Source organism: Silene latifolia, chromosome 1, assembly GCF_048544455.1.
Source record: "Silene latifolia isolate original U9 population chromosome 1, ASM4854445v1, whole genome shotgun sequence".
Lineage (NCBI taxonomy): Eukaryota > Viridiplantae > Streptophyta > Magnoliopsida > Caryophyllales > Caryophyllaceae > Silene > Silene latifolia.
Window position 1 is genome coordinate 152309710 of NC_133526.1, and position 72089 is coordinate 152381798.

The window sequence follows — 72089 nt, forward strand, 5'->3', positions numbered from 1 at the left end:
TTATGTTTGTGCAATCATTATTACTCGTGTTTGTGATCCAAGTGTGACGACTTACATTGTGTGACGACTTGACATTCCTTATTTACCCTTTCGGACCATTGGTTACGGTTAGGTGCCATGTTTCCGGATTGGGCTATTTTTCCTTCCGCCTTTTCGGACCGGGGGTCACGGTTAGGTGACAAGGTTCTGATTTGGGGTTACTCGACTTTCGGTCACGGTTAGGTGTACCATGTTTCGAGTCTTGGATACGATTTGGTATCGTTTGTCGAATCGGGTGTCGTCCATCCCGAGAGTCTGGCCAGGTTTAGACTAGGACCGTATTATGATCGTCGTCCTACCAGGAGGTTGGAGTCTACGTTGGGAGTCTTGTTTGGCCATACTTTGTAATTTGTTATACATTTGAGTCGAGTCAATTTGTGACCGTTTGACCTAATTATTCTTCTCTCATTTATGCGTAACTACTCTTATTGCATTTCGTATACTAATCATGATTCTCTTGTTACCGTAAGTATTTATTCTTATGCTTGTTTGTTTAATTAAGTTCCTAATTACTTGTATTTTGACATATTGTGGCTGGGAGAACCCTGAGTTACTCCCCACTGACTGTGGCTTTCATATTTATTATGAATGACAGGTTGGTGATGAAGCTTAAGTGGGGAAGACCGTGTGAGCTAGCGAGTTCTTACCTTGGACCTTAATTAGCTATCACTTTAATAGACTCACCTACTTTTAGACTCATGTTCATTCGTGGGATATCTTTTCCCCAATAAATAGACTTGTGTTGTAAACTTAAACTTAATTATCTAAACTTATTTATCGTGTTGGTGATGCCTCGCGTTGGACTTAATTATTAAAAGTTTTAAAAATCTCGTGTTTCCGCCACGATTTACTAGTTATATTTAGTTACCTCAACGAGGGGTGTCACATCCACGGTACTATGTATAGCGTATAACCACTACCTATATGTCTAAGACCTGGCCAGACTCTCGGTAAACCGAACGACACTCGGGGAACAGAGCGTATAACCACTGCCTCTTCTACCTCCTCGAACGTAGACCAAACAAATCCCGCATCAACGGGTGACGTTAGTTCATTCCGATAGTATATAACTGATACTACCGTCATCTATTCAGACTAGCAAACCACAAATGCACAGTATACCTGACTGTACTAATCATGCGTGAACAACATCACGACTCAACTCATAGGATAGTATAACTGACCATCCTTCTTATCATATGAACAAGAGTAACCAAAGATATATGCAAACACAAGGACATAACACGTTGGACACAATACAACATATGAAACAAGTATAAGCAACCAATGTTATAGTAACTTCAGCTATAACTTTAACATTAACCATTCAATGTTATTGTAACCCTAACCATAACATGAACTCTGGATGCGAGGTTATAGTAACCTCGACTATAACTTCAACATATACGACTTGAAGTTATACTTACCTCAACTATAACCTTGACACGAAACTCAAAGTTATACTAGTTCCAACCATAACCTTAAGCCATAAATCTCAGGGTACGTTAGTTCCAGCTATAACCTTATCTCGTACTTTAATGTTATTGTAGCTTCAACCACAACTAGAGTAACTACCCAAAGTTGTATTAACTTTAGCTATAACACATAAATCATCATCAAGGTTATACTAGCTTTAGCTATAACTTTGGAGAGAACTCTTGGCCGCCTATCATGCCGCCACTAGGGTTTATTCGTAAACCCTAATTGCGCTCATGACACTCATAATTTAATGCATAAGCAACATATGATATATAATTAATACATAAAAACATATACGAACATGTAAAACATATTTAATCATGATAACAAATAATCAAACATGCACCAATCATGAAAAACAATCATTAAATCATATTAATTATATCAATTGGCATAAACACAATTAAAAGAAACACCTAGTTACCTTATTAAGCAAATAAACCTAAAGATCGTCTTCAACGATATAAACGTCCTCTCCAGAAGCAACTTCCACGCCTTCATTAAATCATCCACGTACCAAAGATAACGAATCTAATAAATATACTAACTATATATATATATATATAAACTATAAAAACTATAAAACTATGCGAAAACATAAAACTTACAAAGGAGATAGATAGATCCAAGAAGTAGGATCGATCTAAGCACGAAGAACGAAGAAGAAAGGAAGAACGGCACGAAACCCTAGGCGAGGGACGCGCGGCACAAGGGAGGAAGAGAGGAGAGAAATTAGGTTTAGGGTATTGAGAAAAGAGAAGCAAGGGCTTGGTTTCCCCTCTTATTTATAGAGAAGCTCATGGGTTTATTTCAAGCTTAGGCCCAAAACTTACCCATCTACACCAAGATTCACGTGAGACCCAAGGAAGGTGCGGGTCTTCACCGTTTTCGAGCCCAACGAGCCTAAAAGACAATAGGCGGATATTTTCCCGTAAAATAAAATATGAAATATGGGAAAATAAAATTATAAAATTATATTACGGAAATTAGGGGTGTTACAGTATAGGTAAGACAAAAAGAATAAGGCAAAGGCCATGCATTGGCCCCTTCTCTTCACCCTACCCGGCCACCCTTCAAAAATGAGGATAAGTTCTCATTTTATTGTTCTCTCTAATTCATTCTTAGATTTTTACATCTCACTTCTCTCCATCTCTCTAAAATTAGTTTTAGAAAACAAAATAAATTATTCTCATCTAATATTATTTAGTTACTAAAGGTAGTAATAAGAAATATTATTAGATTATTTTTAAGGTCTCTAATTTAATATATCTAGTTATATATAAATTAGAATTAAGGGTTTGTCTTGGTGCAATTGAAAGGAGGTTCTCACAATATTAAGACAAGGAGGATCATCCATTTACTTTGAGCTCAAGAACAAGTAAGAAAGGTGTTCTTACTTGTGCCCTTAAACCGATTTCACTAATGTAAGGAACATTTTCTTTACTTATCTATTTACATATTGTTATGCATGCATAAGATCAACATCTAAATCAATGAATATTTTAGATATATAATTAAAGAGTTTAATTTGAGGGTTAATGAATCCTTTCTAGTGGTATCATGAGCTTAGGTTGTTGCATGCATAATCGGCTTAGATTTTCCGACTAAATTAAAACTTGAAATTTGTGATTTTTATGATTAAGCCAAGAAATTATTTTGCATGTTAAGTATGGTCCTAAAATGTATTTAGGTCATTTTGATGATTTATGGTAATTTTTGGCTCATTTTAATGACTTTTAGTAATTTTATTACATTTAAATGTATAAAATGGTAATTAAAATGCTAGAAATAGTTAAACTTTGTTTATGACCTTGAATTTTTTATATGACCTCACATGCATATTTTATTTATTTTATGTAAAATTTCGTATAAATTTGTTTTACTTTGCATGATTTATGATTTTTATGAGATAAAAATGACATAAATGGAGGTAAAATAGTTAAAATTAGTTAAACATCGAAATAGGCCATGAAATTTTAATATGTTGTCACATGCATAATGTACTCACTGTGTGTAAAATGTGAGATGGAATTGATTCATTTTGCATTAGTTATGAATTTTTAGTTTAAAAATGACATAAATAGTGACTATTTTAGCATAAATAGCTAAAATAAATTAAATGGCATGAGAAAATTATTTTAGGTTGCATTTTTATCCCATATATCAGATCTAAAGTTGGAACATTGATTAGATTAATCTTCATATGCTTTAGATATTTTATTGGATAAAACCGATAAAGTGCAACTATATTTTTCTCGAAATAAATTCAAAACTTTTAACCTTGATTTTGACATTATGAGTATCATGGAATTATTTCAGAATGTTCAAAAATTTAAAATTTGAAATTTGAAATTATTGTAATTTAATTTGGATTTATCCATAAAAAGTTATGATATTAAGGTCAAAAATGAGCATAATTGATGAATCAAGTTGAATTATTGTCAAAAATGAAGTAATGACTAATTTTTGAGTCCTAAAAGGTTAGGATAATTAACTTGGACTAAAATTTGATTTTAGTATTATTTTGTGTAATTTTAATAAGTTAAAATTGCGGATATCCATAAAATCGGATTATATTTTCGATATAAGTTTAAAAAGGCGATTTGGCACATAATTTGCCATGTTAGTTACATATTATAATACTGCATATTTCATTGATGAATGTCATATTTTATTTATATAATTTGGAATTATGTAATTTTAACTTAGTACGGCCTTAGTTTAATCGATATTACCCGTAATGTAAGGGAATATTGATTTGGTTGTAATTTATTGTGCTCTCGTATCACTTTTATTTTATTTTATTAGATTTTAATTTTACAAATGTCTAAGAGGAAGTACAATGTACATTTTATTATTTAATTATTTGTAATCCCGGAGTTTCCTAAAGACGGTGCCATTCGGAAAAGAGTTCCGATCGAGACGGTGTCTATCCTTGGGAGGCGTGCCAAATGAAGATTTAAAGGACCAAAGGAGTTGGTTTCCGAATATGTAATAGAATATAAGATATTCTATTTTAGGAAAGGTCATACTAGGAAATTTACTTTACTTTATTTGCTTGCTTTATATGTTTGCATGAATTGCCAAATCGCCATAACTTCACATGCATATTTTATCGTTTTATTGACTATTGTCAATTATAATTATCGAGTATTCATCGACTTAGTTCACTTAAAGATGATAGATAATAAATCGACAAAACCTCTCACATATTTAAAATTGAGATTAGCCTTACCAAATAGTAGGACTCATGAATCCCTTTGACATTTGGGGTAGATTCGGTTCCCCGTGGTACTTTCATTTATCATTGGGCAAGTGGGGTAATAAAACGTTATTACACGTGAAATTTGGTTGGACTCAATGGGATATAAAGACTAGTCTTATGTTCCGGGGCTAGAGATGGATTTTATGAAATACATCGACCGAGAATTCTATAGTAGAATCAATTAAAGAGTTAATTCACCAAATTTATCCAAGTATGGGTTGTATCGGTTTCCCGTGCCCATGGTTGTATAAAAATGGATCTCGAAATCATTTATATAATTTAGGTGCGAGGTCATTATATAAATGCATATTTTCTTTAAAAACCTTGTTAAAATGTTTACAAGTAAAAATGATAAATGTTAATTGTTTCCTTCATTTCCTTTTTGTAGTCAATTTCGATTAATTTGCAATGACAACTCCGATTTCATCCGCTTCCACAAGTGGAACCGCTCCACCTCTCACCAATGCTTCTTGGCTCCGATCCTTTATGGATCGATGTAAATTTGAAAAGAATGGCACTAACTTTGCCGATTGGGATGCGCAACTCCGCTTGGCCGTGGAAGGTGACGATAAGCTTCGTTACCTTACCGAAGCCGCTCCCGCTATACGTACTACTAGGTCCACCGCCCCGGTTAGGGAGGCCTATAAGGCTTACCTAAAGGGATCGGCCCCGATCAAGAATGTCTTGATCTTCTCTATGGATGCCGATCTCCAAAGGAGTGCTATTAAGATAGGCACCGCCTATGAGATCTACACCAAGCTTGTGACCATGTTTTCATATGTTCCTAGGATTATCCAATATGAGGCGGCCTCCGCATTCTTTGAGCTCAACATCAAATAGGGTCAAAAAGTGAGCCCTCATGTGCTTAAATTGATTGAGCATGTTAAGACGCTCAAATTGCAAAAGGTTGAAATTCCCGAACAACTCGTTATTGACCGAGTTCTCCATTCCTTGAATCGCATCAAAGCATTTGTACAGTTTAGGGTAAACTACAATATGCAAAACATGAAAACCTCTCTCCATGAATTGCACAACTTGCTTGTTCAAGCCGAGAGAGACATGGGTCTCAATGTGAGTATAACCAAGGATGTGCTCAATATTAATGATAAGAGCAAGGGGAAATTCAAGAAAAGCGCTAGAAAGGGTAAGAAACCCACTCCCAACAAGGGCAAAGGGAAAGCTATTGGGAATAGCTCTTCCAAGCCCAAAAAGGGTGCATCTTCCGAAGATAAGTGCCACTATTGTTGTGGCACGGGGCATTGGAAACGTAATTGTCCAAAGTATCTAGGAGATGTCAAAGCTGGACGTGTGACTCCAGTAGGTAATAAGTTCTCTAATTTATTGTGTTATTGATATAAATCCCAACTTTGGTATTTTGATACAAGTTGTGATTCTCACCCCCTTTAATGTAATTTACGGCATGTGAGCAAAGACAAAGGCAAGGAGAAGCAAGCTTGAAGAAGATCTTCAACAAAGGGATGCTAGGGTAGCCGCCCATAGTAGAAGACCTATGGAAGCTTGGCTTTTATTTTATATTGTCTTCTTAGTATTATTGTATTTTGGCTTATTGTTTTTAGAACTTATTTTGATTTACATGTTGGACATGGAAGTTTGTTTTATTTCCATTTTGCAAACAATGGTTGTATGAATTTTAATGGCTTGGCTTTCAACCCAAGTCATTCGGTTTATGGAATTTTTTTTGTTCTAAAAACTTGTCATTATGCACCATTCACATCAACAACATAAATTGATTTGACTTAAATTGATCATAAAAGAATTACAATGATTGGATCATTGTAATAAGTTCATAAGCCATAAATTTGATTCCCTCTTATACTTTTATGACCGAATATCACATCTTATTTGAGATAAGATAGAACGATTAAAAAGTCAAATAGAGTTATTTGAACTCTAGGTAGAGAATTTTAGAAACCAATTGAGAACACCACTTATAATTAAGACTTGTAACCACTTATAAGACTCCATACGAGTTATGGGAGGTCTTAAGACCCTAAAACTGTATAAGACATGGATATGAGTCCAATCCTTTATCTTATAAAGGTTTGTCTATCTTAATACTTGATTACAATGTCATTACAAGAGGGTCATCAATTAAGGTCATAATGTGCGACATTTACTCCTGAGAATTGTTTGTTGCTTACATAGCTATCTTTCGATAAAATAGGCGTATTTTTCAAAAGATAGAGTGGGAGAAAATTAGCAACAAACTCGAGACTAGTGAGGAGACCAAAAGAAAGTGTTCTTCAATAAAGATAATGAAGTGGTTGTATCAAAAAAATTCAATTCAATTTACATAAGAGCCTAATGAACCAAAGTGAAATCTGTGCATAAGAGTTGCATAGATAAACATTAGGTTATCTACAAAGCTGAGTTAAAGGGTAACTACACTAAGATCCATATCATCATTGCTACACCTTAAAGTCTGAATAATCAAGTTAGATGTTAAGACCAATTTCTAAATAGGTATTTAGAAAGGGTGTGAGTGTGTGACATTAACACAAGGTTTTAATCAACACTTAGAAATTGCAATGATCATCTCAAGTTATGTGATAAGAAAATGGTTTTACTCGAGTTGTCGAGAAGCCATAAGTATACATGGATTTAAGTGGGAGTCAATATTGTCATGTTTAGACATGGAGATCAGTGGGAGAAATTGTCTTTCATATTAATATCATTGAGGATGACATGCTAACACTACCGTCGATGAAGGAGTGTTTTTGTTTTCAATTCTCGATGAAAGAAGACATGTTGCTTTTTTAAAAGTCCAAATCTATCATTATATAGGGAATTTTAAGTTGGTACGTAGATAATTATCTTATGTTGATAAGATTATTTATCGGTTTATTATCAACATAGGTTGAGGAGGTTATTCATTTAGATGAAAGTGGAATTACTATGATAGAGTCATAGTTATTCACTGAACCCCATGAGTTGTTGATCACATAAAATCAATTGCTAAAGTTTCCGCCATTAGAACGATCATGTATGCCAATGTATGCACATGCCATGATGAATACTATGCTTGGAGCATAATGAGTCAATGACAAGTTATTTCGTATAAAAGTCTTTTGAAAGCCTTCAAGAACATCCACTATAATTCCTGAGAAGAAATTAGGATCCGTTCTTGTGTTTGGAAGACATACTAAGTTGTGTGTTGAAGGGTTACACAAACTTAAGTTTCCAAACCTATAAGGATTTAACAAAATCTTAGGCTAATTTTATTGACTCGGGAGTAAGTGATTAGAAAAATATTTTAGAATCAATCATAGCAAATTCTACAAATGGAGTGTGAGTACATTGTGATAAGGTGGTTTATAAAGGGACTATAGGTAGTTCCTTCCACCAAGTATTTTATCACAAGTTATATGATGACAGTGGGAGCATCTTTCAAGTTAAAGAGCCCAAGTCCAAGAAGAAGTCTAGACATGTACTTAGAAAAGTTCATGACATTATAAATAACATTGAATAGAAGGAAATAGCAATTCATAAAGTTGTAATGAATGGATACATGACATATCCACTAACCAAGCTTCTATTGCACCTTGACAAGTGTAAAAGGTACACTTTAGATTATAAAATGTGAATTAGTAATATGGTATTGACTATTCATATGTGATAATCGCATTTATCGTTTGAGTTTCTTAAACTCATCTATTACCTTGTTATATCCAAATAGGTTGTTGAGACAACTTTGAACCCTGTTAAAGTGAACTGGATTAACATAGTAATTGCCCATAGTCACTCATATGAGGTGACGTCTCTAAGTGACTAGATTGTGAGTCGATTGATGGAAAGTTCAAGTGCCATATGGTCATAAGAGATGACCAGTCGATCACATAGACAGACTGTAAGAGACACTTTGTCAGACTCTGACCGCTTATAGAGTTCTGGTAATTCATATAGCCTGGTCGTGGCGAGAGCTACTATAGTATTCTTTTGAGCCAATTCTTTGACTAAAGACTATTCGCCCAAGTTGGCACAGTTTCTGAGTGACTTTAAATTATGCTCTACGATTTTCGTAAATGAGGTCTAGTGGGCATCTTTTGAGTCATGATGAGCTATGGCTAAACAAAGGGAATACTGCGATAGGAATTGTCCATCCCCTTGTCAGGGTTATTTAAAAATCTCAGGGCAACTCGAGGATTAGTGAACTGGAAATGCGTGGCCACGCTCGGAAGGTATCTACGGTAGATAATTCCGGCCAGACAGTTACTCTCCAGATCGAGGAAACCACTCTTGATATGATCACTTGCAAGAACGACCTGCAAGACACCTTGCATTGAGTGGGAGATTTTAATAGGACAAGAGAATTGGTGATGCACACTTGTCTCGGACAAGTGGGAGATTGTTAGAGTATATGTCCTCGACAATAGTGCGATCACATTATTAAAACTCATAATAAGAATACAAATAGGTATGATTAATTTTTATACGCCAACTGATCAACATTAATCGGTAATGATTGGCTGACTAGAGTTTGACATTACTGTCGTTTGACGGTGGTGATCAGTTGATCTCTTAAAGTCACACCTAAAGGACAATTCCCTTAATAGATAAATTAATTAATTGTATAATGATACAGATTAATTAATTACCTAAAATTGAGCAATTTACATATGTGAGTGAGAATACGAATCTTATTGTAATTCGATCAAATGAGATTCGTTTTAGTAAATAAAATGTTATATATTACTAAAACTTTGTTTATAAAACAATCAAATTAAGAATGAACGGTTATTTATAATTGCAATATGTTGTAGATTAAATTAACATGGACCATTTTATATACTTGTAATTGTGAATTACTAGTCAATTGTTATATATAATTAAATTAATATATGTAATGATATTTAATTGTTAAATATGCATTAATATTATTAATAACATGTTATATGTCACATGTCACACATTATATGACAACGAGACAATTGACAAAAATAAAATGGACTCCATATTAGCTATATGCACCGGTTTTTAGAAGGTTAAATGGGTGAAATGGGTAATTGTTTTAAATTATTTAAAAAACATAATCATTGCCTATTCTTACAAGTCTAAACCCTACATATTATGGGTAAGACAAAAAGAATAAGGCAAAGGCCATGCATTGGCCCCTTCTCTTCACCCTACCCGGCCACCCTTCAAAAATGAGGATAGGTTCTCATTTTATTTTTCTCTCTAATTCATTCTTAGATTTTTACATCTTACTTCTCTCCATCTCTCTAAAATTAGTTTTTGAAAAGAAAATAAATTGTTCTCATCTAATACTATTTAGTTACTAAAGGTAGTAATAAGAAATATTATTAGATTATTTTTAAGGTCTCTAATTTAATATATCTAGTTAATATATAAATTAGAATTAAGGGTTTGTCTTGGTGCAATTGAAAGGAGGTTCTCACAATATTGAGACAAGGAGGATCATCCATTTACTTTGAGCTCAAGAACAAGTAAGAAAGGTGTTCTTACTTGTGCCCTTAAACCGATTTCACTAATGTAAGGAACATTTTCTTTATTTACCTATTTACATATTGTTATGCATGCATAAGATCAACATCTAAATCAATGAATATTTTAGATATATAATTAAAGAGTTTAATTTGAGGGTTAATGAATCCTTTCATTAGGATCACTTATATAGGCAACCTTGTTGGGCAATGTAGTTCCCGGAATGAAATCAATTTGATGCCCAATTCCTCTAAGAGGAGGCAGGCCACTTGGAAGCTCATTTGGGAACACATCTCCATAGGAATTGAGAAGCTCTTGGACCTCATTAGGGAGTGACATATTCCGCCCCCAAGACACATCCTTTGAAACAAGAACATATACATATTCTTCACCCTTCATTTCTTGGAGCATTTCGGCCTCATTGATTAACAAGACCTCTTTTTAAGGCTCAAGCATGGAGGGTGGTGTGGTGTGTTTAAGGACGGGTGGTAGGGGTGTTAAAATGACCTTCCTTGTGCCAAATTTTAAAGTGTAGGTGTTGTATGTCATATGGTGTACCGAATCCCTATCAAACTCCCAAGGCCTACCAAGTAGAAGATGGCAAGTATCCATAAGTAGAACATCACAAAGAACCTCATCCGAATAGTTTTTGCCAATGGAGAAGGACACTCGGCATTACTTATCCACTCTGACTTCAGCCCCTTTGTTGAGCCACCTCAATTTATAAGGACTAGAGTGGTCTTGTGTAGGCAAAGAAAGCTTCTCAATGAGAGTACTAGAAGCCACAATTGTACAACTCCCTCCATCAATGATAATATTGCAAACTCTTTCCTTTATGGTGCAGCTAGATCTACATATTTGTTGTCTTTGATCCATTTCCAAGGGTTGTGGTTGGGTATGCATCACTCTCCAAGTAACCAAGCTAAGACCCGCATTCGGCATCACCAAATTAGACTCCCCATGACCCGTTTCTTCCTCATCCTCATCACACACAAGGATCACATCATCACCCCAATGAACAACCTCAAAGCTACTAAGGGCTCTCTTGGTTGGGCATTCTTTAGAAAAGTGACCATAACCTTGGCATTGGTAACATTTTTTTTAGAGGCATGGTCTTGTTTGTGAGGTTTCAGGTGCTTTGCCTTTATCAAGCATATGGATTTTGGTTTGAGGGGTGGGCTGATTAATTTTGACATCGGCTGGAGGTTTGTAAGGGGCTGTTTTGGCGGGTGGTTTCGTGGTGGTAAGGGCTTTCCCCTTGCCCAATTTCTCAACCCTTAAAGCTAAGTTCACAGCTTCGTCAAAGGACCAAACTTGTTGCATTCAGATCCTATGAGCAATTGAGGAGTCTATTGATCGAATACGAAAGAGGGGGGGTGAATTGAGTATTAAAAACGATGACCACTTTTTCGAAATATATGATGTAAAATTAATTATTTGATTTTATTGATTAAAATCAACTAATTAATTTACTAATAAGCGCAAAATCGAAATAACAAAAATAAAGAAAGAGAGAAAGAGAGACACACAGGATTTTGAAGTGGTTCAGTTTCACAAGTCGAAACCTACGTCCACTATTCTCGATTATTAATTTTTAGTACTTTTCTACGGATTACAAAAATTATCAATCCACTCGTATAATCAACTATATGATTATAACTCAGATTGAGTATCGCTAAATACTCTAGATTGCTCTTACGTTAATAAGAAAAGTACAACGATAAATACTAATCTCACGTTATGCGAGTGAGTATAATATCTTGTGTACTTAGTATCCTATAACGATTTCTCTCTGAGTGATTGACAAATATGATGCGCAACTTTTATATAAGCAATTTGTAAAATAAGAATTAAAGCTCAAACAATTTTGCTTAAATATTTTTCTCTTTGAAAGTGTAGATGTGTGTCACTTTTAATTGTTGAATGAAGAGAGGTATTTATAGTTGTAGGGAATTAGAGTTTTAGAATATTCTAGAAGGTGTGAAACCCTAAATAACTTGACGAACAAGTAGGAGGCTAGGGTTAAGGAATGGATCGGCCTCTAGGGTTTTCGGCCGGCCCTTAGGGTTTCATTCGGTCCATTCGGCCTCCATAGCCCACAACAAATCAAGATAGAATTTTAGTTGAAACCCTAGGTTGCATGACGACATAAATATCGTGTTACAACCCAATAGTTTATTCAACTTAAATTCTTATTAAATAATTCCAATTATATAAATACTCTCTTATTCTTATAAAACATTAAAAATATATTTTCCAAAAATTAACGCATCATTTTTGTCTAGCAGTGAAGTTATGGCTATGAGGTCATAACTTCACTAACCTTTAAATCAAACAAAGTAAAACCATTACCGGATGACGACCTATACTATCTAATCTTCAGTAGATCTTGATGAACGAATCGTCTCTTCACAAGTCTCTCATCTTGAGTCTCGTGGTTGATTTCTGATCTTGATCTTGCTTGAATACAACGATCAAGTGTCTTCGAAGTTGTACCTCCTTGGTCCAAACTTCAAGCTTGCGTCATTGTAATTGTTCCTTTCTATATTAAGACTTAAGCACACAATTACACGCATATGTTTTTAATATTAAGTCCACATACAAATCATTACTGTCATTATCAAAACAACTAATTAGGACTAAAGGTCCAACAAATTCCTCCTTTTTGATGATGACAAGTCTCCTATGATTTGTGTCTAAGTCTAGTTCTCCCTCAAGATAATACTTCCCAAATTATAGAACAGTTGAGCGTAGAAACTAATAATCTTTTCAAAGTTATAACTATAGAACGCAGAGAGAGAATTAACTTAAGACGGTCGCAAATCATAAAAACAATTCCCCCTCTTGGCATCATTGAAAAGATGAGAACAAACATAAAACAACTAGAATAATATATTATGAGACAAGAATTAATCATGAAAAACATCTTATATTAAACGCAGTCTAGTTCTTAATTAGCATAATAATATTATAAACCTGCAATCACACAACGAATAAAATGCGGAATTGAAAAAGCTAATATCCATAAGAATGGACTTTTATTGTGAGCAAGGAATTAAAAAGAGAAGGCTAGGTTGGATGGTTGGATGGGTAAGGCGAGATGATCACGAGTAGTGGGGGCTCGGTGATCGTGACCTAGGACGGGTCCGAAATTCCAAGTACTCGTGTCGCGCGTGACAATGGTCTAGGAGTGTAGATTGAGCAGTCAATCGAGTGTCGAAATTACCAATCCTCAAAGTCATAGCTTTAACTGCTTCATATATCGTATGCATCTGAGACCTCATCTCCTTTCCAGATTGTAATAGCTCATCACCAAACTTAACCAAACTATCCAAACCTTCCCTCATAAGAGTAGACTCGGAGTGTGTTCGCACGGCGGCCTTAAGAGCATTGTCGACTTTCGTGTCAAATCGTGACAACACGGTGTTTAGAAGCGTCGGGCTAATACTACTTGGTCCACTAGTATCAACTCTCTTTTCCTTTGTAATGAGATCAAACAACTCACATAATTTCTTGTCTTGCTCATTAATCCTTCCAAGAATAGAAGTAAAATTTGATTCCATCTTAGAATCCAACATCCCAAAACTCACATTGCTTTTTCCACCTTTTTCTCCTTTTTCTCCTTTTGTGTCAAAACACAATTCCGGGCCATTAATGACAAGCTTCATATAAGATAAATAAAGATCGCTCATCTCGTCATTTGTTATAACTCCATAACTATGCATCCCAATAACTCCTTTCTTCTCTAAAATTCGAGAGATCCAATTTCCATAAGGCAAACTTAAAGTAGAAGCTAAATCATCCATCTTAGCCGTTACACTAGCTTGTATAATTTTATGAAACACAAGCATAGGTAGACTAACCTTTTATCTTTCAAGCCATGCCTTCATAATAATCATCTCATGAACCCCGAATTCATCTCTACCTTCTTTTCGAGGAACAATGGTAGTCCAAAGAAAGTTCAAAAAGAACCTCAAAGATGGCGACAATTTAGTTGTTAAAATTAGTCTCAGACGAAGTCGCATCTTGTTTGAAATACCGTTTCACTACTAACCTGTCATTAGGTGACATACTTCCCCATTCTACGCTTGGATTAATTTCGATTTCTCCTCTAGGAACTCGAGCCAAGTCGCAGAAATCACCAGTGGAGACACGTATAGATGTCTCATTAACCACAGCAAATAAATTTCCTTCCTTAAATTGAACAGTAGCATAAAATTGATATACCTCAATAGGAAAGACTGGACCACTTACAGCAACAATATTTTCCCATCCTTGATCTTTGAGAAAATTCCTGAAAAACCCAAGTGCTTTATATTGCTTTAACCAACCAATCGAATATACTCGTCCTGCGTGAATGCGGTATTGAGCAACTTAATTGATATTCCTTCGTTCTACTTGAGTTAATCAAAGATTATTCAGTCCATTGTTAGTGTAATCATCCATATGCTGTGCATAAAGAACACATGAAGAACCATCTTGAAGTATTTAGTTCTCAGTTTTCGAACTTACCTCAATTTCCGAAACCAATTTTCCCTTACCCTTAACCAATTTTCGTCTCTTCTTGTGGTTGTCGGGTAGGTCGGCGGACCGGGGGGACTGAGAGGTCTCGGGCGGCGTGACGGAGCGGGTGGTTCTCGGGGGTGATTGGGTGACCTTCTTTCTAACAACAACAGGTTTCTTGGATTGAAAACGGGTTGTAGGTTGATTTGCCATTATTAATTTTGAAGGTTTAGAAAAGTGGTTTTAGGGAAAAAGATGATTAAATTGATGAGAATTATGGAGAGATTAAAGGGGTTTAAATAGCATAAGGAGTTTGTGTTTTGGTAACCATAGAATTCTTAAGGAAGGAAAATAATACCAATTTCCTTATTTTTTTTTTGGTGCCTTCCTTTTTTTTTCGGTGCCCCTTTTTTTTTCGGCACTTTCCTTTTTTTTCGTGCTTTCTTTTTTTTTCTCGGCACTTCCTTTTTTTTTGTGCTTTCCCTTTTTTTTCGGCACTTTCTTTTTTTTTTCGGCACTTTTTTTTTTTTTTTTTGGTATTATCTCCTATTTCTTATATGATAAGAATAAGAAAAGCATCCTCTAGTTTGTGTTTAGGTAGGATTGTGAAGGAATATAATAAGATAGAAATATCTTTATTATATTTAGGCATTTTATTGTAGATTTTGTCAAATTTTTGTAAGAATATGTGATTATACAGAATATTAAATATTACCATACACATAAGCAAGATATAACACGTAAAATAAACATTATTTAACATAATTAAACTTGCAACAAAAATATACGGACACAATCGTACAATCTCATCTTCCTAGCCAGTCATTCAGGTTCCCAAACATAATTATGACGGATTTAATTATCGCTAATTAAACCAATCTCTAGTCTCAATAACTCAAAGCGTTTTCTAGCTAACGGCTTAGTCAAGATATCAGCCCATTGCCTTTTGGTGCTACAAAATTCAACTAAAATGTTGCCTTTCTCTACATGATCTCGTAGAAAATGGTGTCGAATATCTATATGTTTGGTCCTCGAGTGCTGAGCAGGGTTCTTAGAAATTACTATAGCACTCGTATTGTCACACATAATAGGAATACGACCTACATTTATACCATAATCACATAGTTCTTGCTTTAACCAAAGTAATTGAGAACATACCAGTCCAGCAGATACATACTCGGCTTCAGCAGTAGACATTGCAACTGAATTTTGTTTCTTTGATCCCAATGTGATGATACAAGGTCCAACAAACGTTGCATACCCAGAAGTGCTTTTCCTATCTAAATAGCATCCTGCATAATCTGCATCTGAATACCCTACTAGATCGAAACTACACTCAAGTGGATACCATAAGTACAAATTTGATGTACCAATTAAATATCTCAAGATATGTTTAACTACAATCAAATGTGACTCTTTAGGACACGATTGATATCGCGCAATGACACATACACTATACATTATATCAGGACGACTTGCAGTTAAATATAAAAGTGAACCAATCATACCTCGATATGTAGTCTCATCGACACACTTACCTTGTTAATCTATAGTTATCTTCTTGATATGTAGTCTCATCGACACACTTACCTTGTTCATCTATAGTTCATCTATTGATATCGCGCACTGACACATACACTATACATTATATCGTAAGATTTTGCATTATCCATACCGAATTTTCGAATCAGTTCCTTGATATATTTCTGTTGGTGAATCTTTATACCATCCTTTGTTTAAAGTACTTCAATTCTCCCATCATGCTCATTTCAAACTCAGAAGTCATTAGATCTGAAAAATACTTGCACAATTTTTCATTAGTAGAACCGAATATTATATCGTCTACATAAATTTGCACAACAAGTAAATTAGAACCCTCGGATTTTAGGAACAAGGTTTTATCGACAGATCCTCTTATAAAATTATTAGATAATCTGTCATACCATGCCCTTGGAGCTTGTTTCAAACCATATAAAGCTTTGTCTAATTTATAAACGTGGTTTTGAAACTTGCTATCTAAAAATCCGGGAGGTTGTTCTACATAAACTTCTTCTTCCAAATAGCCATTAAGAAATACAGTCTTAACATCCATTTGGAATAGTTTCATTCCTTTATGAGCAGCAAAGGCAATAATGAGACGTATGGCCTCAAGTCTTGCTACAGGTGCAAAGGTCTCGTCATAATCGATCCCTTCTTGTTGATTGTAGCCTTGGACAACTAGTCGTGCCTTATTTCTTGTAATAAGTCCTTATTGCGTTCGAATTGTTGAAGCTCATCTTTCATAGCAGTTATCCAATCAGGTTCAACAAGAGCTTCTTTAATATTGGTAGGTTCAATGGTTGACAGAAAAGAGAAGAACGAGCAAAAATTATTCAAGGACCTTCTAGTTTTAATGCCTTGTTCTAGATCCCCTAGGATTTTGTCCAAAGGGTGGGAGCTTTGATGTTTCCACTTTTTGAGAACTCTAGGCTCATTATCATTTGATGGACTAGCATCATCTTCAGACGAAGAATCATGACTTGTTCCCCCTGAGTTGGACTCGGGATTTTCTTCAGAAGTATTACTAACTTCATTAGAAATATCATGATTTGGATCGGAAGTTACAACATCATTAGGTATAACTTCAAGATCTTTTTCCTTATCTAAGGAAGGGTCAATAGTATCATTAACTACGGACTCATCACTTCTCTTAGGATCGTTTGCAGAATTATCTAGTTCATCATTGATACCTTGAATATCTTCATCTTCATTTAAGGGCTCATTTCTTGCTAAGAAGAAATCGGGCTCATCTGGATCCTCTTCTTCCTGTTCAACTTTATCAAACACATTATCTTCGTCAAAGCGAACATGAACACTTTCTTCTATGCGCAACGTTCTTTTATTGAAAACTTTGTAAGCTTTACTATGATCCGAATATCCCAGAAAAACAGCTTCCTCACTTCGGGGGTCAAATTTTCCTAAATTGTCTTTTCCATTATTGTGAACAAAGAATTTGCTCCCGAAGCAACGGAGATGTGATATATTGGGTTTTTTCCCTCTTAAGAGTTCATAGAGAGTCTTTTTCAAAATAGGTCGGATCATAGCTCTATTATGCACATAGCATGCGGTACTAACAGCTTCTGCCCAAAAACTTCTAGGGAGGCCACTACACAACAACATAGTACGAGCTATATCCTCTAGGGTTCGATTCATACGTTCCATGACACCATTTTGTTGTGGGGTACGTGGTGTGGAGAAGTTATGTCCCACACCATTTTCCCTACAAAATTCTATAAACAATTGATTATCAAATTCAGTGACGTGATCCATCCGAATCGAAATAAGCTTTTTATCATATTTATTTTGGGCAAGCTTCATTAATGCCACAAACTCATCGAAAGTTTCATCTTTAGAGGAAAGAAAGATTGGCCAGACATACCTTGAGTAATCGTCGACTAGAACAAATATATACTTTGATCCACCACGGCTTCTAACTTTCATAGGTCCACATAAATCCATGTGTACCATCTCAAGTGGTCGTTTAGTGCTAACTACTCTTTTAGGCTTAAATGAGGATCTAACATGTTTCCAGCGGGCACATGAGTCACACATTTTCTCTTGCTCGAATTTAATTGAGGGCAAGCCTTCGACTAAATTCATAGACTTAAGTTTCTTTAAAATAGTTGGACTAATGTGTACAAACCTCTTGTGCCACAAGCTAGAATCATCTGATGTTGCTTTCATACACGAGAAAGAATTTGTATTGACAACATTTAAGTCAATCATATACACATTCCTCATACGGTGACCCTCAAGTAAAACATTACTTGTACCTTCAATTATGATAAGACAAGCATTGGCATGAAAAACAACTTTGTTACCTTTGTCACATAATTGAGAGATACTAAGTAAGTTATGTTTAAGACCACTTACTAGATATACGTTATCGATTAAATGAGAGGTTGAAATTCCAATTTTTCTTACTCCAATAATCCTACCCTTCTTGTTATCTCCAAAAGTAACTTTGCCACCGAAGAAGGGCTCTAGTGAAAGAAAAAGATTTCTGTCTCCTGTCATGTGTCTCGAGCATCCACTGTCGAGATACCATAGATTATTTTCTTTCACTACTACCTGCAAATGAATCAAATACAACTTTTAGGTACCCAAGCTAAGTTGGGTCCTTTATGGTTAGTGACTCTATATATTTGATCCTTTATAACCCATACTTGTCTTATTATTCTTTTGGCTTTAACATTGGGTTGTCTTGGTCTTTGTCTAACAATCGGAACATAAGGTATTCTAGGTTTTATTCTAACAAAAGTAGCTCTAGGTCTAGTACCTTCATGAGACGCTCTAGGTTTAGAGTTATGAACTTTAGGCTTGAATGTATGCTTTTGATTCTCATTTATTTTGTTTGATTTTGAAGGAACAGATGAGTATTCAAAAGTCAAATCATAAGTCCATCTAAACTTATTATTATGTTCTTCATTATCGTTAGATTCATCTATAGTTGAGACATCATCTTCCACTATGAAATCACAAGTCTTAACAGTTTCGACATTCTTTTGCTTATCCAAAGCAAGTTTGACACAATTGACTTGAATATGTCCAGTAGAGCCACAGTAATTGCAAATCAAGTATTCTGGAAGATTAACATATTTTCTTTTTCTAAAATCGTGATCAGAAGGATTAGATTTGCATTTATCATGGTCTCTACGGCTATAGCATTCATGACTAAGTCCCATCTTCATGTTATTATCATATTGTTCAGTAAGGAAGTTTAAAACTTTTGTGCTTCCTTCCCATTTGTCATGAACTTTTCGTGCATGTAAGAGTAATTCTTTCAAAGACTCAATTTCTTTTTCACATTTCGAATGATCTACACTTGAATCCTTGGAAGAGTTACCTTTCTCAAAATCTTCACGAAATTTATCAAAACGTTCATTCAAGACACGTTTCTCATTTTCATGTTGTTTCTTAAGTTCAGATATACTATCACTAGCTTCTTTCAATTGCTTAGAGAGAAATGTAATTTCTCTCTTATGTTTGGAAACCACACTATCTTTGCCATTAAGTTCATCTTGTAAAATCTCATTGACTTTCTTCAACTCAGAAGTTATAGCATCACTAGCTGTAACTTTGGCTTGAAGATGCTTAATGTTGAGTTTGAGCTCTGAAGTTATGGCATCACTAGCCTTAACTTTTGATTCAAGAGCATTTTTCTTAGCATTTGTCATGTCTGAAGTTATAGCTGGGGTAGCCATAACTTTAGATTTGAGCTTTTTGGCTTTGGCTTTAGAAGTTGGTTTTCCTCAACAATGTCTAGAATTTGTTCCTTAAGGTCTTTTAACTCTAGACTTTGTACATGACAATGATCAAGGGATTGTTCAAAATACTTAATTAAATTATTCTTAGAAAGTTTCTTAACTTGCTTTTTGAGTTCAAGAAAACTTACCTCTTCATCCTCTGAATCTGAATCTGAATTTCCAACAAGATACATCTCAGCATTTGAAGCATTACTTTCATTGTCGCTGTCGGAGAATAGGTTTAAGACTGACGCTGCTTAGGCAAAGATTGGCAGTTTCTTCTTCATCTTCGGATTCGCCATCTTCAGAGTCCAAGTCTCCCTAACAATATGCCATCATAACTTGCTTGAATTCCCTCTTTGTTTTGTCACGTTGATTTTTGTCTTTAATTTTCTTCCATGTAGGGCAATCTTTGATCGTGTGATCATTATCACCACACTTGAAGCATCCACGGTTAGAGAAAGACCACTTTGACTCACAAGTTTTCTTGGGAGTTTTCTTTGATTTGTTATTTGTTTTATTTTGATTTTGATTGAAGGCCTTTTTCTTAAAACGTTTAACAAACAATACGGTTTCATCTTCAATATCTGAAGAATCATTAATCTTGCTAGACTCAGCTTGTAAGGCCATCTTTTTGCTTGTGCCAGCTTCCTCCTCATCCTGATTTAGAGTAATCTCGTGAGCCATTAAGGTTCCAAGTAGCTCCTAATAGGATAACGAAGTTAGGTCCTTACATTCTTCTATGATAAGACACTTTATGTCTCCATCTGCGAGACATACTTCTGAGAATTTTTCTAGCAATTTCCTCAGAGTCAAAAGTTCTTCCTAAATTCTTTAGCTCATTGATGATACTAGAAAAGCGAGAGGACATGCTGTCAACTGACTCGTTTTGCTCCATGGCAAACAGCTCATATTTTTGCATTAGTAATGCCATACGTTGCTTTTTGACAACAGTGGTTCCCTCATAGGCTAATTCTAGACCATCCCATATTTCCTTGGCAGATGAACTGGTTGAGAAACGATCGAATTCAGTTGCAATCATACCGTTTTGCAATAAGCTTATTGCTTTTGAATTCTTCTCACCCTTTTTATAATCCGCCTCAATATAATCCTCTTCATTCTTTTCGACGGTAGTGCCATTAATGGTTGCAAGTAAGATCTTATTCGGACCATTCTTGATAATCAACCAGCACTCCCAATCGTTACCTTTAATGAAATGGGTCATCATATTCTTCCATAAACCATAGTTCTTCCCATTGAATATAGGACACTTAAGGTGTTTGGAATCCATTTGATAAAAAATAAGTGCATCGGAAAAACGATAAATAAACTCAAAAAAAAAAATCAGACTCTAGCTGTTAGGCTATCAAGAGCACGAGGCTCTGATACCAATTGAGGAGTCTATTGATCGAATACGAAAGAGGGGGGGTGAATTGAGTATTAAAAACGATGACCACTTTTTCGAAATATATGATGTAAAATTAATTATTTGATTTTATTGATTAAAATCAACTAATTAATTTACTAATAAGCGCAAAATCGAAATAACAAAAATAAAGAAAGAGAGAAAGATAGACACACAGGATTTTGAAGTGGTTCAGTTTCACAAGTCGAAACCTACGTCCACTATTCTCGATTAATAATTTTTAGTACCTTTCTACGGATTACAAAAATTATCAATCCACTCGTATAATCAACTATATGATTATAACTCAGATTGAGTGTCGCTAAATACTCTAGATTGCTCTTACGTTAATAATAAAAGTACAACGATAAATACTAATCTCACGTTATGCGAGTGAGTATAATATCTTGTGTACTTAGTATCCTATAACAATTTCTCTTTGAGTGATTGACAAATATGATGCGCAACTTTTGTATAAGCAATTTGTAAAATAAGAATTAAAGCTCAAACAATTTTTGCTTAAATATTTTTCTCTTTGAAAGTGTAGATGTGTGTCACTGTTAATTGTTGAATGAAGAGAGGTATTTATAGTTGTAGGGAATTAGGGTTTTAGAATATTCTGGAAGGTGTGAAACCCTAAATAACTTGACGAACAAGTAGGAGGCTAGGGTTAGGGAATGGATCGGCCTCTAGGGTTTTCGGCCGGCCCCTAGGGTTTCCTTCGGTCCATTCGGCCTCCATAGCCCACAACAAATCGAGATAGAATTTTATTTGAAACCCTAGGTTGCATGACGACATAAATATCGTGTTACAAACCAATAATTTATTCAACTTAAATTCTTATTAAATAATTCCAATTATATAAATACTCTCTTATTCTTATAAAACATTAAAAATATATTTTCCAAAAATTAACGCATCATTTTTGTCTAGCAGTGAAGTTATGGCTATGAGGTCATAACTTCACTAACCTTTAAATCAAACAAAGTAAAACCATTACCGGATAACGACCTATACTATCTAATCTTCAGTAAATCTTCAGTAAACGAATCGTCTCTTCACAATACTCTCATCTTGAGTCTCGTGGTTGATTTCTGATCTTGATCTTGCTTGAATACAACGATCAAGTGTCTTCGAAGTTGTACCTCCTTGGTCCAAACTTCAAGCTTGCGTCATTGTAATTGTTCCTTTCTATATTAAGACTTAAGCACACAATTACACGCATATGTTTATAATATTAAGTCCACATACAAATCATTACTGTCATTATCAAAACAACTAATTAGGACTAAAGGTCCAACAGCAATCTTAGTATCCAACCCTTCAACAAACCTAGCAATCTTTTGTTCGAGCTTCTCATTGAGTTCACATTGCAATGTAAAATGTTCAAAGTCTCTAAGATATGACTCAAGTGGTTGTTGGTCTTGTTTAAGTTGTGTAAGCTTAATGAAAATGTCTTGGGTGTATTCTTTAGATATAAACTTCTCATGAAGCTTGTTTTTCAGTTTTAACCAAGACTTAATAGGTTCCTTACCATCCCTTCTCCTCTGATTTTTTGAAGTTCTCATACCAAAGGGAAGCATAGCCTTTGAGTTTCAAGATTGCAACTTTAAAAGCTTTTCTATTCGAATAAACTTTAAACTCAAAGACACCTTCAATGGTTCTAAAACAATCAAACAAATCCTCGGGGTTTAAGCTACCGTGAAAATCAGGAACTTCTACCTTTAAGTCCTTGTTGTGTTGTCCTTGAAATGCCTCGCCATAGAGTCCTCCGATTCAGAAAACGACTCCTCTTCTTGGACACCATGACCTCTTCCCATGAAAGCACGACCTCTCCCCCTTCCGCATGGTGGTCTCCCTATTCTTGGTGGTATTGGAATGTTAGCCATGATGGCATTGTAGGAATCCAACATCAAGTCGCATTTTTTAGAAAGTTGGGCCACTTGTTGTTCAATTCCGGCAAGCCTCCCTTCACTCATTGTTGTTTTTTGTATTTTTATTATAGTTAGGGTATAATGAACTCGCAAGAAAGACTTTTCCCAAGACTAAAACAAGATGGAATTGTGTTATAACCCGGCCATTGGTACCAAATTGGACTAAAACTTAAAGGACTCGAAAATTGGAAGATTTAAGACTCGAAAACATGCTACTCGAAGTTGAGTGAAATGGATATGATCTTGAACCAAGTACAAAGCCAAGATTCAAGCCTAAGACTTAATCCAAGCATAAAGTAAAGGATTCACTCAACTCCAAGCACTTAAAAATTTTTGGACCATATAGATATATGTTTAAGTTTTGATAATGACAAGTGTGTGCTTCGTTCTATATATACTCTTGCTCGTAATCGTTTGTTTAGTCTTTACTAGATTGACTTAGGCTTACAAGTTAAGCAAGTAATGTTATAACATCCTTTGGTTATAACATTGACGATTGGTGAAGCATCGTTCAAGTAATGTTATAGCAGCTTGAGCTATAACATTAAAGATTCCTAAAGCGTCAGATTGACTGTAACAAGTTTCAAGTATGATGATCACTCAATCAAAAGGATCGATCAAGTCTTTAACAAGCTCAAGATGAAGAGCTTATGATCAAGATAAAGAGAAGATCCTACTCTGAAGATCTCCAGGAAGATTAGCTAGTTTAGGTCTTCATCTAGTAACGGTATCTTAAGAAGAAATATTGGAAAAATAAAGTTATAGCCATTCCACCTATAACTTTACTTACCAAACTTAAAGTTATAGTTGTTTCTACTATAACTTTGAGTTGCAATTTTATGGCACGATTTTAATAGTATTAAAATCATTTTCAAAAGATAAAATTCTTCAAATATATTTCAAAATCATGTGTGTATATGATAGAGATGAAATATGGGTTATTATAATGAATTATTTGCATTTCTCTATTGGTTAGTAAAACGACATTGGGTCGTCATACTACCTAGGGTTTGCTAGTTTTTTTTAACCTAACCCTAATCCAAGAAGAAGGATTTTCGTCTAGATGGACACGGGACTAGGGTTTCGGCCGTTGGCTTTGAACCGTTAGGTTTCACAAGTCCTCTAGTACAAGTAATCTATCTAATTAAATCTAGCTTATATTTTTATAAGATATTCTCGTATCTCAAATATATGCTTGATTTAATTTATGTACTTATCTGAAAATCTTAAAGATATAGTTATGGAAAAATAAGATTTACTTTTATCTTATTTACTTAAACTAAATTATCTTGGATTAAATTAGGAAAGAGAGAGATTTATTTCTTGCAAAATAAACCGCCTACCTCACGGCACTTGTAGGGTTTCGTGAAAAACCATATTCCTCTCTTCTACTATAAATACACATGATCATTCTTCATGTAAAACAAGCTTTTCGAAATATTAAAATCTCTTGCAAATAATTTTAAGTTTAATTTTAATCAGTTATTTTTATTGTTTTGCATTTGAAAATCCTTGCGAAAAGTCGTGCTCTTAAAGTTGCATATTATTCTTAAGGTTACGTTACAAGATAATAGTACTTCATATTGTTTCTTACTCGTTCAATTGTGTGAACACTTAGAAGAACAATCAAGTGCTTTCTTAGTAACTTAAGATAGTCAAATCGAATATCTAGTGATATTCAAATTGAGTTATAGCTAGAGTTAGCTCTACGAGTTGGGTTGATAATTTTGTAATCCGGAGAAAGGTACTAAAATTATTAATCGAGAATAGTGGACGTAGGCTTCGACGTGTGAAGTTGAACCACTTCAAATATCGTGTGTCCTTACAGTTTTTCTTTTCGTTCATTTCATCACGTTCATAATCACTTAGTTAATTAGTTAAAGTTTAAATCAATAAACTTTAAGTAATTAATCATTGATATAAAATAAAAAGTGGGCATAAGTTTTTAAATACTCAATTCACCCCCCCCCCCCCGAGTATTTCGGGTGTGATAGACTCTTCAATTGGTATCAGAGCCTCCTGCTCTTGATTGCCTAACCGCAAAGAGGCTAGATCCGTCTATCTTTTTATGTTTTTATTTCATTTTCATTCCGCTGCCTTACACATGTGAAATGGATTCCAAGTATCTTAAGTGTCCTATATTTGATGGGAAGAATTATGGGCTTTGGAAAAACATGATGACACACTACATAAAAGGACATGATTGGGAGTGCTGGACGATTATCAAGAATAGACCAAACAAAGTTTTGCTTGCATCTTCGGAAGGCACTACCTATGAGAAAAATGAAAAAGACTATATTGAGGCTGATTACAAGAAGGCTGAGAAAACCTCGAAAGCGATAAGCATGTTACAAAACGGCATGACATCGACCGAATTCGATCGTTTTTCTTCTTGCACTTCGGCCAAGGAAATATGGGATGGTCTTGAGTTGGCCTATGAAGGAACGTCGGCGGTTAGAAAATATCTTATTGACTTGTTGATTCAAAAATATGAACTTTTTAAAATGGAAAAGAATGAATCACTCTATAGCATGTCAGCACGATTTTCTACCATAGTCAATGAGCTCAAAAATCTTGGTAAAACTTTTAACTCCGAGGATATTGATAGAAAAGTACTTAGGAGTCTAACCAAGAAATGGCGTCCCAACGTCACGGTTATGAAAGAAGTCAGAGATCACACTTCTCTTCCTTATGCAGAACTTATTGGTGCTCTCATGGCTCATGAACTCGTCCTGGATGACGATGAGGCCGAGTCCAGTAATAATAGGAGCATGGCTCTACAAGCTTCTGCTAAGGAAGAAGAAGATGTAGAAATAGAGGACGAAACCGTTTTGTTTGCCAAACGATTTAATAAACGAATTTTCAGAAATAAGCAAGCAAAATCGTTTAACAACAAGTCATATAATAAAAAAAACTTCTGAGTCTAAGAATACGTTTGCTAACAGAGGATGCTTCAAGTGCGGAGAATCCAGTCATATGATTAAGGATTGTCCCACATGGGAGAAAATTAAAGACAAAGCAAAACGTGAGAAGACCAAGAAGGAATTCAAGCAAGTGATGATGGCATCATGCTGAGGAGATCTCGACTGAGGACGACGAAGCATCAGAAGAAGAAGAAGTTGCTAACCTATGTCTAAGCAACGTCAGTCTTGACCTCTTTTCAGATAATGAAAAAGATAGCGTGGACTCCTACTGCTGTTTTCTAGGAGATTCCGATTCAGAAGAAGAAGAAGAGGTAAGCTATCTTGAACTTAAGAAAAGTGTTTAGAAATTGCCTAAGAATGCTTTAATTGAATATTTTGAGCAATCTCTTGACAAGTGTCACGAACAAGAGATGGAATTGAAAGACTTGAAAGAACAAATTCTCGATATTGCTGAAGAGAATCGTCTCCTTAAAGCAAAGGCCAAAAAGCTCAAATCTAAAGTTACAGCTAATATGACTACAACTTCAGATAAGACAAATGCTGAGAAGAAGGCTCTTGAGTCTAAAGTTATAGCTAATGAAGCTATAACCTCAGACCTGAAACTCAACATTAAGCATCTTCAGGCCAAAGTTACAGCTAGTGAAGCTATAACATTGTAATTAAGGAAAGTCAATGAGCTTCTTGAGTCCAAGCCTACGGCTAGAAAAGCCGTGATCTCATATCAAAAGAAGGAGATTGAATCTCTAACTCAGCAACTAAAGGAATCTAAAACTGTTCTTTCAAATACTAAAAGAACGCATACCGAGACTATACGAGTTCGTAATGATAGATTCCAGAACTTTTGTGACAATTATGAAGAGACTCATCCTCCCAAAGTCGTAGAGTCAGATCATTCCAAATGCAACAAAGAGATACAGTCCTTAAAAGAATTACTCTTGCATGCTAGAAAGCTTCATGATAAATAGGAAGGTAGCACACGTGTTCTAAATTTCCTAACTGAGCAATCAGACAATAACATGAAAATGGGATTAGGGCACGAGTGCTATGGTCGTAGAGATCACTCTAAATGCAAATCAAACCCTTCTGAACAAGATTTCAGAAGGAGAAAATATACAAATTTACCAGAATATTTGATTTGCAATTACTGTGGTCATATTGGACATATCCAAGAAAATTGTGTCAAATATGCTCAGGATTAAAGAAAGGGAATCAATTTTGTTAAAGCATCTGACACTGCTTTCGAGGAACATGAGTGTACCCCATCTGAACCATATACCAATGAAGAACGCAACAATGATCATCGTTGGTTCTACGATATGAGGTTCGATTTCAAGAAGGCTACCAAATCAAAACAAACACCTAAACCTAAAGAGCCCTTCAAAACCAAAGCTCCTCTAAAACAACCTGAAAGACCACGACATAAGGAACCCACAACTCAATCTAAGACGGTTCCTAAACAAACCCATTCGCCTCCAAAACGTAAAGTTATAAAAAGGGTTTGGGTTAGAAAAGATCTAGTTTTTAGAGTGACTAACGTCAAAGGACCCAACTTAGCTTGGGTACCTAAAAACTTTATCTAATTATTTTGCAGGTTGTGGTGAAATAAAATAACCTGTGGTACCTTAATAGTGGATGCTCAAGGCACATGACTGGAGATGTAAATTTATTTCTTCACTTGAACCTTTCGATAGAGGTAAGGTCACATTTGGTGACAACAAGAAGGGTAAGGTTATCGGTGTTGATAAAGTTAGAATGTCCTCTTCTCATGCTATTAGTGATGTTTATCTTGTGAGTGGTCTTAGACACAATTTACTGAGTATCTCTCAATTATGCGACAAAGGAAATAAAGTTGTCTTTCATTCATATTCTTGTCGAATAACAATTGAAGGAACAATTAGTGTTGTGCTTGAAGGACACCGTAGAAGGAATGTTTATATGATTGATCTAAATAATATTCCTACTAATTCATTTATGTGCATGAAAGTAACGACAGATGATCCGTGCGCACAAAAGATTTGCGCACATAAATTCAACAACGTTGAATAAGCTAAAGAAATGAGGTTTTGTTGAAGGACTTCCCTCAATCAAATTCGATCAAGAAACATTATGTGATTCATATGCCCGATGCAAACATGTGAGATCATCATTCAAACCCAAGAGAATGTCAAGTACCAAGGAACCACTAGAACTCGTGTATATGGATCTATGTGGCCCAATGAAGGTAAGAAGTAGAGGTGGATCCAGGTATGTCTTCGTTCTAGTTGATGATTACTCTGGATATGTTTGGCCAATCTTTCTCAATTCAAAAGATGAAACTTTCGAAGAATTTGCAGTTCTAATGAAGCTTGCCCAAAATAAGTATAAATAAAAATTAGTTTCCATTCGTACGAATCATGGCACCGAATTTGATAACCATGCCTTTATAGAATATTGTAAGGAGAATGGTGTTGGGCATAACTTCTCAGCACCACGAACCCCACAACAAAACGGTGTTGTTAAGCGTGTGAAAAGAACATTGGAGGATATGGGACGCACAATGTTGTTATGTAGCGGCCTACCTCAAAATTTTCGGGCTGAAGCTATTAGTACTGCATGCTATGTTCATAATCGAGCTTTAATTACCCATTCTCAAGAAGACTCCTTATGAGCTTCTTAGGGGATGTAAACCTAACATATCACATCTACGTTGCTTTGGGAGTAAATATTTTGTCCATAGTAATGGCAAAAATAGATTAAGCAAATTCGATCCCAGAAGTGACGAAGCGGTGTTTATCGGTTATTCTAATCATAGTAAAGCATATAAGGTTTTCAATAAGAGAACCTTATGCATCGAAGAAAGTGTTCATGTTGTTTTTGATGAGAATAATATGTTTGATAAAGCTGAACAGGATGAGGAAGAAGATTTGAACGAACCTGATTTCCGACTATCCAAAGATGATCTTCCAGAAATGGATGAGGAAGATAAAGAAATCCAGGGCACAAACGATGAACAAGGAAGCCCTTCGAATGATAAAGGAAAGAGAACTGAGAGTTTAGTTGACGATACTAAAACCTCTTCTCAATCCAAGCAACTGGAGAATAAAGTTATAGCTGATGATGCTATAACATCAACTCCGAGCCAGCAAACTAGATCCAATGATTCTGTTATAACCCCGGGATTGGATTCAGGGGGAACAAGGCTTGAACCCCAATCATTCGAAAAAGGTGAGACAAGTTTAGATGAAGATGTGCCTCCTGTGTCTAAGAAATGGAGATATAAGGACTCTCATCCAATGGAAACCATCCTAGGAAGTCTGAATGAAGGTGTTCGAACTCGTAGAAGACTTAACAACTTTTGCTCATTCTAATCCTTTCTCTCAACCATTGAGCCAACAAATATCAAAGAAGCACTTGCAGAACCAGATTGGATCGTTGCTATGCAAGAAGAGCTTCAACAGTTCGAACGGAACAAAATTTGGCATTTGGTTCCAAGACCTAAAGACCGAACGGTTATTGGTACAAGATGGGTTTTTAGAAACAAGCTGGACGATACAGGAGTTATTGTACGAAATAAAGCCAGATTGGTTGTACAAGGGTATAATCAACAAGAAGGAATTGACTATGATGAGACCTTCGCTCCTGTAGCTAGACTTGAGGTTATTAGACTATTAATAGCGTTTGCTGCTCATAAAGGAATTAAACTTTATCAAATGGACGTTAAGACAGCATTTCTTAACGGTTATTTGAATGAAGAGGTTTTCGTCGAACAACCTCCAGGATTTCTCGATAGCAAGTTTCAAAACCATGTTTTAAAATTAGATAAAGCCCTGTACGGTTTGAAACAAGCTCTGAGGTCGTGGTACGACATATTGTCAAAATATCTTCTTGAAAGTGGTTTTAAAAGAGGATCTGTCGATAAAACCCTATTTCTGAAAACTGAGGATTCCGATTTATTAGTTGTACAAATTTACGTTGATGATATGATTTTTGGTTCAACTAATGATCGTTTATGTAAGTATTTTTCAGAATTAATGACCTCAGAATTCGAGATGAGCATGATGGGAGAACTCAAGTTCTTCCTTGGACTCCAAATTCAACAAACTGCTGAAGGGATTATGATACACCAATAAAAATATATCAAAGAGCTAATCAAGAAATTCGGTATGGAAAATTCTAATTCTAAGCCAACTCCTATGGGTACTGATAAAAAGTTGACTTTGGATGAAAACGGTAAGTCTGTCGATGAGACGACCTATCGAGGTATGATTGGCTCACTTCTTTATTTAACTCAAAGCCGTCCGGATATTATGTTTAGTGTATGTGTATGCGTTTGTGCTCGATTTCAATCGTGCCCTAAAGAATCGCATATGATTGCAGTTAAGAGAATCTTGAAGTATTTAATTGGTACATATAAATTATATCTATGGTATCCTCTTGAGTGTAATATCAATCTCATAGGGTATTCAGATGCAGATTATGCAGGTTGTTCACTTGACAGAAAAAGTACTTCCGGCATAGCTATATTTGTTGGACCGTGCATTATTACATGGGGGTCAAAGAAGCAAAATTTTGTTGCGTTATCTACAGCTGAAGCCGAATACATTGCCGCTGGGCTGGTATGTTCTCAACTTTTATGGCTTAAGCAACAGTTATGTGATTACGGTGTTAATGATGGGTGTATACCTATTTTATGTGACAATACGAGTGCTATAATTATATCTAAGAACCCTGTGCAGCTCTCACGAACCAAGCATATAGACATTAGACATCATTTTCTACGTGATCATGTAGATAAGGGCAACATAAGACTGGAATTTTGTAGTACAGAAAAACAATGGGCTGATATTTTTACCAAAGCATTGGCTAGAGAACGTTTTGAGATTTTACGGTTGGAAATTGGTTTAATTGGTGGCAACTAAACTTATCACAAATATTTTATTTCCCGTATGACTGGCTAGTTAAGACGAGATTGTATGTCTATGTTCGTATTTTCCGTTGTAAGTACATTCTTATATAGTATTTTATTATGAGAATATTCCGTTTGCTAGTCTGTTATATTTTGTGTTGTATACAAACCATAATTCTTGTTCATCACTTATATATTCTAAGGTTTAGAGCTTCATAAACCAATGACATTCATGATTGGTTTCATTTAAGATGTGAGTAGTACTCCTTACATGGCATGTAACATCAAATTGCATAAGCATGAAATTTGTCTCTTATTGCCTGTATACACTCGGTTTGTGGTGGTGAAACATGTGGAGAGGCAACTCTTCCTTTACGTTTTACCTACTAACCTCACATTAACCAAATTTGCCTTGTTTTGACCTATTAATTCAACTACATTCCATATAGCCTACCCTTGTCAAGCTAGTCTTATTGGTAAGTTTGGAAGTCTTGTTGTGGTCAATTTTGTTGTTTTTGTGATGGATAATGGAAGGAAGAAGAAAAAGATGGACTGAAAACAATAAAATGAAAAAAACAAAAGGAGAAAAGTGATACTATAAAAGATGGAAAAGCAAGAATCTCTTATTAATCCTATTCTTATCATTTCCATATTACTTGAGGAGAAGTACTTGTTGTTGTAACTGAGTTTGTGCAATACTTGGCATGGTGCATCATCTTTCATGTGGGGTTGGAAAGTGAAATATGGCTACTTTTGATTGTGATCGGTTCTAGCTTGGCTTTTACCTCCACATATCCAAATTATTTTGCCCCTTCTTACCCAATTACCTCACCTCACATTACTTTGTAAGTCATCGGCATGTGTTTTGGACCTCGATTGGTTGGAGTGTATATGTACGGTCGCTAGAGATATCTATCATGTTAGATTGCATGCATGCTTCTGTAGGTCGTAGTTAGGTGAGTGACTATTTTCATTCTCTCTTACAAAATCTATACTCATCTTGGTTTGTATTACACACTTTATATGTAGAGCTTGCTTATTATAACACCCCCATACTCGAAGTGCCTTACCAGGACCACTCAGGTATAAGGATGTTACCATCTCGGTTACCTGAGGCAATGATAATCAAATAAACAATAACGAAACAACATTTAAATAGAAATACTTTAGCGAAAGGTTACAATCTCAAAACCAAATCCAAAGTGCGAATACATGTTCTCAAACCAACTGTCTAAACAGCTAACTGAAATGTTTATTAAACTACTAGCTACAGCGGAAGACTTATATCATCAGACCGTGGCACATCCCAGCTATCCCAGTAACTCGACTCATACCTGCTCAATAACTGCTCACCATCCCCGAATGGATCACCACGGTTTTTAAAACATTAAACGGGTCGATTAATCACACAATTTATATAACCAACAAGATAAAACAACACAAATCAAACAAATCACACACAATCACCCACTCCAATCAATCTCGACACCGACCGGACCGGACCAGCCCGCCAGGGGGGGACCGCAGCCGTACCCACCAAATCCCCGCTCATCATACCGAGCGATAACCCTGTCCCATTAATGTGCACATCCCCTCCCGTGGCGGGTTCCACGGAGGGCGAAACTAGGGCGTGAAGCCACTCCCGCAAGTGACTCCACTCACCGAGAACGCATCTCGAGAACCAGAGACAAACAATCACAACCATCCACAGCAATCAATCAACAACCGTCATAAAACCAATACGATAATAATCAGCAATTACACAACACCAACAATGCATTATGGGACTAATACTGAGTAGGGAAACCCTACCTGGAAAGCACAACACAATCAGACGATCTCACAGCTGATATCAAAACACTTCCTCTACAAATCCTCCTCCTAACATACAAACATATAATCACTACCAATCATACAAAACAACAAACCCCCAAATCCCAATATTAGGGTTTAACCAATTTTAAGGAAACATTATAAAAACGGTACATAGGTCTTACCCTCGACGCAAGGATCACAAAGGTATCAAGAAAGGTAAAATCCGACCTTCCAAGCTCCGGATGAGAGCAGCTCAGGATAGGCAAAAGAGTTATACAGATCTACATCGCCGAGATATAGAGTTTCAGGTTAGGGATAAGGTTCTTCTGAAAGTGTCTCCTATACGTGGGGTTATGAGATTTGGGAAGAAGGGCAAGCTCAGTTAGAAGTTCATCGGGCCTTATGAGATCTTAGAGCGGGTTGGAGAGGTTGCATATCGTCTGGCTTTACCAGCTGCGTTAGAGAGAGTGCACAATGTGTTTCATGTATCGCAGCTGCGGAAGTATGTGAGTGACCCGTCACATGTGTTAGAGGCAGAGAGCTTAGAGCTAGATGAGTCCTTATCATATCTTGAGGTACCTAAGCAGATTCTTGACCAGAAGGTTAGGAAGACTAGGAGTGGTGAGACAGTTTTGCTTAAGATCCTTTGGTCTAACCACGAGACTGAGGAAGCTACATGGGAGGCAGAGGATGTCATGAGAGAGCGTTACCCTTTCCTTTTTGATCAGGTATGTATGGTTACGGGGACGTAACCTTGTTTCTTTTAGGGGGGTAGGAGATGATCGCAAAGAGTTTTTAAGAGTTTTTATACCCTTTTTATGTTGTGTCGGTATAGTTGTTGTCGTTGAGTCGGGTTGAGTTTGGGTTAGTAACATGTTTTATGTTGAGTTTGTTTTGGTTGTTGAGTCGGGAGTGTTATAGTGTGAGTCTTTGTTTTGTTGTGGTTTGAACTTCGGGGACGAAGTTCTTTTTAAGGAGAGAAGACTGTAATACTACGTATTTATGAGTCTCGGGGTACTCTATCGAGTAGGCCTTACTCTGTCGAGTAAGGGTGAGTTGTAGTTTAAAATAGTTTTTGACCTGTTGGGTACTCGATCGAGTAACTTAGATACTCGATCGTGTAAGGGGGCACTCGATCAAGTATATAACACCCTTAAATCTAGCCTTAATTAACTACGTAATTTCTACAGAAAAACTGGTAGGATATGTTTGTAAATGGTTCAACTAGTCAAAAACCTGCAATTTCAAAAATTTTCTTCCTAAACCATTCACAACCAATCCAACTCAAGAAGAGTGTCAACAACCCTGCAAAAGCTGATAAACTAATTTACATACATAACTAAAGACGCGGAAATATAAGGATACAAACCAAAATAGAAAAGGGAGACATATGTCCCTTCAAATTATATACAAAACCAAAATGGAAAAGGTTTACTAAAAGAATAGCCAAACTAGGTCCAAGGTTCCTTGCTCACTAGCTCGTCTGTGACCCCAACTAAGCATCAACAACCTGTCAATCGCATTTTATACAAACACGAAAGCCACAATTCAGTGGGGAGTAACTTCGAGCCCTCCCAGCCACGAATCGTCAAAATTAATGTACATGTAGTAAAACATGTAAACAAGATGATAAAGAATTCAATTATCAATTATTCTAACATATGAGCCCTAAACTGACCAAACTAAACTAACATGTGAAACATTTAACAAATTGTAATCCAAACTCTATCAACCATAGCCGGCTTGCATCTCACCTTCTATGATTCATAGAATCACCATACAAGAAAGGACAATATAACAAAGACAGGCATAAGTTCTTAGCACCGTCAATAGTCACTTTGTAACTCGAGTCTATACCACGAGGTAGGGAAGGTAATCGAACCGGTATCTTGGCTCAGCGGTTACTATTAAGAAAACATGGCCAAGAGACAACACAACCCTAGCCTAAAATCTGCGCAGACCTAGACATGCGGATACACACCACCGCACCCAAGACTCACAACCTTTTTTTAAAACATAATGAAGTGAGTACCCTAAGGACACCACCGAAAGGTTGGCTAGTACTTAAGCTGACCCCATACTATCAAAATAAGTACCTGAGGTCATGCCCCAACTTGGATATAAATCCACTAGTCAGGAACACAAAGGCTATCAAGCAGTGAACATATACTCGTCAGAGACTATAAAGACCTATATATGATGAAGGCCGAAATACTCACCTAGGACCTAGTCACAGCTAGTCCCAGCTTGAATACTTTAGCCCACACCACACAAGACTCACCACACAAGTCAAGTAAGACACCCACTTAACCTTAAGAGGGCAAAAAGTCCTACTTACCAACCTAAATGCTAACATTCTATCATGTGAAAGGCTATATAAATGTCTATTTACAGCATACAATCCAACAGTTCCTCAATAAGAATTCAATACTAACTTCCAATTCTAGCAATTTTAACAATATTAAAGGCTTTAAGGGAATCTAGGGCCATTACTACAAAATAAGAAGCTATTTAAATTCAACTAATTACACATGTGAAATAGAGATATAATAAATGGCCTAAAACAAGAAAAAGGCCGATTATCTAATTCATTCAACCGAATTTTTACCCGCAACCCCAGCCCTGCGACAGTGCAGTCAAATTGCGGCTGACCAATCACTCAATTAACTGACATCGCATCAGTCAAAGGGACTAAGGCTCAGTTTTCGGCACAATCAACAAAACATTACAATTATCGCTATAAAATTCATTTTGAGCCTATTATTTACAAATTCATTTTGTAAACTATCCTAACATGTGATAACTATTAACATAAGCATAGTTTTATCATTAACATACTTTTTATTACTAGTATGAATCAATTCAAAATACTACCCCTTTGTTACTTATATTAGTTATAACATTACTCAACCTAAAATGACCAATATTGTACGAAAACCGTAAAACAAGCACGGACCAACCCGGGCAGCCGTGGGCTAGCCGTGGGCCTGCCACGGGCCTGCCACGGGCCTGCCGCTTCCTGCTGCCCGTCCCCTACACCACCTTATTTTTCCATTTTTGTTTAGTAAGAGACCGTCTGAAAATTAATTAATCGTCCCCAATTCAACTTTAATAATTTAAACTAACAAAAGGCACAAATTAAACATGCATACAACAAATTTATCATGTGAAAACTACTACTCAAGTAAAAATCACCAAACATACAAAAATCAAAAACATGTGACGATCTTTCGTCGAGTAACTCGAAATATGTTACCTTAAGCTAGAAAAAGAGCAATTAGCACCTCAAACCCAAACCCTAACTAGCAACTATCCGCTATCTTCAATAATATACGAGTCCCCAAACTCGTCTTCCAATCCTTCACCTAAATAAACAATTAAACACAATAATAAGCATATAAACCGAAAATTCCGAAATTTGGTCTTAAAATAACTTAATGAAAACTGAAATTAGAACATACTAAGTCATAGATCTCGGCGAGGGGATTCCGGAAAGGTAAATTTCGCGAAAAACCGATAAGAAACGAAGAATTTATGGCCAAAACAGCTTGAATTTTGGATGAAATGTGTTTTTGGTAAAAGGGAGGTTGAGGATAACGATGGAAAGACCAAATCAGAAAAAAAAAGAAAAGGGGAAGGGGTTTGGTCCGCGGGAAAGGGAGAAAGGAAAGGAGGGAGTGCGGGATTTTTAGTCGGGATTTTTACGAGTCGGTTTTGACTCGTTTCAATAATAATTAAATCCGTAAGTCAAATGCAAATTCCGTCAAGACCAAAGTTTTTAAACACGAGATTACAAGAAAATTGAGTATTTATACGACCCATTTCCAAATTCGTTTACCCAACGTTCAAACGAATTGTCATTTTCCCCCCGATACGCCCTTATTTCGAAATAAAAGATTTTACACGGTTTAAACTATTTTTAAACATTTCAAAACTATCAAAATAAATACTTTTCTTCAAAATATAATAAAATTATATTTCTTTGAATTATTTTTACTTTAAATACATTATTGTCAAATTTTTCTTGATTAATTAATTATTTTCGAAATATATTAACGGTCCGAAATTTACGGGGCGTTACAATCACCCCTCCTTTTAAAAAGTTTCGCCCTCGAAACTTAGAAGGAGAAATTATAGTTATAAGAAAATATAGGTATCTTTTCAATGAAACGGTGATACTCTTGTTGATCAGACAAGAACATTCATATTCATATCAAGATATAAAAATATTTCTACACCAATAAATGAGAAACCCATTATTGAGACGTCACCAACAACGAGATTCAACATTCACTAATGTTAAAACCATTGAAAATCATAAAAGCATTTTCAAAATTTTAGTTTAAAGTTCTATAATAAGAATAATAATCAAAAGAGCTATATGAGTTTCATGAGGTAAGAATTGGAGTCGAACCTAAATGGGTGTCAAAGATGGAGTTTCATAGGTTACCAATATCAAACTTATGAGAGGAGTATGATGAAGTAAGGAAAAGAGGTATGAGCGGTAACGCTCATGATTAAGGAAGAAGGAAAATCAGACAACAAGAAAATGTCAGACACTTTTATCACAAACTACAACAACACCCAAAACGGTTCCAAAAACTTCCTAACAACAAAACTCATATCCACATCACTCCCAAGGATTTCCTCAATTGCTTATGTTACCTCATCCAAATCTATTCCCTGAAACAAGGTATTCCACTATAAGCGTGATCTCATCGTTCCAAATCCTCAAACATTCAGAAACAACTTCCACAAGCCTAAGGTCATAGCTTCCAACAAAGCTATATTCATATCCAACTAGTGTCAACTATGGTTTCCTCAAAAAGTAAACCTTCATTCAAGAATCCCAATATCAAGCTATAAACTCGAAGAGAAAGTTCCTCAAATATTCCACAAGATTCTCATTTCAAAACAAGGTAGTAATATGCCAACCCCAAACTCTGAAAAATCCATAGGATCTCAAGTTTTCTATCCTTTTGCTTACTAAGGATTGCCGAAAGCGGATCTACACTCAGCTACAACATCATCCCATCATCTCAAGTACTCAATGTGACCTCAAGGTTTATAAATCTATAGGGTTAACAAATTCTTCTCAACACTAAGTCTCTCTCAACTCAAGAACTCTCAAGAGTCAAATAGAATGCCAAATCACATCACCAAACCATTATGGTCTTCCACATCTCAAGGAATATTCTTTCAAATTTGACATCCTAAAACTTACTTACCATCAAATTCCCAAGGAACAAGGTCTTAATTGTAACAACACTTTATCTCCTCAAAGTTCCTAAAATCATAAGTGAAACTATGTTCTTTAACCTAACAATTGGTGTTAACCAAACCATTACCCTTTCTAGTTACCAAAACAAGTGCTAAGACTTCCCAACAATGTAGCCTACTCTCACTCTCATAACATACTTCAAGTAGTAATCAATATCACCCACTAAAACCAACAAATAATCCCACATTTAACATTTCCCACACGATAACATATACATTATCAAATCCTCATATCCCAAGTGATTATGGAAGCCAAACCCAAACTCGGCTACTTAGTCAATCCTATATCCTCAAATCACATTTCACTAACTCTGTAAACATGGTCATCAGGGTACCAACTATACTAAGGAGATAAGGAGTGATAACGGGATAGAGAAACGGTAAAATATTTTCAAAGGGTGCATGAACCTGACAAGTTAGGAAACTAAGGAGTCAGACCGTAAAGATAACGGTTGACAAAAATAAGAGGTATTCGAATTAAGAAGATATCTAGGGCAAGAAGAAGATACGTAAACTTTGGCATAAGAACAGGGTCCAACGAACGTTAAAGAGAAGGAAAGGAGAACAAAAGCGGCATAATGAAAGGGTTACCGCTTACTAAACACTCATCAAAGCTTATGATCGATATGATAAGGTTACTTCACTAAGGTGCTCAACAAAGCCCTAAATGTCTACTACATCGTAGGACTAACAAGGATTCCACAATGGTAGGTATTCCTCAACTCAATTGATTCTAAGAGCCAAAATCAATTCACCACACAAATTCATTTGTTACCATCCATGTCCCAAAGTATCTCCTTTACAATTCTCGTCATTGAACTTCACTTACTATGTCATCTCCAAGTACCCTGGCTTGTTTACTCCATCATCTCACCACTTAATACTTCTAGTTTCCGATACCATAAATTGGAATCACATCCTTGAACTCACGAACTATATCGAACAACATTCCACCAAAATTCCCGAATTCAGATATGTTTTATAAGGTCAACAAGGGCTACTCTATACTAGATTTGGTCAACTTAAAAGGTTTAACAAACTAACCAATTCCAAAGTACAATACCAATCCATTAAGCAACATCAATGTCCTATTGTATTCCTTTCAAGGCCTACAAGGATTAGGGCTAACTATCATACCTTTAATTCTCCACAAGAAATATCGAGACTCTCCAATGAAGTAGCTTAGGTTCATTCCATCTTATGTGCTAAGGTAGTACCCATGCTTAATCATCTATAACAAACAAGCTCTCTATAGACATAAATCCCAAGGTATTTCTCAATTCACTAAATTCTCATATCAAGCACAACTAACAAGACTAACCAAAGGATCCCAAATTATATTCTCCTATACAACTCAAACCTTAAACAATCAATTTCTCCACTCGTTCACGCCCTCCAATGATACATTCTCTCAAAACTGGGTTCTCTTGAACAAGGGAACTATCCTGCGGAATAAAAGGAAGGTGTCCACATGGACTTTATTATAAGAAGAAAACGAACCTAAGATAAATCGGGAGAAAGAATTGAAAGGTAGTTACCAAGGCGAGATAAGAGGAATTTGAAAGACGAATGAACAACGAAAATGGAATATTAAGGTAAGATACACTGAATACGAAAAGAAATATAAAGAAAGTGGAAGCATTCTACATCTGGCATAACCAACCTTAAGCGGCACCAAAACTAATAACTAACAATCAACAAACCTAACAAATAGCAATCACAAACAGACTACCACATAAAATCCTAATTCTACCCATCCTACCCTTCTCTCAAGTTTATTATTTAAAGGTCAAGTGATTCTAAGTGGGGTGCACAAAACGTGCGTCGGGAGCAATTGGCTCTGATACCAACTATAACACCCTTAAATCTAGCCTTAATTAACTACGTAATTTCTACAGAAAAACTGGTAGGATATGTTTGTAAATGGTTCAACTAGTCAAAAACCTGCAATTTCAAAAATTTTCTTCCTAAACCATTCACAACCAATCCAACTCAAGAAGAGTGTCAACAACCCTGCAAAAGCTGATAAACTAATTTACATACATAACTAAAGACGCGGAAATATAAGGATACAAACCAAAATAGAAAAGGGAGACATATGTCCCTTCAAATTATATACAAAACCAAAATGGAAAAGGTTTACTAAAAGAATAGCCAAACTAGGTCCAAGGTTCCTTGCTCACTAGCTCGTCTGTGACCCCAACTAAGCATCAACAACCTGTCAATCGCATTTTATACAAACACGAAAGCCACAATTCAGTGGGGAGTAACTTTGAGCCCTCTCAGCCACGAATCGTCAAAATTAATGTACATGTAGTAAAACATGTAAACAAGATGATAAAGAATTCAATTATCAATTATTCTAACATATGAGCCCTAAACTGACCAAACTAAACTAACATGTGAAACATTTAACAAATTGTAATCCAAACTCTATCAACCATAGCCGGCTTGCATCTCACCTTCTATGATTCATAGAATCACCATACAAGAAAGGACAATATAACAAAGACAGGCATAAGTTCTTAGCACCGTCAATAGTCACTTTGTAACTCGAGTCTATACCACGAGGTAGGGAAGGTAATCGAACCGGTATCTTGGCTCAGCGGTTACTATTAAGAAAACATGGCCAAGAGACAACACAACCCTAGCCTAAAATCTGCGCAGACCTAGACATGCGGATACACACCACCGCACCCAAGACTCACAACCTTTTTTTAAAACATAATGAAGTGAGTACCCTAAGGACACCACCGAAGGGTTGGCTAGTACTTAAGCCGACCACTTACTATCAAAATAAGTACCGAGGTCATGCCCCAACTTGGATATAAATCCACTAGTCGAAACACAAAGGCTATCAAGCGGTGAACATATACTCGTCAGAGACTATAAAGACCTATCTATGATGAAGGCCGAAATACTCACCTAGGACCTAGTCACGCCTAGTCCCGACTTGAATACTTTAACCCACACCACACAAGACTCACCACACAAGTCAAGTAAGACACCCACTTAACCTTAAGAGGGCAAAAAGTCCTACTTACCAACCTAAATGCTAACATTCTATCATGTGAAAGGCTATATAAATGTCTATTTACAGCATACAATCCAACAGTTCCTCAATAAGAATTCAATACTAACTTCCAATTCTAGCAATTTTAACAATATTAAAGGCTTTAAGGGAATCTAGGGCCATTACTACAAAATAAGAAGCTATTTAAATTCAACTAATTACACATGTGAAATAGAGATATAATAAATGGCCTAAAACAAGAAAAAGGCCGATTATCTAATTCATTCAACCGAATTTTTACCCGCAACCCCAGCCTGCGGCAGTGCGGGTCAAATTGCGGTGACCAATCACTCAATTAATCGACATCGCATCGATCCAAAGGGACTAAGGCTCGATTTTCGACAATCAACAAAACATTACAATTATCGCTATAAAATTCATTTTGAGCCTATTATTTACAAATTCATTTTGTAAACTATCCTAACATGTGATAACTATTAACATAAGCATAGTTTTATCATTAACATACTTTTTATTACTAGTATGAATCAATTCAAAATACTACCCCTTTGTTACTTATATTAGTTATAACATTACTCAACCTAAAATGACCAATATTGTACGAAAACCGCAAAACAAGCACGGACCAACCCGGCAGCCGTGGGCCTGCCACGGGCACGCCACGGGCCCGCCACGCCTCGCCGCCCGTCCCCCTACACCACCTTATTTTTCCATTTTTGTTTAGTAAGAGACCGTCTGAAAATTAATTAATCGTCCCCAATTCAACTTTAATAATTTAAACTAACAAAAGGCACAAATTAAACATGCATACAACAAATTTATCATGTGAAAACTACTACTCAAGTAAAAATCACCAAACATACAAAAATCAAAAACATGTGACGATCTTTCGTCGAGTAACTCGAAATATGTTACCTTAAGCTAGAAAAAGAGCAATTAGCACCTCAAACCCAAACCCTAACTAGCAACTATCCGCTATATTCAATAATATACGAGTCTCCAAACTCGTCTTCCAATCCTTCACCTAAATAAACAATTAAACACAATAATAAGCATATAAACCGAAAATTCCGAAATTTGGTCTTAAAATAACTTAATGAAAACTGAAATTAGAACATACTAAGTCGTAGATCTCGGCGAGGGGATTCCGGAAAGGTAAATTTCGCGAAAAACCGATAAGAAACGAAGAATTTATGGCCAAAACAGCTTGAATTTTGGATGAAATGTGTTTTTGGTAAAAGGGAGGTTGAGGATGACGATGGAAAGACCAAATCAGAAAAAAAAAAAAAGAAAAGGGGAAGGGGTTTGGTCCGCGGGAAAGGGAGAAAGGAAAGGAGGGAGTGCGGGATTTTTATTCGGGATTTTTACGAGTCGGTTTTGACTCGTTTCAATAATAATTAAATCCGTAAGTCAAATGCAAATTCCGTCAAGACCAAAGTTTTTAAACACGAGATTACAAGAAAATTGAGTATTTATACGACCCATTTCCAAATTCGTTTACCCAACGTTCAAACGAATTGTCATTTTCCCCCCGATACGCCCTTATTTCGAAATAAAAGATTTTACACGGTTTAAACTATTTTTAAACATTTCAAAACTATCAAAATAAATACTTTTCTTCAAAATATAATAAAATTATATTTCTTTGAATTATTTTTACTTTAAATACATTATTGTCAAATTTTTCTTGATTAATTAATTATTTTCGAAATATATTAACGGTCCGAAATTTACGGGGCGTTACAAAGTACCTCAGCTACTCGATCGAGTACCTCATCTACTCGATCGAGTAGCCGGTTTACGGGGGATGATTTTCCGGGATTTGCCAACAATGCGATTAAAGCGAATGACGTAGTTTGATTTCTCTTTTCACAGTAATTAGGTTTTAAAAAGTGTTTAAAGAATAGTGACGGAAGTAATATATACTTAATCGCATTATTAACAAAACCCGAGAAATCATCCCCCGTAAACCGGCTACTCGATCGAGTAGATGAGGTACTCGATCGAGTGCCCCCTTACTCGATCGAGTATCTAAGTTACTCGATCGAGTACCCAACAGGTCAGAAACTATTTTAAACTGCAACTCACCCTTACTCGACAGAGTAAGGCCTACTCGATAGAGTACCCCGAGACTCATAAATACGTAGTATTACACTTATGATGAAGTCGTTTTTATGCTACAATATATGCTTTGATTAATTTATATTTCTTGCCTCGGTTGATATCATTCTAGTCGTTTTATGTCTATTCTCGTCTTTTCGATGATGTCAAGAGGGGGAAGAAAATTATCGTGACTTAAGTATTTCCTAAGCTTGCTCCTAGTCAGAACCTTTAATCTCCTAAGGTCCTTAGATGTTATACTTTGTATATACATGATTGTTCTTGCGTTCAACTGACTATGACTTTACGAGTATTATGCTAAGGGGGAACTTACACTTAGTCACAAATCGTAAGAGACTTGTCATCATAAAAAAGGGGGAATTTGTTGGACCATATAGATATATGTTTAAGTTTTGATAATGACAAGTGTGTGCTTCGTTCTATATATACTCTTGCTCGTAATCGTTTGTTTAGTCTTTACTAGATTGACTTAGGTTTACAAGTTAAGCAAGTAATGTTATAACATCATTTGGTTATAACATTGACGATTGATGAAGCATCGTTCAAGTAATGTTATAGCAGTTTGAGCTATAACATTAAAGATTCCTAAAGCGTCATATTGACTGTAACAAGTTTCAAGTATGATGATCACTCAAGCAAAAGGCTCGATCAAGTCTTTAACAAGCTCAAGATGAAGAGCTTATGATCAAGATAAAGAGAAGATCCTACTCTGAAGATCTCTAGGAAGATTAGCTAGTTTAGGTCTTCATCTAGTAATGGTATCTTAAGAAGAAATATTGGGAATGTAAAGTTATAGCCATTTCACCTACAACTTTACTTAGCAAACTTAAAGTTATAGCTATTTCTACTATAACTTTGAGTAGCAATTTTATGGCACGATTTTAATAGTTTTAAAATCATTTTCAAAAGATAAAATTCTTCAAATATATTTCAAAATCATTTGTGTATATGATAGAGATGAAATATGGGTTATTATAAATGAATTATTTGCATTTCTCTATTGGTTAGTAAAACGACTTTGGGTCGTCATGCTACCGAGGGTTTGCTAGTTTGTTTAACCTAACCCTAATCCAAGAAGAAGGATTTTCGGGATTTTCGTCGAGATGGACACGGGCCTAGGGTTTCGGCCGTTGGCTTTGAATCATTAGGTTTCACAAGTCCTCTAGTACAAGTAATCTATCTAATTAAATCTAGCTTATATTTTTATAAGATATTCTCATATCTCAAATATATGCTTGATTTAATTTATTTACTTATCTGAAAATCTTAAAGATATAGTTATGGAAAAATAAAATTTACTTTTATCTTATTTACTTAAACTAAATTATCTTGGATTAAATTAGGAAAGAGATAGAGATTTATTTCTTGCGAAATAAACCACCTACCTCACGGCACTTGTAGGGTTTCGTGCAAAACCCTATTCCTCTCTTCTACTATAAATAGACATGATCATTCTTCATGTAAAACAAGCTTTTCGAAATATTAAAATCTCTTGTAAACAATTTTAAGTTTAATTTGAATCAGTTATTTTTATTGTTTTGCATTTGAAAATCCTTGCGAAATGTCGTGCTCTTAAAGTTGCATATTATTCTTAAGGTTACGTTACAAGATAATAGTAATTCATATTGTTTCTTACTCGTTCAATTGTGTGAACACTTAGAAGAACAATCAAGTGCTTTCTTAGTAACTTAAGATAGTCAAATCGAATATCTAGTGATATTCAAATTGAGTTATAGCTAGAGTTAGATGTACGAGTTGGGTTGATAATTTTGTAATCCGGAGAAAGGTACTAAAATTATTAATCGAGAATAGTGGACGTAGGTTTCGACGTGTGAAGTTGAACCACATCAAATATCGTGTGTCCTTACAGTTTTTCTTTTCATTCATTTCATCACGTTCATAATCACTTAGTTAATTAGTTAAAGTTTAAATCAATAAACTTTAAGTAATTAATCATTGATATAAAATAAAAAGTGGGCATAAGTTTTTAAATACTCAATTCACCCCCCCCCCCCTCTCGAGTATTTCGGGTGTGATAGACTCTTCAGCAATGGAGAATCTTCTAGCACTAAGCAAAGAATTAAAGTAGAAAACTTGATTTTCAAACTTGTGTTTTTCGCTCAATCAAATCTGAATATTCTCATTAGGTTTGCTTGATTTATATAGACCAAGGTAATACAATATTAGCTATCCAAATTACATCCAAGGGCCACAAAATGTCCTACAAAATTAGACCAAAAAAATGGCCAAAAGGCCTTACAAATCTGAAAAGATAAAGCATAAAGTAAAAGCAAAGTAGATGAGCTAATGAGGACAATCATCCCTGTTTGCTTGCCTTGCTTATTTAATTTTAGGGTGGACTTCTTGGGGCTGCTCATGGACCATATGGAAGAATAATAAGTCCCACATGACAGCAAAAAGAATCCATAGAGCTTGCTTGATCAAAATAGGAAGGTTGAAAGCGACATTGTACTTGCTCCTCCAAAACCGCACCAGATGATAGCTTGGAAGTGTCCTTAAGTTAATTTATGAAATAATCATTTTTAGGACACAACCTCCTAGACAAAAATGTTGAAGACTCTCCCAAGTTATCATATTGACATCTGGTTGCATAATTTTGGCGGTGATTGAGGTCTTGGACCTCAAATTTGAAGCGGCTCCAAAACCGGGTTAGGATGGGGCTGTTGGGACTGCTTGTTTCGTTCCAACAGTCCCTTAATCATGATGGCAATTGCAATAGAAATTTGTTTTAGGAGAATGTTCTCAACTTTTTAATCGAACCTTTTATGTATGATGTAGTACACATTGCCAATTTGAACCCTGACCCTCCCCCTAATCTATACAATATAATTAAAAGGCTAATGTGACATGACAAATTAAATGTGACATGGCAAATGTAACAAGGCAAAATTAAATGTGACATGGCAAATTAAATGGGACATGGCAATATCATAATCCACATATTATCAATTTATACAATATAGTTTAAAAGACTACGTGAAACATTAAATTTTATTCCATGAGCCATTTTTACAATTAATTTATATTTTGTATTTGATTATATAATATTTGCTTAGTGATAAATTACAATACAATATTGACGTTTTGACGGATAATTCTTACTAAAAAAACACACATTAAATGATAATTGAGTTAGTGGCCCACCAAAAAAAATAAAAGCCTATTTGGGGAGGTGTATATCAATTATAAATAATTTTCTATAATAAAAAAATACCACATGAACACCGAAACTTTGACTATTTCTAATATAACATTGTTTATTTTGAATGAGACCATTACAATTAACTAAATTACTCTACAAATTAATATTTACAAATTCTTGGGATCAACTTAAAAATAATTTCAAGTATTTGTGACTTAAAAATTGAGAAAATATTGGGTTATACAAAAGAACGGTCTCACAAAAAAAAATTATCTTTATGTAGAGGTTAGAACATAATCAACACAAATATTTATTATAATATTTATCTCATAATAATGAAAAAAATGATGCTCAAAAGTCATGAACTTTGCTCTATATTTATGCCTATATTAAATTTAATAATAATGAAAAATGATGTGCAAAAGTCATAAAAAATATCCTCAATAATTCATAAGAATTAAAATATTGAGAAGATAAGAAAAACCCTATAATCATATAATGTTTTAAGCTCCTCACATTGTGAGATTTATCATTCTCAAAAAAGAAAGAAAGAAAAAAGAGAAAATAATTCAACATTATGCATTAATTTGCCCTTTCATCTTCACTTACTAACTTTATTTATCCTAAATGACAAAGGGACGTTCAAACTTTCACATAGAAATTTTAGTACAAAATCTATACAATCTAATTAAAAGACAATCTTAACCATTTAATTTTTTTTACATTGGTGCCATGAATTACTGAACTCATTAATGATTTGAAGGTATTTTTTTCTTTTTTTTTAAAACACATGTTATTAGTATATTAATCAAAACAACAACTAAAGTACAATATACAGTTTAGTTGTCAAAGAAATAAAGCGTTAACTTACTAAATTTTATGTATTTCAAGACTACATTTTTTTAATGGATCAATTAATTGTTCGGACAAATATAAACAATGCGATAAAAATAACAACACTAAAACAGATAAACCTGTGAATTTCACGGGTCACAAACCTAGTTGTATTGTGAAATGGATCATTGTTTTTTATTTAATGCACTATTTTCTATAAAAAAAATTGTTATAATCAATGGTCCAAATTTAGAAAAGAAATAATGTAAATGTGATAATCACAGTCTAACGTATTAACTTATTATAGTAGACGGTGTCACTACCTTTTAATTGTGACTCTCTTATAAATTTATTTATTTATTTTTAATTTTTTTTTTGCAAAGGAAGCACGGAGATGATTTTGATGTTAACGAAATTCGAACGTAGGTTATGAGCATTATCTCTCATGACTTTACCAACTAAGGGTAAGATTATTGGTAGTTTTGAGACAAGACTTTGGTAAGTCTTAAGACAAGATTCACTCAAGACTACCAATAATCTATAAAAGTCTTAACAAAGTCTTAAGTTGAGTCTTGGAAATCCAAGACTAAACTTAAGACTTTGGGTGAGTCTTGACCCCACATTCAAAGGAAATTATCTAATGAATGGATCCCATGTGTCGTTTCTTTTTTGTGAAAAAAAGTAGTAAAGTGAAAAAGTAGAGTCTGAGGTAAGTCGGACGGATAATGTATAAAGTCTGAGGTGAGTCTGAGATAGGTCTGAACAATAAAGAAATAATAAAAGTTAGTGGAAAGCTGATGTGACAGAGTCTTAAAACTTGAGAGAGTCTTACTGATAATCTCATCCTAAGTTAATTGACATCTATGCTCTTTTTAAAATGTATAACTCGTAATCATGAAAAATGTGTGCTGAGCTTTGGTATTAAGCTACACAAAAACTTCAGAGAGACGGTCTCTCAATAGCGTTATTGAGAGACCTTTCACGTGATGGGGTGGGGGACCCACTGAATATTTTTTTCCCCTATTATGTCTCCCACTAAATTAGCGGAAGACGGTCTCTCATGAGACCTACTGAGTAAGTTAAGAGTTCACTTTGAGTTAATATCAAGTCATTAAGAAAGGAAAAAAAAGGTACAATTATCAAATATTAACCACGTAATTTCTTAGTAAGATTTGTTTAGTGTAGGACTATCAACCATAGTATTATCACGGCCTTTAATCCAAATATTTTTTTTTCGATAATATTTTCCACTATAATCATATAATGTCTTAAGCTCCTTACATTGTGAGATTTATCATTCTCAAAAAAAGAAAGAAAAAAAAGAGAAAATAATTCAACATTATGCATTAATTTGCCCTTTCATTTTCACTTACTAATTTTATTTATCCTAAATGACAAAGGGACGTTCAAACTTTCACATAAAAATTTTAGTACAAAATCTATACAATCTAATTAAAAGACAACTTTAACCATTTAATTTTTTTTTTACATGGGTGCCATGAATTACTAAACTCATTAATGATTTGAAGATATTTTTTTTTCTTTTTTTAAAAACACATGTTATTAGTATATTAATCAAAACAACAACTAAAATACAATATATAGTTTAGTTGTCAAAGAAATAAGGCGTTAACTAACTAAATTTTATGTATTTCAAGACTACACTAGTTTTAAACCCGTGCAAAATTGCACGAGTATGTATTTGGGCCAGAATGAATGTTTTTTTATGTATATTTGTTTTTGCATTTCTATTGTACCTATCTAATTGGTCTAAATCAACGATGTACATAATTAATGTTTAAATTTGTTACAAACATGTGTTCACATGCACTGGTTTATAAGGAAATAACGTAATCTACTCTTGTAAATAAAAATTGCATACATAAAAAACTTTACATTCGGATAAAAGAAATATAATCTAATAATCAACTTTAACATATGCAAGTTATTCTAAAAATTGAAAAATTTCATGATACACTACATTAGTAGTCATAGTAGAAGTACGCATATATGAGTCACAAATTAAAATTTTCAAGCCTTCTTTTTGGGTGACCCTGGAAAGTGCGACATAAAGCTGGCCATGACTAAACACTGGTCTTGGAAGATAGATGCTGACCTGAGATAAAGACTGCCCTTAACTCTTGTTTATCGTCATTGCAAAACAAACAGCGATGGGAAATTGTCTTCTACTAAAACGTACCGGAAATCTACTGGTGTCCGATGGAGTGAGTGTTAGTTGATCAATATGCATTCTATCACCTTTATGACTACCAGTTAAGACAGCACATCTTATCACGCGTGCCCCCAGATAAGTCACAATTAGTCTCGTGCCGTTACACAACCCACGTGATTGATCAATGTTTCGCAGAAGCATCACCATAGCACCGACCTTCAACTTCAATTGGTGATTCGGGAGTCCGGCACATTTAATCACTTGTAAATTAAAATAAAATTTATTTATTTGTTTTTTAGAGTAAAAAAAAATTAAAAATAACTTTAAATGCTTGTTGAAGACTATATTAACTCGGTTTCCTATCATTGTCACCTACCAATTTCGGTGTGCGCGGCTGATAGCTAAGATGTCGAGTTTTATATTCCAAGTACATATGCCGTCATTATTGTTTTTTGAAAAAAAAAATTTGTACCTTGTAGTTTTAAAAAATTATGTTGTGAATTTGTGGTACAATAATATTAACAAAAATACATGTAATTCATTTTTGTAATTCATTTCCGTTGTATGTTCGATCCCGTATATAACTGTAATTCCTTCGGTAATTTTATTGTGTAATTTTGTTTTAAAAATTATGTAATTTAATCACATTTACTCGCATTTGTAATTAATTCTGCGTAAATGTTATGCATTTTCTTTATACGGAATGTATTAATTCGAAGAAGTATTCCATAAAATTATTTTATATAATTTGTTGCGACACGGAATTTAGCGCATGTACGAAAAGACGGATATCTGAATAATTAAATACGTTGCATACTCATGGGTCCCACCATAACCTGGATTTTCCAAAAAAAAAAAAAAAAAAAACATTTATGACGTGACGCGATGTACAATGAGTATTGTCTTCTGAATTTATATAGATAAGATTTTTTAAATGGATCAATTAATTGCTCGGACAAATATAAACAATACGATAAAAATAACAAAACTAAAACAGATAAACCTGTGAATTTCACGGGTCACAAACCTAGTTGTATTGTGAAATGAATCATTGTTTTTTATTTAATGCACTATTTTCTAAAAAAAAAAAATTGTTATAATCAATGGCCCAAATTTAGAAAAGAAATAATGTAAATGTGATAATCACAGTCAAACGTATTAACTTATTATAGAAGACGGTGTCACTACCTTTTAATTGTGACTCTCTTAATTTTTTTTTTTTTTTTTTTTTTTTTGTGCAAAAGAAGCACGAAGATGATTTGGATGTTAACGGGATTCGAACTTAGGTTATGAGCATTATCTCTCATGACTTTACCAACTAAGTTAATTGACATCTATGTTCTTTTTGAAATGTATAACTCGTAAACATGAAAAATGTGTGCTTTGGCTTTGGTATTAAGTTAACAGTTCACTTTGAGTTAATATCAAGTCATTACAACAACAATAAGATCTACACTCATAGTTGATATTTTTACAATTATTACCCCACAACAACAAAAAAAACTTATCTAAAAATGACTTTTTGTGAAACTCATCATATTTGGATGAGTTTCACAAAAACTTGTTTTATGATAAAAAAATTTTTATTGTTGTGAGGGAATGAATATGTAAATATCAACTTTAGAAAGGAATCTTTTTGTTGTTGTAGGTTGTCACAATGAGAGAATGATTGCATTTTATTGTATTATTGATCTAATTGACATGAAATTTGCTAATTGTTGTTGTATAAAATTTTAGAGGAAAATATCATTTTATGATAAAATGAGGTGTATAGGTTGAGGACCCACAAAAAACAACAAAAACTTTTTGTTGTTGTGGATGCTCAAAGAAAGGAAAAAAAAGGTACATCTATCAAATATTAACCACGTTATTACTTCTTAGTAAGATTTGTTTAGTGTAAGGACTATCAACCATAGTATTATCACGGCCTTTAATCCAAACATTTTTTTTTCAATAATATTTTCCACTATCAACATGAAATTGAAGTGTGTTATAATTATTTCCGCAGATGTCAACTAATTTAGTTGTTAACTCACGAGAGGTGGTATTCATAATCTAAGTTGGAATTTTATCCACATTAAAATTGCCCTTATATCTTCCGTTACACTAAAAAAATTATTTCCACCACATTTAGACTTTGAGTGTTCATGCAATCATCTGTTTTATAAACTCGATGGACGTAGTTTGCAGTTACTATTGTTGAATCTTTTTTTTTTTGACAATCGGGTTAACGAGACCTACATATTAATAGCACGCTTAGCTATCCTATGAGCGGCTTTATTACAAATTCTAGGAACATAAGCAAAAGAAATACAATGAAAGTTTGCCGCTAGATCGGTTATATCGTCAATAGTATTCCTTGTCCAATGTTTGAGTTGTGAGAACCGTAGGACTTGGGCAAGAATCTGTAGACAATCAGAGAAAATGTTAATATGAAGGATGTTGCGCGAGAGCGCCCACTTTAAGGCTTCCCTAATTGCCAAAACTTCCGCTTGTTCAGCATTCTCCGCCCTTCCTTTGATACAGAATTCAGAAACAATATCGTTATAAAAAAGGATGCATCCGCCAAACCCAGCAGCAATCTCCTTAGACCACGCATCATCCACATAAATATGAGACCGAGAGCAACTCACAGAACTCTGAATCAGAGGAAAGGGTACTCCATTCCTAAGATTAGTCAAGTCCTCCTCCATCGGTGTTTGGAAAACTATGGACCCCGGTTTCCCATCTTCAGCAGAAAGAGCTAAGTTAAGAGAGTCTTGATAAAGAAAGATAGCACCAATAGGGGAGCACTTGGTACTATCAAAAAACTTTATGCACCTTACCACCCAAATAGTCCAAAAGGTACACAAAAAGGAGAGACAAGCCTCATGCTTATTACCAGCCTTAAAAAGAACAGAGAGCCAATTGCAAACCCAAGACTGGAGACTCGAATTATCCCCTGGTTGCGCCCTAATCCCCAGGAGACTTCCAGCCCAAACTCTGTTAGCAAAAGAACAGTCCCGGACTATTGTTGAATCTTGAAGCTATAGAAACGTCAACTTTCTCAAAACTACTCCATCCATCACAATAATGCTTAACAAAAGAGTCAAACTCGAATTTCGTGGTTAGAGTTTATTTTGCAGAAGGAGGCACACAAGGACGGACCCAGGATTAAATATATGAGATAGAAAAAAAAAATTAGTTTATAATTGCGTGTAAAGGGATTCGAACCCGAGGCAATAGGTGAAAAATCAAAGGCTTTACCATTGAACCACAAGATGTTTATTGAACATTTAATGGAATAATATTTACTTATCTACTACGTATTCAGCAGTAATTGGGGTAGTCCGTCTTCTAAACCATCTCTTTTATGCTTGGGGTAGCGGACGCCACCCCTTGCTACTAGATGAGTCCGCCCCTGAAGGCACATAAGCAAATACTTACTCAATTATTTTTATAGCGTCAAGATTCTCTTCATTTCCTAAAAAGAAATGAAGAGACCATTTCCTATTAACGTTCCGGATCGCATTCTGACAAAATCTAACATTTCTTAATTTAGGCATAAAAATAAAGGAAAATGGGGTGAAAGGAAAAATCATTATTAAAAGATATTAAGGGAGAGGATCTTAATCCATTTTTATAGGTCCTTTCATATGAATTAAGAAACTACTTAAAAAAAAGAAAAAAAAATTTGACATATTTTTTAACCTTTAAAAATATAAAAATAAATCATTTACAACAATGAAATGGATGAAAATATCTACTTATTATATCCTCTACTATTACTGACTGCATTTCAATAATTATTTTCTTCCAACACATAGAAAAATGCTAAACGATAAATAAAAAAAATTAAAATTTTGTAAATCGACTTATAATACGAAAAAGGTGGAGTACAATATAAAAGGAAAATTTAAACTAGAACGAGCGATATTTCACACTGTAAATAACCTTCGTTTTTTTACACTGAGATTTCTCCAATTTTAATTAAAGTATACATTCTTGTCAAATACGGAGTATAGAATTATCAATTATGAGCTATGCTCTATAAAATCTTGTTAACATTAATTCAAAAAGTTTTCTTAACATTGCATCTAACAATAGACCAGCCCACATTTTCCTCTGCCATGAAGAGAAAATCTTGCCTAGAAAAAACATTTAACTCGTCTGTTTTCTTTTTAACACAGCACCATTAAATAAATCACTAAAAATAACGAAAAATCACTCTTCACACCTTCCATACTTAAAACCAAACTTTTTGCCTCACTTTAAGGATATGTCACGGAAAACTAAATGGCGAGAATGATATTAACTCACGTGCTAATGCGACCCTTTATCTCAGTCAATAATTTACATTTATTTTAATATTTTATTTCCCCCCCGTAAAATAAAGTGAGTCTAAACAATTCACCAGAATAGAAGAAATACATTTTATTTTCTAAACAAAGTAATCTTATGACATTGTTCTGTATAAAGAAATAATTTGCTTATATTTTACTTAGTATTTTCAGTAATCATTTTATAATTGGTAACGCCGATTTTATTGGTAAATTATTTATTGTTAAAATATTTTATAACTTATAAAAACCGTTTTACTTCCAATTACGGAAAATAATCAAGCTAATTTATTGTTAAAAATCTCCTAGTAATAAAAGTTAAGTTTTTTAGACAATTTCTATTGACGGCTACTTTTCAGGAAATTGAAACACATTTGTTTTCTTAAATGTGGGGTCCTCCATGTTCATTTTATTAGATTTAATTACTCTCTTTCTAAATCAGTCTCCTATTTCTTGTCTTTTATAGTAACCATATATTATACTCTGTATATATTTTTTTGCATAAATATTAATAATAGAAAATGAACAAACAGAAAAAAGACAAATTAAAAATCGAGGTCTTATATATAACTTATTCTAATTACTTTGAATAGTATGCATTCTTAATAATTTAATTTAATTTGTGGCACTATATGATCAAATGTTGATTTATGGTCCATAAATTTACTAAAAACAAAAACAGAACACATAAATTACATACTCACACATTCACCTATACATCTAAATATTACGGCTAGATTTTATAATCTATTAATTGACTAAATTTTTAAACAAATTTGACTTAATAATATGATATAAACTTATACACATCTATATATATTTTTTCCCCAATTTTTATATAGCAAACTCATACATTTTTGTTTAAAAATTTAGTCAATTTAGAGAAAATGGGGACTGTAAAAATGAGATTGAGAGAGTATATTAATTGAAACTAGTTTAAAACCCGTGCAAAGTTGCACGGGCATACATAAAAAAACCTTTATAGACGACCTTTAAAAATTTTATAATTAATATTATGTTAGTTTACATGTACAACCTCTTAGCAAACGGGTTACAATATTGGAATAAATATCAACCTCTTAGCAAACGGGTTACAATATTGGAAAAAAATATTTAAACTCGAATCATTTTTTTAGGTACATTTACTCACTCGAAATATTAATGAACATTTGCATTGCAGTTGTGGTAGTGATACTACATTCCTTAACGCAACCAAAAAGTTTGGAATTCGATTCTCACCTGCGAGTATACTCATTTGAAACCAAAAAAAAAAAAAAAAACATTCAGCCGCCTAGAATAAATAACTCTATTTAATAGAATAATCGATATATCTGTATGATCCCACTAAAATTCATTATCACACATTAAAATATTATCATGGATTCTCCAAATAATGCATGAATCATTACCAAACCCACGGAAAACTTACAAAATCAAATAAAATACATGCACTGCAAGTGTAAATGTTTCCTTCTAATTTGACCTGAGCTTGTCTTATGGCCATTTTTTGATAACCATCATCAAATAACTTCATCAATTCTACTTTGGTTTATCCGAAGTGGTTCAAGGTATGCTCCCTCTTGAATTGGCCGAAGTGTTTAACCTAATATTGCTTAGTTGGGTCAATTTGATTTCCAATCGTTCCCGGTCATTTATCTTTATCACCCATTGTCTATGACATATCTGAAGAAGACACAAAGGTAAGAACGCAAAATGAGTTAAATCAATACTCCATAATATAAAAATACAGACGAAAGTTCACGAATCACAACTATTTATAATATTCAAACCTCTAGCAAAGTGGTTCTCCGAGTGAGTAGGAAATTGAAGTAGTTGTTTTATTCATTTACATTGCTTGATCATTAAACGTACTTGCAAATAATTAGCCAAGGAGGCTCGAAAATGATAGGAATCTCATTATTTAGCTTTTCGAAAAAAACGAATAGTAGTTAAATTGTTTTGATGATGGATGACATGTTTAGTTTTATATAGGTAATCAACTGCACAAGAAAAACAATAAATTACCATTCACATGTCCTTTCGCTAATCTAATCTCCATGTTAATTGAGTGGCTTAAACATGCAAAACTCCTCCATACAGATACAACCCAGATGACGAACAGTTAAAGAAACGTGAAATAATGAAATGTTGTGACGAATTTGAAATCAAACAATGATGGATTAAATAGCTTAGATGAATAACCTCTCATAACAATAAAACTTCCCAAGTTTTCATCATTAGCATATTCATCATATGCAGATCAATGGATCAATAAATGGAAGAACAACTATATAATTGACCACAAATAGACAGAAACAGAGACACGCAATGGTATGCATAGACTCAACATAATACATTCGAGAATCAAATGTTGTTCGTCCACATCACAACGAAAATTAATTAAGGCAACCTAACTCACACGAAGATTTTCCCGACAATTTTTTCCCCAATTTTTAGATAGCAAACTCATGCATTTTTGTTTAAAAATTTAGTCAATTTAGAGAAAATGGGGACTGTAAAAATGAAATTGAGAGAGTATATTAATTGATGAGATGAAAAACAAGACGTGTTTCATCACATACTTATATTGGTATTTATTTTGATCTTATTCATACACTGACAAATTAATTTACTTTTAATATTAAAATATTAAAATTTTAGAAGCACCCCGTGCAATTTCTGCACGGTGTAAAACTAGTATCTCATTGAAGACCTACTCATTAAATAAAAATAAAATAAAAAAACAAAAAAAGGCATAGCACTATAAATATCACAACTCACACCATTCTTCATCGTATCCAAACTCTTCACCATCTTTATTTCAAAAAAAAAAAAAAAAAACTCGTTTGTTTATCATCTCCCTAGTTTATCCTCCATTGATCACCAATGTCGACCTCAACGACGCCATTATTGAAAGATGAGCTCGATATCGTAATCCCAACAATAAGAAACCTTGATTTCCTAGAAATGTGGAGGCCATTCTTCGAAAAATATCATTTGATCATCGTACAAGATGGTGATCCTTCAAAGACAATAAAGGTTCCAGAAGGGTTTGATTATGAACTTTATAATAGAAATGATATAAATCGAATGTTGGGTCCAAAGGCTAGTTGCATTTCCTTCAAGGATTCGGCTTGTCGTTGTTTCGGTTACATGGTTTCTAAGAAGAAATACATCTACACCATTGATGATGATTGTTTTGTATGCCCTTTATCTTGTTTCTCTTTCCAAAAAAATTTATCTATCGGTATCAGTGGCGTAGCCAGTATTTATCGTTAAGGGTGTGGCGATGCGGGTGGGGTGGGGGAGCGAACTTTTAATGAAATAAAGTACATAGGAAAAATGATCGAAATGTTTGTAGGGATTTGTCGATACTTAAAATGATTTTAATCTCCAAGATCATATGCATGTTAGAAATCAGAATTAAACATAAATAAAAAGTAATCGAATTACCTCGCATCGGAATTAATTTGTGAGCAAATAATATGATTTTAACAAAACCAGGTAATATCACGCGGCTTGTTTTAAAATTTTATTATTATAATTGAAGCAAAATAATATAATTCATATATTACCTTTAATATTTTTACTTATAAATAAAAATTACTTAATTCTTTCCCAAATTTTATTTTGTTTAGGTTTAAGTTCAATGTTTTAAAATAAAATATATACAATTTTAATTAAAACTAATAAGTTATAATTAATTATGCATGATCAACGTTTTAAAATAAGTTTTAGTTGATGGGTTGTTTTTAGATTTGATGATGATTGAAGACTTGAATATTTTTGTTTACCCTCTCCATCCCAATTATTTATTCAAGCTGAAAAGTGGTGATTGACCTGTATAACTTTGTGCAATTGTCAAATTAACCCCCACAACTTTTAATTGGAGTACTTTGGCCCCATAAGTTTCACATAAGGTGCAATCAAACTCAATACATCTCACCAAAATATCACAAAAATCTAACCAAAATACCAACAGCTATACCACCACGTATACATATATAACATACTAAAACCATAATTACAACCTAAAACAAATTTTCCTACATACGTATGTAATTCGGTATGATTTTTTGGGAAAAAAACAATTAAAAATTTTATTTGATTTTATTTGAAATGTGGAAAAATAGAAATATTTGAATATTTGTTTACCCCTTTATTATTCCCTCCAATTTCCTATTATCTTCCCTCTTTCCCTTTTCACACAAGTTTGATTAACTTACCTCTTTCATTTTTTGGTAAGTTTCATTCATTTTTTATTAATTTCTCTCTCCTAAAAAATCAACAACTCTCATTATTTTATTATTTATTCATCATTCATTATTTATTATTTTCTCTCACCTATAAATTTCACAACTTACAATACTTTATTCTACTTTATTCTTTCTTTCTTCCCCTTTCTTAATTTTTGTGCCCAAAAGAAAGGGAAGATATAAGGAAATAGGAGGGAGTATATTTTTTGTTATGAAAATATTTTATTCCGACTTCTGATTTTAACACAACTACCTAACAAAATATTTTACAACGAGTGTAGATCCCGCGCAAATGCGTGGTATATATAGAGCTTTTAATTTTTACTATAATATTTATAGATTTCAGATTTATATCTCATGAATTTAAAAAAAAAAAAATTAATCTTAAAATTAATCAAGAGAATTGAGTAATTTCATGAACTGTGTTTATTTATGAACATATTTTAACTACCCCATATTATTTTAGTAATGTTTTTTTTTTCGTCGCGAAGTTAATAATAGGGGTAACAATTTATGTATAGAGATTATAGTTTTATACCAATTTCGTTTTATTTTTATTAAAAGATTATATTATTATGTTTAATGATAAAAAAGGTTATTTTTAAGTGAAAATTTATTTTAATAAATGAAATCTAATTTGTTTCCATATATAAGTTAGAGCACTTTGGGGGAAAAACTTTAGATAAGTTTTATTCTTTTACTCGTAGTATATAGGAAGATTTGTAGAATCTAACACACATAAAAACCCAAAATATATATGGTATTCCAAAATATTTTACTGAATATATTTTTTTTCTCTACAAAGGCCCAATATTTATATAGAATAACCAAAGTGTTAGGCCCAATTTATAGGTGAAATGATTTGAGCGGGAAAATCTCAAGTTTCACCTATTCATTTAGTAAATAGAGGATTGAATCTTTTTTTACAAAAATTGTAAAATAAGTTGAAAAATCTGCACTTTATATAAAAATAATAAATTGTTTGATTTTCGTAAAATATTTTAATTTTCTTATCTAATTTATGCTGTTTTTTTATTGATTTTTTAAAACTTTTATTTTGTATTTTTTCATAAAACATAACCATTTCTACTTTTGTGATTTGATAAATTGAACTTCTCGTGAGATTTTGATAAAGGTGTTTAATTTCACTTATTAGGTAAGTTATGGGCCTAATCACTCTAATTGAAAATTATGGGGGTTAATTTCACAATTACACAAAGTTATGGAGGTTAATCACCACTTCCCGGTTTATTCAAGTCTACTAAAATACCCTCAAGCCCTCACGAAAAAAAAAATACTCCATACAAAATAAACAAATAATTGGAACAAATTAGTACACGGAGTATATTTCAAATGGCATTTCGATAATAAAGTTTCATCTTGATTCTTTGCACTTATAATGAATTCCATTGAAGGTGATTGGTATCTAGTCATGTAGAGTATGTCAAGGTTGTGTGTTGATGGATTATGCTTACTCAAATTTATATCTTTTGTCATGCCATTTCATATATTAGCAAATGTTATCCATAAGAATTGGCCAATTACTTAAGGTACTAAGTTTGTACTTCAACTAGTGAGATCATAGATAAGGTCTTTGTTTTTTCTCATAGGGTAAGAAGACTAGGTTGTCCTTTACAATACGATCAACCTATTTGATCTTTAGACTTTCAAATCGAGGTCATAAAGTCGGCAGCTTTGTTGGCCTTACGGAAGCTATGTAGGGTCTTCATAGTTAATTTGATGAACTTGCACCCCACTTTTTATGAGAGCAATTAGGACAAAGTAATAATCTTTTTCTTTTGGTAAAAATCATATGACGAGACCTAGACCTTGTACTTTTTTACAAAAAAATTACAAAGTTAATCTCAAATGATTGTTAATTGATATACTAAAGCTGTATGATCACTTGTAAGAATGTTTCATCTTGTGGATATATTGCTTTAGTGCTCTGTTGAGTGACTATGGATTGAGAGCTAATTGATGCATAGGTTGCTAAGGACCCAACTGGCAAAGACATTAATGCCCTGGAGCAACACATAGCTAATCTTCTATGCCCGTCAACCCCTTTCTTCTTCAATACCTTGTATGATCCTTTTCGTGATGGTGCTGACTTTGTCCGTGGATACCCCTTCAGCCTTCGGGAGGGTGTTCCGACTGCTGTTTCTCATGGTCTTTGGCTCAACATCCCTGATTATGATGCACCCACTCAGCTTGTCAAGCCGCGTGAGAGGAACACTAGGTAAGCCTGCCTATGCTATTCAGACTCGATTAGAAGCCTTGAAGTATCCTACAAGGATGTGTCTCTCATTCTCTCCATGTGCCAGGCTTGACTATATATGTTCCAAACTAAATTCTTTGATGAATTAATGTGTTTGTAACTTGTGTTTTTTAGGTATGTGGATGCTGTTCTGACTATCCCAAAGAGCACATTGTTCCCCATGTGTGGTATGAACCTCGCCTTTGACCGTGATCTCATTGGCCCTGCCATGTACTTCGGCCTTATGGGTGATGGTCAGCCCATTGGACGTTACGACGATATGTGGGCTGGATGGTGCATCAAGGTGCTTTAAATTTTCTCTCTACTATTTTATTACATACATCCACATTATACCTTTGCTTTCTTCAATCGATATATAACTTTTTTAGCTAGGAAAGTAGGTCGCTTATGGGTTGGGTATAGGTTTAGTCAAAATGGGTGCATTATGCACTTTGGGTTGCGTCATATCGGGTCATAGGGTGTTTGACTGTTTGGGTATGAGGTTGTTGTGGTAGATGTATGGAAGGCTTCCTACATTTATTGCATAAAAACTAACTTGTTTTCAAATGAGTCATTTTGGATCAGTCCTGGTGATTAATTTGTCTTTCTAGGATCGAGTCAGTAATGGGTTGATCAGAGTCTTGGCTTGCTACGGTTTTAGTGATTTTCAGATTACTCTATTCCGGGGTCTCCTACTTGAGGCAAGTCATACACACCAATCAAATTCGCTTGGTGAAAGAAGTTGGCACCCATGTCGCATCAGTTTCGCCCATCGTGGCTCCTTTTGCACCTATAATATTAATACTAAGTGGTTATTGTATTTGGTTTAATGTTGAATTCAGGTGATCTGTGACCATATGGGACTAGGTGTGAAGACAGGTCTTCCATACATCTACCACAGCAAGGCTAGCAACCCATTTGTGAACTTGAGGAAAGAGTACAAGGGCATTTTCTGGCAAGAAGAGATTATCCCTTTCTTCCAATCTGTTGTCATTCCGAAAGAATGCACTACTGTCCAGCAGTGCTACCGTGAGCTCGCCAACCAGGTCAAGGAAAAGCTTTCCAAGGTCGATGGTTACTTCGACAAACTCGCTGATGCTATGGTCACTTGGATTGAGGCTTGGGACGAGCTCAACCCACCTAACAAGGCTTAATGCTAATCCCAAAATAGATGAACCAATTCACAAGCTTGAGGAGGCCTTCCATATTATCAGGAAGAAATATACTTCTGATAGACTTGAGGAGGCCCTCTTTTGTTCTCAAGCAAAATAGCAGGTCTATCATATATCACTGTATCAGTGTTTACTTACTGCATTCTTGTAGCATTTCTGGAGATTTTGTCCAAATTCGATTTCGTAATATGAGTTTTAGAACATCAATAAAGATTTATGTTTTGGCTTTCATTTGGACTTTTAATTTTTATTTTAACATATATTTAAATATGCCAGTTTTTCAAATTCATTGCATTTCATGTTTGACCCTTGTACAAATATAAAATTTGCTTAAAGTTAAGCTCATATGATCGCCTCTCAAACCGAACCATTTAAAACTAAGAAAATTGGTGCACCAGGATCAATTGGTTGTCACGTATATTGACCCGACCGTCAACATTTGTTTGTTACAAGTCTTATATAACCCCTTACAACTTTTAAAGCCCAACTCCTGATTTGTAAAACATAGTCCCGATATGACCTACTCAAGATGAATCGTGATATTCCAATATGATGCGGTCAAATAAATCATAACAAATAAACTGATAATAATAATAGTAAAAGCAATATTTTTTATATATAACTATTTGACACAAGTCTTATGATAAAATTAATTGATATTTTAGTTAAATAACCTCACTAAACTACTACAGTACTTTGTCCTGATAAGACTTTATAGTACTCAGTAGTTAATAATTTGGAATGTGATTTTACAATACTCCGTATTTAATTCTAAAATCATTTTACAAGTGTTCAATCTAACTCCTTTAAAAAAAAATATATATATATATATATATATATATATATATATATATATATATATATATATATATATATATATATATACTCCTCCTATTCTACATAACTCTCCCCTTTCTTCTGGAGCATGGAGGCGGGAATTAAGAGAGGGGAGTATTATATGATAAAGTATTGGAATGGGGTAGGAGATTGGAGAGAGGAAAGGTATTGTGTGATTAAAATAAGTATTGTTGTGGGGTAAGGTGATTAAAATAAGGATTGTTGTGGGGTAAAGTGATTAAAATAAGATAAAGTATGAGTATTGTGGGGTATTGTTGTGGGGTGAGGTGATTAAAATAAATATAAATGTTTGCCAAATAAGGAAATAGGGAGAGTATTGTGAATAGACGAAAAAGGAAATAGGGAGAGTTATTTAGAATAGGAGGGAGTATATTAAAAGTGCAGCTAAAGTCAACGGACATAAGTTATGGGTTTATTTGTCAACCACAAATTCATGTTGGACACTCCTTTGTTTCTACCAACCCTGAAGCTCCCAAAACTCCGTGGTTCTGCTAACTGCCCATCATTCCGCAATATTATTGTACGGGTAAATCACCCTTTTATTTATTTATTTGCTAATTCCCTGCCATTTTTTAAGGCAGAATTAATTTGTGTTAATTGTTACGGGTTCTATAGTGAAAACAGGGCTTGCTTTTGTCATAATGTTAGTAATTTTATGTTATTTTGATGGGAATCTTGCTTCTTCTCAATCTTCATCATGTTTATTTTGACATGGCTAGTTAGATTATGTTTGGTCATTTATTGGAAACTATGTTATTTCTTTTTTTTTTTTGTATTGAATATGATACACGATGACATGGTACGCTCAGTGCACATAAGGATTTCATGCTGGGTTAGTAACTTAGTATGCGTTTGGCCAAATTCTATGTTTTTGATTAAAAAAAAGGAATTTTGGTTTAATTAGGGAGGCGAGATTTGGACCTAGGACCGTCTTAATCGTTGGGTACTTTGATGACTAAGTAAATGCTCAAAGCAATTGAGCCACAAGGGGAAATTCGAACCTAGGACCGTCTTAATATAATCCTACCATTATTGTGAACACCGAGTTGATGACCATCTTACCCTGGCTATCAAGGAAGCTCTTGAGGCACTAGGGAAATAATGTTCTTGTAGTGAGTATTCAATTCTCGCCGCAAAGACATAGACTGGACTCTTTGCCCCTTCTATCATATATTCATATGGGCATCGTCCGGCTGTCTTTACACAAACTATATTTGTGCTCGATTTTTCTATACACTTCTCCATTAATAAAGCATGATTAAGAGGATTTAATGTAGCGTTTGATGTACAGTGTCTAACTTTGTGTTACTTTAACCCTATCAAGACCAATCGACCATTTTCCTTAAGAATCCTTGATGTCATAGAATCATACATCATCAGGAAGGGCTGCTGAACTAAGATTGGCGATTGTAGAGGCTATGATGGAAGCTCTTGCAGTAGATATTTTCTATATATGCATGTATAGTAGCCTAGTACTAATGTGAAATACTCGAGTATATGACAAAACATAGAGTAACTCCAGATTATTGCAGAAAAACTGGAGAAGTATGACTGAGTCTGCTACAAACAGCACAGGAAAGAAGCTAATTCGTATCGATGTCAGTTCAGACAGTGTTTGCCCGTGGTGCTTTGTTGGCAAAAGGAATCTAGACAAGGCTATTGCTTCATCAAAAGACCAGTTTGATTTCCAGGTTTTTTCTATCAAGTCTTCTATTCGCATTTCCCAAACTATTTTGACCTTCAATTTTATTAGCCTTAGAGTCTGCAGGGTTTGATGAATTAATTTCTTACAGATAAAATGGCATCCTTTTCTCCTTAATCCTTCTGCCCCTAAAGAGGGTGTGAATAAGAGAGATTTTTACAGACAGAAGTTTGGATCTCGTTCAGAACAGATAATTGCGAGAATGACAGATGTACCATTCCTTAGACTCCAATTTGTCAAATATTTTGTATTTGCACATTTACGTCTTAGATTTGTGGCGAAATCATATTACTCCTTGTGTTGCAGGTATACAGGGGTCTTGGTCTTGAGTACAACATCGACGGCCTAACGTAAGAGAATTAGGTGTTGAATTTGACACAATTAAGGGTTAGTATAATAACTATTTTTTTTCGTGAATCTTTTCATAGGGGAAGCACTTTGGATAGTCACCGACTTATTTATTATGCTGGACAACAATCCCCTGATAAGCAACATGATCTTGTCGAGGAAATCTTCCTTGGCTATTTCACAAGGGCCAAGTATATAGGAGACAGGTTTGTGTTTGTTGAACGCTTTTTTTTTTTTTTTTTGCCATTTAAGCTCTGTAAGCTTCCTCAAATGAAAAAGACCTCCAGGAATTATGCAGTACTGTATAATTTGTATGTTTGCTGTAGTTATTATTGCATTAATGTTCGTTGAAAGTGTGAATTTTGAGCTTAAAAAAGAGTGTTTACACTTTTACATTCTTAATGGTGGGATTAATTTAACTTAATTTAACCCCGATTGGCTTAACTTAACTTTTGTATTATGTTTAACCCCCATTAGCTTTTCACTCTTCTTTTTCTATATTTTCGCATTTTGAGGTATGGTTCTAAAAGATGATTCATGTCAGCTGACCCCAAATCATTTTGGGATTAAGGCTCTGATGTTGTTGTTGTTGTTGTTGTTATTGTTGTAATGGTGGGATTAATTACTTATAACTGAGCTCTATTGGTTGCTGAGAATCAAATCATTAGGGCTGTCTTATTATACATACATATATCCAGTTAAGTGTCATTAGCTTCATTTTAGGATGTCTTAGTTTTTCAAGTGGCATTCATGTGCAGGGAGTTCCTAGTGGAATCTGCTAGGAAAGTTGGACTTGAAGGTGCGGCCGAGTTCCTAGAGGACCCAGACAATGGTCTGAAAGAGGTAAATTTCCGTCTTATATGTTCATGATCACCATAGTACCATAGTAGGTGAAAATATTGATTATGGAGAAGGTGATGGTCACAAGAATTTTATACACAAGGAAAGCCTTCATATATTGGAACTTCTGCAAAAGTAACCATAGACCCTTCAAGAATATCAGCATAAAACTCTCAGATGTTTACTTTGCCTGCTTTGAGACCGTGAAAAATTTACCGAATAATTTTCAGGCTAATGAGTAATAGTCCAGTTTATGTGTCTTCAATCCTTCTCGTGTTTTTTTTTTTGGGTAGATTAGAAGGGTTTTTAACAATTTTCATGAAGGTTGCTTCCCACCATGCTAATGCATTTTTCATTTTCGATGAAGCCAGAGAATAAGATTTACTCTACTATAACTTTGATGATAAGATGAAAAAAATGACTCAATAAGCTCTGTTCTCTTAATGTTATGAAGTAGCAGTCTGTACTCTGTCGATACATTTTCTTGGCAAATATTTGTATAGAGCATCTAAAAACAAGTTGGTTTCCAATATAGTGGTAAGGCTATGCAGTACATTTCTACAGTAGTCCCCCCTCCCTACCTGGCCTCGCGTACTTTATGACATCCCATATTATGCTACATATCGTATTGATCTTTTCCTAATGTCTAACCGATATCATCTCGTGTACATGTTTAAGGTAAAAGAAGAGCTTGACAAATACTCGTCAAGCATCAGCGGTGTCCCCTACTTTGTGGTGAGAACCAAGCAGCTAAAAAGGCCGAAATTTTTGTCAACGTTGTTCACTGTTCCAATTTCTTTTGGCATTAACCATCATCATATTGTTCTGGTCAACAGATAAATGACGAGCAAAAGCTGAGTGGCGGACAGCCGGCTGAGGTCTTCCTGAAAGTTTTCCGACTCGCAGTACAGTAAACCATAAAGAATCATTATCCCTTGTTGGTAACTTGGTCTTGTTCTTGGGCATGTACTAAACCTTGTTGATTCCGGTTGAGTTTTTTTCTTTTATATACTCAATATAAATTTCTCGCATGTGATGAAGGAAACATGTATTTGCAGTACAAACGTAAGACTGTACATGTATAGACTGATGCAGTCAGTATCATCTATTGTTGTTGCAATCGATAAATCAGACAGTTTTCTATGTCCAGTGAACTGAGATGTTTTTCTGGTATTATTATACGATCATCTTGAATGATAGGCTATACCGTAGTGTCACGGTCCGGAACTTTGAGCCGGAACATGGCGCGCACCCTTGTCTAACACACGACAAGAATGCAAGCGAGAGCGCCAAGCACTAGTGAAGGATCACTAGTGCATTCGTAATCGGTCTCGGTTGGCGTGTGTCGGAAATCCTAGTCACGATCATCAAAGTCTGGCACACGGAAGCAATAAAAGTAAGCAATTTGATTATTGAAAGCAAGAAACAAGCAATATCAATCTTATGGACGAGAAGCGGTTTTGATTGACTAGCAGCTCTCATAGAGGCAAATTTGATACTTTGAGCCCTGCAGCAGGACACATTGATTGTGCAGAATAGCGATACGTTTTGTAAACACTTAAAAACGTATCTTAAACTAAAAACGAGACTCCAAGATTCGACACGTAGTGTTGGAGTACTAAATGAAACTAAAAACAAAAATGAACATACATGAGTACAAATAAGAAATCTAAGGGCTCGAAATAAAAGGACCGCACGCGCAATTTTTAGGGATTATTCGGCTAAAAATGCGGCTCCTCACACATAGCATTCATTATTCCTTGAGCATCAGTACATAAATTCAAAGCAAACTTTATTGATGCCGGAAAATAGAGAAGGGGACGTAATCGTGACATTAAAGGTAACCGTTATGCTCATACGTAACCCTTTGCGGATAAATTGTTCCCTCCGCAACAACTATACCATAATTTTAGTGTCAAACAATAGCGAAAGCTTGTTATCAACAATAAAATGATTGCATAATACTCTATGATTTAGTGAATCTATATATATATCTATCTATATTAATAAAAGAAGCTTTTTTCGAGCGATTACAGAGAGTTCAGCTTTTACAAATTACCTAAAATTAGTATTATACAAAAATAAATCTAAAGCGGTTATCAAATTATATCAGAAAAGTGAGATAGACTTCTGATCTAATACAATCACAATCACCTCAATATATATATATGACATCTCATTGTTGCATATTGATAATTTTATTCACGTAGGTATCATCATGTTGTTCATTATTGTTTTATACTTCTTTAACTCTTAATGGTTGCATTATGAATCTCATCTTATTTTAGTACGTAAGAATATATTGTATGTTATTAATCTCATAATTTGTTGTTTGACTACAGGATTGTATGGTCTACGTAAATCGAGTCCCTAATGATCACGATAATTACGTCAATAAAGCTGGATTGTTCACTATAAACTCCTTAAGTATTTGAGGTAGAGCTCTATAAAAGCAATTAACCCATAATTTGTTAGTTATCTTACTTTCTTTTATAATACCCCTATTCATCGGTAAATTACCATTATTGCATGCTTTTTGAATTTTAGTTTTTCGGTTTACAATGTGTTTATTGTAATAGTAATAAAGGTTTGTTCTAATTGCGGCTTTTATCTTCTTGCAGTATAATGTCAAATATTATCGGATGACGTCTATGAGATGTCGGATTATATATATGCTTAGAAAGCACCCAATTCTAGGCACCGCTTTATAAACCCAGATAATAAACCAGATTTAATTTGTAATACAGCTGAAATTGTTCGTGAATTAGTTTGTGTTAGCGGTGGAAATTTGATGTAGTGTTTTCATTGGGTCTATTCTGTAAGGAAATACATATGAGATTGGTTATTAGTGATCCAAATCTGTATGAATCCGTTTTTGGTTCTTAAAGGATTAATCATAGTTACCTATATACAAGTTTATTATATCATCATCAACCTGGATTATTCTTAAAATTGTCGTTTATTGTGGTAAAACCTAGGATTAATCAACGTGCTGTTATAAAGATTATAACAATAGGATGAAAATTACTTGGTCCTATGGGCTACAAATTAGTGGCTGCATAAGGTGTCTATAGTCTTAAGCCAAAGTAGCGGTGGAAATGAATGTTGATAAAAGCTCATTTCATTAAATGGTTGATGATAAAATTTGTATGATCACCGGCCATTAACCTGAACAATAATAGGTGAGTAATAACGTATGGATTCCACATCATTATAAACGCTAACTATTAGCTAAACAAAGTACGTGGAGGGGAAGGAAAGTAAAAATACTCAACAAATTCTTATTGTACATAGAGTTGTAGTGTTTATACAATTTAATTGGGAATGAAATTTGAATATTGAGAAATTGTTTTAGATTTTAACAATCCTATAATAACTATAATATAACAACGAACCCAGGAATAACAATGATAATTATACATATATAACAACATTAATGTTACATTGGTTATTAGTGATACTTGCAAAACCCATGAAAACCTAGGATCATTTTAAGATAGAGTTTTCTTCCTTAGATGGGTTCTTAACATTATTTTCATTTTAGGGATCTGTATAACATACACATTACACTCTCAAACACATATCTTCTCTTAAGTTCTTCGATGTCGGTTAAGAGATCAAAATTCCAAGTCATTAGGAACCTATGTATAATAGTATTATTATTGTTATACAAACTATATATTAATTACCCTATTTTGTATCTTTTAGATATCATCCGTTGTTACATAGCAAATTTAATTAATTTATTAAATTAAAGTTAACAATGCAAAAAAAAAAAAAATGAATAAGAGTTGCAGTTATTCGTTGATCATATATGTCATATAATGCATTACCAGCTCATTTATTAAAAGAAAATTCAACAAATTAAGGCCATGTTCTTTATTGCTAAATTTCAGTTGAAATTAGTTAAACCCAGCTCCATTCAGTTCAGCTAACTCAATTCTTCTCATATTAACTCTTACTTCACCTTCAGTCAGTTTAGCTTCACTTAGTTCCGTTCAGTTGAACTCTTCTCAAATTAACTTTTATTTCACCGTCATTAAATTCAGCTCAACTCTCCTCAAATCAGTTCAACTCAGCTCCATTTAGTGTAGTTCACTTCAGCTTACTCTTCTCACATTAACTATTACGTACTTCAACTTCATTCAGTTCAGGTAATTCTATTCAATTCAGCTCAGCTCAACTCAACTCAGTTTAATTTACTTTCTCTTAACCGAAAAGAACATAGCTTAAAATAGAAGTTCCTAACAAAATAAACTCTCTTTAATTAATCACGTTCTCGATATAGCGTTGGCGAGTAAGATTTAAGGACGAACGACGTAATCCTCATATGCCTTGCTATCCTTAGTCCAAAGTCAGTTGCATTTGATGCAACGACATTGGAGATTGGCTACTATATATAAGTTTGATGCTTTGACTTGCCTGATACTACTTTATACATTATACATAACAGAACATTATCGGTAGGCTCGTGCATCGCACGGGCATTAAATCTAGTATATATATAAAAGAGAGTTTTTTCGAGCAATCTGAGAGCGTCCACATCATCAAAAATCAATTTAGGAAAGTATAATTTTTAATGTAAAAAATAAAGTGGAGAATTTTTTAATTATTATAATATGTATATTTCCTAAATTATATTCAAGTGATATTTCCAATTTTTATATCAACCTTTTACATTTCATTTGGCAAAAAAATATCGTTAAAAAAATTATGAAAATAATATACTTAGCTTTGTGGTAAAAAATGCTATCATTAGAGTATAGATTTCATATTCTCTGCACATATTAAAGATGGTGTACTTCGTAATACGTAAAATTGTGAAATTTTTAGTATGTTTTGTCCCACATTGGAAAATAACGTAGGTGCGGCGAATATGCTACATATAAATAGTAGAATTGTCCCACATCGAAAGATTAGTTCAAGGTGATGTGATTCTATGATTATAAATAGGAGGTATATTTGGAACTTATGATCCACCCAAAAAAATTTGAGTCTCATAAATTTTGTTTTAAAGAGCTCTTTAGATTTTCAATCATTATTTACGATATGATATAAAAAATAAAGTGGAAATCGTTGGGAACTACCCGGGAAAGAGTTAAGAACATGAGCAAGAAAATCAAAAAATACAAAACTAAAGTTTTTATTAATGGTAGTCTCCTGACAGAGTACAAAACTAAAGAAATAATGTCGGTAAAAAAATTATGAAAATAATATTATTAGATTCATGGTAAGAAATGCTATCATTAGAGTATGTATAGATTTCATATAATTTGCACATATTAAAGACGGTGTATTTCATAGTATGTTATATGTCCTACATTGAAAAATAATATAGGTGTGACAAAGATACTACATATAAAAAATAGAATTTTCCCACATCGAAATATAACATAATGTGGGTGATTCCATGATTATAAATAAGAAGCATCCTTGGAACTTAGGCATCAACCCAAAATCATTTGAGTATCTTAAGTACTGTCTTGGAGTGCTCTTATAAGTTTATATCATTATATTTTCTACCTATTGATTTTATATGTCCCACATTTAAAAAATAATGTAGGTGTGGTAAATATACTACGTTAAATAATATAATTAGAATCGTGTTAAAAAAATTTCTATCATTAGAGTATAGGTTCATATCATTTGCACATATTTTTATTATGATAAAAAAAATAGAAAACAAATGTATGAATATTAATAGATAATATAGTATTTACTTATTATTAAATCGGGTTGGATGTCGAATTAGGTTCAAAAAATATGGTGTACTTTTAAATATGTTATTCGTCTCATATTGAAAAAGAATGTAGGTGTGATAAATATATACTACGTATAAATAGTTGAATTGTCCCACATCAGAAGATTATCATAAGCTGAGGTGATCCCATGATTATAAATAGGATTTATCCTTAGAACTTAGGTATCACCCCAAATATATTAATCTCCCAAAGTATACTTATTATATAAGAGACTTTAAACATAATCTTGAATTAAATGTTAAATTTTTAAAGTTGTAACATTTTTTTTAGGTGGGAGAAAGAGCGATAAAATGGTCAGTATTATAACGGAAATTTTTCATGATACCCTCAAATTTTGGTAGATTACACATAATACCTCTAATTTTAAGTTTCTACATATAATACCCTTGTGTTTACTTTTTTTTCATAATGCTATTACTCCTATGAGTAACTAGATGAGTAATTGAGCATGTCATGCTATTTGTGTTTTGTTATTTAGGTATTAAATGTTAGTTTATTAAATAAAATATGGATTTAGGAATTAGATAATGAAGTGTTTGTGTTATAGATAACAAAAGAAAATGGCGTCCCCAAGTCATAAAGAGTAATGGGCTTATGACGGAAGTTGTCAAATGGTATTCTGAGAAAGAAAAAGGTGAACACAAGGGTACCATTTGTAGAAACTTAAAATTAGGGGTACCATGTGTAATCTATCAAAGTTCAAAGTTACCATGAGAAATTTCTAATATTATAATGATATAGTTAATTATATTTTCATTTAAAAGAGAGAGATATTCGTACCAATAAAACAATAAAGGGGGAATTATTTTTAATTGTTATTTTATTGTCACGCCATCAAACTTAACGTCCATTTAATAACCTTTACATTAGGGGGTACCATGGGCAAAAAAATGGAACCTCAAGGGTACCGTAGGCAGATTCTTAAAAGTAGGGGTAACATGAAAAATCTGACAAAATTAAGGGGTACCACGGA

General features: G+C 34.2%; 3 protein-coding genes and 2 long non-coding RNA genes across 8 annotated transcripts; 3 read left to right on the top strand and 2 right to left on the bottom strand.

The window, feature by feature from the left end:
- Nucleotides 1-34225: 34225 nt before the first annotated feature.
- LOC141606715 (uncharacterized) lies at nt 34226-36358 on the bottom strand. The gene is made up of 2 exons (XR_012526794.1): nt 36254-36358; nt 34226-34507 (listed from the first exon to the last, which is right to left on the bottom strand). It is a non-coding gene; the product is annotated as an uncharacterized LOC141606715 (long non-coding RNA).
- A 15481-nt stretch (nt 36359-51839) lies between these two features.
- Nucleotides 51840-52295, bottom strand: LOC141658291 (uncharacterized). Its single transcript, XM_074465380.1, has one exon. It carries the CDS (start codon nt 52293-52295, stop codon nt 51840-51842), a length of 456 nt encoding a protein of 151 aa, XP_074321481.1.
- A 4420-nt stretch (nt 52296-56715) lies between these two features.
- On the top strand, nt 56716-61834 carry LOC141610650 (UDP-arabinopyranose mutase 1). The gene is made up of 4 exons (XM_074428850.1): nt 56716-57122; nt 60166-60416; nt 60570-60738; nt 61277-61834. The coding sequence occupies exons 1-4, from the start codon at nt 56808-56810 to the stop codon at nt 61586-61588; spliced, it is 1047 nt and encodes a 348-aa protein (XP_074284951.1). The 5' UTR covers nt 56716-56807; the 3' UTR covers nt 61589-61834.
- A 1004-nt stretch (nt 61835-62838) lies between these two features.
- Nucleotides 62839-66503, top strand: LOC141610661 (uncharacterized). 3 transcript variants are annotated; one of them, XM_074428861.1, is made up of 8 exons: nt 62839-62990; nt 63997-64155; nt 64258-64377; nt 64473-64516; nt 64595-64720; nt 65273-65357; nt 66033-66089; nt 66191-66503. In XM_074428861.1, exons 1-8 carry the CDS (start codon nt 62871-62873, stop codon nt 66266-66268), a joined length of 789 nt encoding a protein of 262 aa, XP_074284962.1. In that variant the 5' UTR covers nt 62839-62870; the 3' UTR covers nt 66269-66503. The 3 variants fall into 3 exon arrangements, with proteins under 3 accessions (XP_074284962.1, XP_074284971.1, XP_074284980.1); XM_074428870.1 differs by having other exon boundaries at nt 62853-62984; XM_074428879.1 differs by lacking the exon at nt 62839-62990 and adding an exon at nt 63009-63107.
- A 799-nt stretch (nt 66504-67302) lies between these two features.
- On the top strand, nt 67303-68282 carry LOC141606753 (uncharacterized). 2 transcript variants are annotated; one of them, XR_012526827.1, is made up of 3 exons: nt 67303-67564; nt 67697-67790; nt 67976-68282. It is a non-coding gene; the product is annotated as an uncharacterized LOC141606753 (long non-coding RNA). The 2 variants fall into 2 exon arrangements; XR_012526820.1 differs by having other exon boundaries at nt 67304-67560.
- The last annotated feature ends 3807 nt before the right edge of the window (nt 68283-72089 follow it).

Excerpts from the sequence above, each read along its gene's own strand:
- LOC141610661 (XM_074428861.1), top strand. The coding sequence starts at position 62,871 with ATGGGTTTATTTGTCAACCACAAATTCATGTTGGACACTCCTTTGTTT. Across the intron at positions 64,156-64,257 it reads AAGACCAGTTTGATTTCCAG|ATAAAATGGCATCCTTTTCT; the intron begins GTTTTTTCTATC and ends AATTTCTTACAG. Across the intron at positions 64,517-64,594 it reads TACAACATCGACGGCCTAAC|GGGAAGCACTTTGGATAGTC; the intron begins GTAAGAGAATTA and ends ATCTTTTCATAG.
- LOC141610650 (XM_074428850.1), top strand. The coding sequence starts at position 56,808 with ATGTCGACCTCAACGACGCCATTATTGAAAGATGAGCTCGATATCGTA. Across the intron at positions 57,123-60,165 it reads CCATTGATGATGATTGTTTT|GTTGCTAAGGACCCAACTGG; the intron begins GTATGCCCTTTA and ends ATTGATGCATAG. Across the intron at positions 60,417-60,569 it reads CCGCGTGAGAGGAACACTAG|GTATGTGGATGCTGTTCTGA; the intron begins GTAAGCCTGCCT and ends TGTGTTTTTTAG.
- LOC141658291 (XM_074465380.1), bottom strand. The coding sequence starts at position 52,295 with ATGGAGGAGGACTTGACTAATCTTAGGAATGGAGTACCCTTTCCTCTG.